Here is a 68,236-nt window from a genome sequence, read left to right as displayed (position 1 = left end):
TGGCTGCAAAATTTAATGCAACGCCGACCCTTTTAAGCCTTCCTCTAATTGTTCCCTATCAAAGTCCTGCTGTTTCTTCCTTCTGGACTTTGACCTTAGACCCTCTACTGGCATCTGGCTTCAGCCTCCCATTTTAACCCCGTGTATTAACCTTCTAGGCTAAATGATGCACTCCCCGTGCCTGGTATTACCTTGTGCTTTACTGCCTCTACATCTGCCCCCTCAGCGTGGAACGTCCTCCTTTTCCTCGCCCTTCTATTCCCCCTCCCCCATTTTGGCCTTATTTTAGCTACTTAGTATCTCAGGCCTGAATTTCAACTAGACTAATTGTTAGTTAGACAATTTAGGCACTAAATTCTACAAGGAAGTAATCTTGTATTAACTTATATGAAGAATCTTCAGAAGCATTTTTGTGCAGCGAACATTCATTGAGTACCTACTGTGTACCAGGTTTTCACATCCGATGTGAAACCTGCATGAAAAAGTGGTCCCCACTCTCACGAAGTTCACAGCCTAGTTTATCAGAGGAGGGAGGAAGAGGACAAATACGGCCTCAAATAGCAAAACGACCCATAGGAAAGGAGCCAGCCGAGTGCTCTGGCAATGTGGTCACAACTGTTTTCATGGAAGTTTGGGAAATGCCCTTTTTCAGGGTATTTTTGGTACTACCCTGAGCGCTGTCAATCCTTGGTTGGCAAAGGATTTCTGTGGCTTAGCTCATACCTGACTCAGAACAGACATCTTGGGGAGTGTCTGTGGAGTGAAACTGAGAGGAATCAAGTAAGCAGTTCTGGTGACCTGACTCAATTCGAAGGGAAAACTTGAAGAACCTAGAAGAAGGAGCATTCACCATGACCCTCACACTCTCAAGCCAAAGTGGACTGAAGCTTTCAACATGAACCAGATAGCTGATGGTTCCAGACTGAGCTTTCTAGCAAGCTACAACTATGGCATGTTGTTGATTGAAATGAAACTATATCCTTCAAGACTTCAGGTGTGTGAGTGACAAAAAGGTTGGCATGTATCTTTGGACAAAGGCCAGTCTGCAGACAGCTCTGGATGGAGGGCTGCAGGGCTGCCTGTGGTGGGACCAAGATTTTCAGCTGATGGAAGCTTCAGTTGGATGCAGCCATCCTGCCTCATCATCAAAATCCCCATTTGATTAGGAGTCCTTACAACAAGGAATCCTTACAAAATGATTGTGCTCATTTAGTGGGTAGGGAAACTGAGGCTGAGAGAGGCATAAATTACCCAGGGTCTGAATGGTTTTGGTAATCATTAATACCAAAAAATTTGATTTGCCTCCTTCTAGGCTCACGGCAGGAGTGCCTTTCCTTGTCCTCTTGAAGTTGGGAGTGGCATGTGACTTGCTTCCACCAGGCCAGTGAAAAGTGACATGCATCATTTTCAAGCAGAAGCATTTCCTTTCAGTTGCAGACACCATAGCATACTCTTTTCCCTGCATGGTGATCAGTGATCATGATCACTGGCATGTGTCAAAATGAAGCTTATGTCCGCCTGGGTCCCCAAGTTAGCACGATAAGCCCAGGCCTCCAGCCAACCCATGTACAATAGGTAGTGTCTGTTGACTTAAGCTACTGAGATTCAGAGATGTTTTCTCCTGCATAACTTGTACTATTCTGGTTAGGGGAAAGATGAAATTCAACTCCATCCCACTACTACCACCACCATCTACTAGCTGTGGCTTGGACAAGTGACCTGTCTCTCTGGATCCTATTTATCTGTCAAATGATGCTAATGATAGTACATACTCAACTCATAAGATTATCAGAGCAATAAATGAGTAAATTTTTGTACAATGTTTAGATGAGTTTCTGTTTCATGTAGATACTCAAATGTTGATGATAATGATAATAAATACTATTGCTGCTGCTGCAACTTTAACTCCAGCCCTGTGCTCTTCCCACTATGTCATGCTTCTTACAAAAAGTGATTCAGGACGAAAATTTTAAGTACAATGTTACCATCAACTCTCAAAACCTGCAGTTATGAGGAATCTTTTTGCCTAGAAGAAAATGTCCTCAAATCCCATGTGCTAGTAGCTGTACTTTTAGACGCCCTTTTAGGGGAAAACCAAAACCTCCAATAACTCAGTAACTTCTTTAAATTTTTTCTCTTTTTTAAGGTTTACATGCACTTAAAAATCTCTCTACAGGTAAGTGCAGCTATGCGGGAGGATGGCTGAGCTCCTTGTAATATCTCATAAGAGCCCTTAGGGGTCCTCAGTGGTCAGGCTGAGACACATTTTCCTGGCTTCCAGGAACTGCTTGGAGGTCTGGCTTTCCAGTATTGATAGTGCCTCCTGGTGGCAAGACCTGTAATAAAGCATTCCCAATTGAAAGGCTTTCCTGGGTGGGTGGGTTGGTTGGTTGGTTGATTTGTTTGTTTTGGTGTGGTTCATTGTCTTTGGAAGGATGCCAGTGAAGATGATAGTAGTGTTAATAGAGTTGACTTTGAACTTCCTTATGGTTTCCCTACTCCCTCCTCTGCAAAGATCTGCTCCTTTGAAGTTCTTTCCATGCAGATATACCACCCTGCCCATCTTGCTTGCTGTCATCTGACCCACCAACATAATTTTTTTCCGTGCTCCTTCCAACTCTTAGCACCATCCTTGAACTCTATGGGTGAGTTCAGCATCCATGTTGATGATGTAGTCAATACCCTAGTCTCTCATCTCCAAAAACCTACTCAACTGAGCCACCCTTTCCAAGGTTACACTCTCAACACCTTAATCACCCATAAAAGGCTCCATCTTAGGAATGTGAAAATATAATACCTCACTGTCCATTTACCCTCCTATCCTTTCAGTTCCATGTACTAGGACCCCATTTGCTGTGATTCTTCAACCTCATTGAGACCTCTAATCCATTAATCCCACAAATTCTCATTGTCCATTCCTCATTTCCTTTCTGGTCCAGTTTAGAGCCCAAGGTTCATCATTATAATCGTTTCCTTACCCACCTCAATCTCCGATATACTTTCCTGGAAAAACCACAACCTGGCTAAGCACTACACTCTGAGATGAAGTTTCATGCCCTGCACCTGAGCAGCTGAATGTTGCCTGAGAAAAAAATCACACAGACAGGCTGAATGACATCATTTTAAATTCATGGTCTCAAACCTCAAACCTCAAACCTCAAAACTCAACACCACCCAGCAGCCCTACTCTTTCACATGAGGTAAGCATGAATTTGCAATTGCGATGGTCACACGCAAGAAATGCTCATTTCTTTCACTTCTTTAAATCAAATTTAATCCATTCTGAGCACCTTTCGGCCAAGATGACAAGAAATTCAATTTTGGTCATTATGAGCCTCCCTCCTTACTTCCCAGAGTAATATGAAATTCCTAGGGTTTTATGCAGTCCAGGACATTACTGGTTTTTTGTTCTGGCCTTTTTTTTTTTTTTTTTAAGTTCACTCTGGTTGCTGCTGGTGTGTGCATGGCCCAGACCCACATGATCCCTTGAAGGTGAACGGTTTGTTGCTTCCCACCACTTCCCTCACCAGCCTCACCCTACACCCCACTCCCTTTCTGCTCTTTGTGATTGCTGTGCTGCTTCTCACCTTGGAGCCTTTGCACATTCTGTTCTCTTTGCCTAGAATGCTCAACCCCCATCCTCTTTACCTGGTCTACTTCTCATCCTGCAGATGTCAGCTTCAAATCGTCCCTCCTCAATATGAAAATTAAAACCATAATGAGATACCACTTCACGAACACATTCAATTTAATAATTAAAAAAAAAACCTGACAATACCAAATGTTGGTGGGAATGTAAAGCAACTGCAACCCCCATACACTGCTGGTATGTGTATAAAAATGGCAGAACTACTTTGGAGAACTATTTGACAGCTTCTCATAAAGTATATGTATCTAATCTGTGACCAGGAATTCTACTCTTGTATCCCCACTGCCCAAGAGAAATGAAAACATATTTCCACAAAATAATTTATACAGGAATGTTCATAGCAACTTTATTCACAATACCCAGAACAGGAAACAATCCAAATATTCATCAACAGGTGAATGGATAAACAAACTATGGTATATTCATACAATGGAGTACCACTCAGCAATAAAAAAAAATGAACTACTGATACATGCAATAATATGGATGAATTCAGAAGCATAATGCTGGGAGAAAGAAGTGAGACGCCCCCAGAAAAGTATGTACTGTATGATTCTACTTATATAAACTTTTACAATAGGCAAAACTAATATATGTTGATAGAAATCAGATCAGTTTCAGTGTTTTCCTGGGAGACTGACTAGAAAGGGTCATGTGGGAATTTTCTAGTTATGGAAACTTTCTATGTCTTGATCTGGGTGATGGTTAACATTGGGTGTACATTTGTCAAAATTCATTGAAATTATACCTCAATTAAAAATGTGCAAAACAAAACTGTCCCATTGTCAAGGAAGACTTTTCTGGGCTCCATAACTCAATTAAGCCTGGCTATTGTATACACTCATTGCTCCATTTCCCTTTTTTTGATATCACTTGTCACAGTTGGGATTTTACTTTTATTTATGTGGTTATCTGACTCACATCTGGCTCCTTTTCTAGACCTCCAGGAGGAGGAAACCATGACCGACTTGTTCACCACTGAATCTCCAGTGCCTAACACAGTATTTGGCATGCAGGAGGTATTTAGTGAATAGCTCCTGAGGGAATAAATGAGTCGCACAGCTGGACCCAGAATCTGAGACTCCTGACTCTCAGTCCAGTGCTCCTTCCACTCTACCATCCCAATGAGACTCTAGCAATTGCCAATGATAGATGACCAGCCCTCAGTGCTTCCTTTCTCTGTACCATTAAAAATTGTTATCAAGCCTTGTATGATGGGTTAATTTAACATATCTCCATATCCAGTCTCCCCATCTAGAATAACCTCATTATAACAATCTTATATTTCACAACTTTTCACAACTTACAAAGCGTTTCCACATTAGATATCCCATTATTTCACTTGATCACCAAAACTCCATTTCATAAACAAGATAATGGAGGCTCAGAAAGGAGAATGACTTATTCAAGATCCTCACTTGGCAGGTAATAAAACCAAATAGAATTTGAACCCAAGTCCTTTGGACTGCAAAGGGAAAATGCTGAGGGTGGCTGTCATCATCTTGAGGAAGACAGTCTCCTAAGATGACCCTCTTCAAACAGCATGAGTCGTATCTGAGGATGAAGCAATCTCCTGGGGCAAGGTCTGCTGAGGTTGGTATAAGACTGGCTCATCTCCTGGCCAGGAGTTTGGGGTGCGCATCATTTCTTCAGAAAGCGCTTTGGGTACCATCTCTACTATGACAGCCAGTGCAGGGATAGGACAGGGCAAGTTAACAGCCAAGTCAAGCTTGTGTTAGAGTCAGGCTTGTGGGCTTTTAGGGGCTAATATCAATATATAACCGCCTTTTAATCCCTGCTCAAGTATAGACACAACTGAGACAGACATAGGAGTCTGTATCCCCCTTTATTTTATGTATATGAAATATATGTGTACATATTTATATATAATTATGTATATAATATATATGTATATAAAATCTCTGGGGCTGTATAATAGTATATATATATCTCCAGGACCCATCTTCGGAGATTTCGACTTAATTGATCTGTGGAGAGGCCCAGCATGTGTAGCAGTGTAATGCACTCTAATGTGCTGTAATGCCCTGCTTCTCAAACTTTGATGCACATTAGGTCACCTGGGAACTTAAAAAAAATCCCAATCCCTAGACTGCACCAATTAATTCAGAATCTCTGGAGGGGAGACCCAAGCATCAGTATAGTTTTAAGGTTCCCCAGGTGATTACAATATGCAGCTAAAATTAAGAACAGGTACTCAAATGCAATCAAAAAAATTTTTGAGTATGCAGCAGAATGATAAAGAAGACTGTTAAAACACAGATTTCTGGGCCCTACTGTGTTGGGGGGGCTGTAGCTGGCTTATTAAATTAAGAAATGCAGATTATGACCTATGACTGAGGAGGCACAAGCCACCCACACAGGGGCAGCAGGCAGCTCCCTCAGCATCCGAGCTCCCACTACCCCGGGTAGTTTTGATTGAAGGCACAGTTTCAACATACTGATGCAAAGGAAGTAAAGTTACAAGGTTTAATACTCACAAATTCCAGAAACAGGGGGTGGGGGACATGATGAGCTGGAGGAAGGGCAGTCCTCCATCTCAGGTCACAAGGGAGCAGGAGATAGAGAGCACGGCAGCAAGCACCTATTACATATAACGTGATTGGGATAGAGGTCGCCAACTTTTCTTGGGCTCAAATCTAAGTGGTTATTTTTTTTCTTATTAGTTATTTATTTTATACATATTAGTGTATATATGTCAGTCCCAATCTCCCAATTCATTCCACCACCACCACCTTCCCCCTGCCACTTTCCCCGCTTGGTGTCCATATGTTTGTTCTCTACATCTGTGTCTCTGTTTCTGCCTTGCAAACCAGTTCATCCATACCATTTCTCTAGATTCCACATACATGCTTTAATATACGATATTTGTTTTTCTCTTTGACTTACTTCACTCTGTATGACAGTCTCTAGGTCTATCCACATCTCTACAAATGACCCAATTTCATTCCTTTTTACGGCTGAGTAATATTCCATTGTATATATGTACCACATTATTTTAAAAGGTGCCCTCGGAAAAGCAAAGTGGGAACTTGTGGCGGGCATCCTAAACTCAAGTCCTTATCTAAATATCCAGACTCTGGGTGTGAGCACAGTTGTTATACTGTAAAATGCTTAGATGACAATTCAAAATAGCTGTTTTCTCGTCACACCCACCCTCAGAGTCAGTAGCGGGGGTGGGGCGCTGACAATTTGCATTTCTAACAAACTCGCAGGTGATGATGATTGATGCTCTTGGTTTGGAGACCACACTTTGAGACCAGTCCCTCCACAAGGCAAGGCAAAGAAATATTTCCTCCATCAGTTGACACAGTGATGAGGAAGACCTGACGTGATAACTTTCATCCCTGAGGGTCCATGGGAAAATAATTATGCCCAAATCAGCCCAATTAGCCTACATGGTGTTTTAAAGAGGGTTATCAGGGCTTCCCTGGTGGTGCAGTGGTTAAGAATCCACCTACCAATGCAGGGGACACAGGTTCGTGCCCTGGTCCGGGAAGATCCCACATGCCATGGAGCAACTAAGCCCATGTGCCACAACTACTGAGCCTGTGCTCTAGAGCCCGCAAGCCACAACTACTGAGCCCACGTGCTACAACTACTGAAGCCCGTGTGCCTAGAGCCCGTGCTCCGCAACAAGAGACGCCACTGCAATGAGAAGCCCGCGCACCGTAACAAAGAGTTGCCCCTGCTCGCCGCAACTAGAGAAAGCCCGCACGCAGCAACAAAGACCCAATGCAGCCAAAAATAATAAAATAAATAAATTTATTAAAAAATATAGAGGGTTAATAGGTTCTGATTTTAAAAGGGATAGAGTCTGCAACACTGTAGCTAGCATCAGAATGCCCAAGTTGCTTCTAGGTTGGTGATCTTCCCACCGTTGGGAATGAGTTGGGAAACTCATTTCCGGTGTTTCCATGTTAATGATTAATTATAGTTGTAACAGCAGTGTCTTCTTGGTATTGTCCCTTTCTCCTGAGAAATGTTCTGATCCGCATGGCTCTAATCAGACCACTTTATTCTTGCGAGACCCTTTCCCCCTGTTTTGTTCAAGAGATGTCACCAGACTCCAGCCAGGCCACTCAGAAGCCCTGGGAAATTTTTTGGATTAAAATTTAGGAAGGTCAGTCTCTCTCTCTTCAGTGATCTAAACTATGAGATATGAGACTTGAGGTGTCAGTGGCCAGAAGTCCTGCCATGTGCAAGAAACCAGTCTGCAGAGAGAGGATGAAGCTGACAAACAAGAAACAATGATGTTACCTTTCCACTGTGAGCTCCTCAAGGAGGGGCATTATTTACTGTTTTATTCCCCAATGTCTGGCATAGTATAAATGGCACAAAGAAGTGTGTCAGTAAATGTTGTAGACAGTTTTATTAAGGTGTAATTAACAGACAACAAACTGCACATATTTAAAGTGTACAATTTGATAACTTTTGACATATTTATACACCGGTGAAATCACCACCATTCGTCACCCCTGGAAGTTTCCATGTGCCCCTTTATAGTCCCTCCTCCCACCTCTCCCCACCTGCCCCCTAGCAACCACTGACCTCCTCTCTGTCACTGTAAGTTTGCTTCTTCTAGAGTTTTATATAAATGGAACCATATAATATGTATTATTTTTTGACAGCTACATAATTATTTCGAGATTCACCCATGTTGTTGTGTGTCACTACTTCATTTTTTATTGTGAATAGTATTTCATTGTATAGATAAATCACAATTGGTTTATCCATTCACCTGTTGATGAACTTTTGGGTTGTTACCAGGTAATGCCTATTACAAATAAAGCTGCATGAACATTCCATGCAAGACTTTGTATGGACATATGCTTTCATTTCTCTTGGGTAAATGCCTAGGTGTGGAATGATTGGGTCATATGGTAGGCATGTGATTAACTTTTAAGAAACTGCCAAACTGCTTTCCAAAGTTGGTTATACCACTACGTTCCCTGTGGCATTTGGAACTTCTGGTTCTTTCACACTAACACGTGGCAAGGTCAGTCTTTTACATTTTAGTCATTCTAATAGGTATGTGATAAACCATGTGGTTTTAATTTGCATTTCCCTCATGATTAATGATAATGAACATCTTTTTATGTACTTATTGACAACCCATACATCTTCTTTGGTGAAATGTCTATTAACATCTTTTACCCATTTTTTATTTTTTATTTTTGGCTGCCTTGGGTCTTCATTGCGGTGTGCGGGCTTTCTCCAGTTGCGGCGAGTGGGGGCTACTCTTCCTTGCAGTGCGCAGGCTTCTCATTGCGGTGGCTTCTCTTGTTGTGGAGCACGGGCTCTAGGCACGTGGGCTTCAGTAGTTGTGGCACGCGAGCTCAGTAGCTGTGGCTCGCGGGCTCTAGAGCACATGCTCAGTAGTTGTGGCTCACAGGCTTAGTTGCTTTGCGGCACATGGGATCTTCCTGGACCAGGGCTCGAACCCATGCCCCCTGAATTGGCAGGCGGATTCTTAACCACTGCGCCACCAGGGAAGCCCCTTTTGCCCATTTTTAATTGAGTTGTTTTATTATTGAGTGGTAAGAGTTCTTTATATTTTCTAAATATAAATCTTTATCAGATATATGTTTTACAAGTATTTTCTTCCATTCTGTGCCCTGCTTTTCATTTTCACAATAGTGCCTTTTAAAGAGTAAAAGTTTTAATTTTGATCAAATCCATTTATCAACTTATTCTTTTAATGTTTGTTTTTGTGCCCTATCTAAGAAATCTTTGCCTAACCCAAAGTCATAAAGATTTTCTCCTACGTTTTGTTCTGGAAGCTTTAAGTTTTAGCTCTTGCATTTATGTCTATGATCCATTCAGAGTTAATTTTTGTATATAGTAGGAGGTGAGGGTCAAGATTTCTTCTTTTTTTTTTATGCCAGTTGTTGAAAATACTATTCTATCCCCATTGAATTACCTTGGCAATTTTGTGGTGAATCAGTTGTCCATATATGTATTGTCTATTTCTGGATTCTATTCTGTTCCGTTGATCTATATGTCTAGCCTTCTACCAAACCACGTCTCAACTACTATAAATGTATTCCCCAAGCCTTAAAATAAGATAGAGAAAGTCCTTTGGAAATAATAAATATGTGAGTAAAGATTTAAAAAAACTTTTTCTCATTTTTAACTATCTTTAAAATGTAATTGGACTTCCCTGGTGGTGCAGTGGTTAAGAATCTGTCTGCCAATGCAGGGGACATGGGTTCAAGCCCTGGTCGGGGAAGATCCCACATGCCACAGAGCAACTAAGCCCATGTGCCACAACTACGGAGCCTGTGCTCTAGAACCCGTGAGCCACAGCTACTGAGCCCATGTGCCACAACTACGGAAGCCTGCGTGCCTAGAGCCCGTGCTCCACAACAAAGAAAGACAAGCCACCGCAATGAGAAGCCCGCGCACCACAACGAAGAGTAACCCCGCTCGCTGCAACTAGAGAAAGCCCACGTACAGCAATGAAGACCCAACACAGCCATAAATAAATAAATAAGACACAATTGACTGTTTAAAGCAAAAATAATAATGTATTACGGGGTTTATTACCTATGAAGAAGTGAAATGTATGACAACAATAGTATAAAGGGCATGAGTTGGGAATGAGGAGTATACTGATTTAAGGTTCTTACACTTTATACGTGAAGTGATATAATATTGTTTGGAGGAAATATGTGGTCAACTGAAGATTTCATAGAGTAACTACTAAAAGCAAAGAGGTAGAGTTAATAAACGAGAGTGAAAATAAAATGGAATCTTAAAATATACTCAATTCAAAAGAAGTCAAGGAAGAGGGAAAATTAACAAAAAAAAATGGGTCAAAGATAAAACAAATAGTAATATGATAGATTAAAACCCAATCAAATTAACAGTTATATTAAAGGTAAATAGGTTATGCACTCCAGTTAGAAGACAGAGATTATCAAATCAGATAAAACAAAAAACAAGACCCAACTATATGCTGTCTATAAGAAAGCCACTTCAAATATAAAGACACAGATAGGTTTAAAGTAAAAGAATTGAAAAAGTATACAATGCAGACATGAATTAAAGGAAAACTAGAATGGCTATATTAATATCAGACAAAATAGATTTCAGAAGAATAAATATTATCAGGGAATAATGGAAACATTGCATAATGATAATGGGATCAATTCACCAAGAGCACATAATTTGAAATGGTATGTACGTGAAAACAGAGCTTTATAATACATGAAACAAAATCTGATAAAACTGAAAAGTGAAAGTCCACAATTATAACTAGAGATTTTAACACTTCTCTTTCAGTGATTGATAGAACAATAGACAGAAAAATCTGTAAGGATATAGAAGACTTGCATAACCCTATCCATCTACTGGACCTAATGGTTTTCGTAGGACACTATACCTAATAATAGCAGAATATGCATTCTTTCCAAGTACACATGGAGCATTCACTAAGATAGCCTATGATAGCTATAAAACACATCTCAACAAATTTAAAAGTATTGAAATCATACAAAGTATGTTCTCTGACCACAAAGGAATATACTACAAATCAATGAGAGAAAGATATCTGGAAAATTCTCCAAATAATTGCAAATTGAACACCATACTTCTAAAATAACACAAGAAGAAAGTAAAATGGAAGTTTAAAATATTATGTTTGGGCTTCCCTGGTGGCGCAGTGGTTGAGAATCTGCCTGCCAATGCAGGGGATACGGGTTCGAGCCCTGGTCTGGGAGGATCCCACATGCCGCGGAGCAGCTAGGCCCGTGAGCCACAGTTACTGAGCCTGCGCGTCAGGAGCCTGTGCTCTGCAACGGGAGAGGCCGTGGTAATGAGAGGCCTGCGCACCGCGATGAAGAGTGGCCCCCACTTGCTGCAACTAGAGAAAGCCCTCGCACAGAAACGAAGACCCAACACAGCCATAAAAAAATAAATAAAATAAATTTAAAAAAAAAAAGAATGAATGAAGACAATATTAAAAAAAATATTATGTTTGAGTAGTCTATTACATTTTTAAAAGGTTTAAAAATAAGAAAAAGTATTTATTATATTTATACTCACATATTTACCACTTCTAGAAATCTTCATTCTTATGTATAAATCCAAATTTCCATCTGGTATCATTTTCTTTCTGCCTAATAAATTTCTTTATCATTTGTTACAGTGCTGGTTTGCTGGTGATGAATTTTCTAGGCTTTTGTTTGTCTCCTTTGGAAGGTATTTTTGTCAGGTACAAAATTCCAAATTGACAGATTTTTTTTCCAATTAATGAAAGATGTCATTGCATATGTTCTAGTTTGCATAGTTTCTGATGAGAAATCTGTAATTCTTGCTATTTTCCCTCTAAACATAATGTGTCTTTTTGTTTCTGGATGCTATTAAAATTTTCTCTTTATCACTGTTTTTTCCAGCAATTCAATTATAATCTGTGTTGCTGTTTGTGGCTTTGTTTCTTATACTTGGAGATCATTGAGCTTCTTGGATCTGTAGGTTTATAGTTTCATCAAATTTGGAAAATAAGCCATTATTTCTTCTAATAAGTTTCTGTCCCTCTCCTCTGTGCAGCTCAAATTATACCTATTTTAGATCACTTATAGTGTCTCATAGGATTACTAGGTTCTGTTTATTTTTTTCCCCAGTCTTTTCTTTTCTCTATATGCTTCATTTTGGATAGCTTTCGTTGCTTTCTCGTCACATTTGCTGATCTCTTTTTTTTTCTGCAGTGTTTAATCTGCTCTTAATCCAATCCTGGACAGATTTCATTTCAGATCATGGTGTTTTTCATCTCCAGAAGTTTCATTTGGATCTTTTTATATTTTTCATTTGTCTCTTTATTTTTATATTTTCCTTTCCATGTTGAACATATTTATAAGATTTAGAATAGCTATTTTAAGGTCCTTGCCTGTTGATTCCATCATCTCTGTCTTTTCTGGGTTTGTTTCCACTGATCAATTTTTCTCCTGGCTTTGTGTCATGTTTTCCTGCTAATTTGCATGCCCGGTCATTTTCATTGCATGTTTTACATGGTAACTTGTTGTATGTTGCATTTTGTTGTATTTCTTTAAAGAGTGTTGGGCTTTGTTTTGGCATGCAGTTAAATTATTGTGGATCAGTTTGATCATTTCGAGGCTTGCTTTTCTGTGTTGTCATAGCATAAGAGCAGCTGTTTTCTCAGGTTTATTTAAACCTTTTATTAAGGTGTTCTCCTTCTGAGTATGCCCCTCATATTACAGTCTTTTCACTCTGGCTGGTGGGAACAAGAACTAGTCCCAGCTGTGTGTGAGCTCCAGGAACTATTCAGCCTACTGCTTTCCAGTGGTTCTTTCCCCAACCTCCTGGAGTTTCACCCCAATCATGTGCAGATTAGACTCAGCCAAAGACTAGATCCTTCTGCTGATCTCTAGAGCTTTCTGTTTGCACAGCTTCCTCCTTTCCGTATAGTCCCCCACAAATGCTATAGCCATGACAGCCTCTCCAAATTCCAATCTCTGTCTCCTCAATTTAGCAATACAAATTCTGGTTGAGTTCTCCCTCCCTGCACCCAGAAAACTTCCTCAAGGCAGTAAGCTGGGGCAATGTTAGAACTCACAATGTTTGTTTCCCTTCTCTCGGTCCTGTGCTGTGTGTTCAACTCACATTTCCTTCTTTACAAGATCAATGATATGACCCTGAGATGCTTGAAAGAGTCCAGGTCAAATAGATTATCTTTTGCTTCCTGTTTGGACCATGGCTTTCTTATACAGATTCTTTCCTAGAATTTCTAATTACCTTCCTCACTTGTTGAGAAAACAAATATGGCCATAGCACTAAGCTCTTCCAGCTTCTTATCTAACATTTTTGCTTGGAATCTATTCTACTTTTCTTGTGGAATACATTCTATCCTCTTGATCTGTTATTCTAATATGAAGTGGTTGGCTTCTAGATCTGTCACCGTGTGGTCTTAGTAAGACTCCTCTACCCTGGTGAACACTATAGGAAGTATTGTAGTGAACACTGGTAGATGCCCCAAATCACATGCCACCCAGATAATCAGTCTAGGTCAACAATGATAATCCCATTCACTTTGCTAGTGATTGGCTCCGAAATGTGACTCAATTCTGGGTAATGAGACACAAGATAAATTAACAAAGGGCTTCTGGTAAAGGTTTTCTTGTTCTTAAGAGGGAAGAAACACAGCCCTTTTTCTTCTTTTGGACATTGTCATATGTAGATATTACACCTAAAATTGTAGGAGCCATCTTGCTATCAGCTTGAGGCTGAAGCCAATGCTAAGAGATGACAGAAGACAGATATGGAAAGAACCTGGGCTCCAGATGGTGTCACAGAGTTAATGAATCAACTAATTCTGGAACCCCTACATCTGGACTTTCCATTTCCTTATTGCTTAAGCCAGTTTCTGTTTCTTAGAGACAAAATAAAATTTTATATGGAAAACACTGTTGGATGCCTGTCCAATATTTTTTCTCCTTTTTAATAAATGTCAATATTTGTTTTGTTCTCCTATTGCTACCTTTTCATAGCAGCATATTCTTACTTTATAGATGCAGTTTGCTTGATTATCTTCAGGAACATTAATTCACTTAAGATTTTTTAAGTCCTGTTTCCTGAATTAACTTTGTTTCCTCTAGGGTTGAATGTCCTATTTGTTCATCTTGGTTCTCCCACGCTGTTGGTTTTCCTAATGTCTGATAATTCTTAATTGCCCATTTATATTTTGTAATGCAAGACTAGGTTGATATATAGCTTATATTCATTCTCTTAATACTTAAAGCTCCATTTCCACGACTGATTTCTTTATTGCAGGATTGATGAAAGGCTCTAGGTCAGGAACAGTCAGAAAAGCTCATACAGTGGCTAAAAAAAGGAAGACTTTAAAGGTGAGTGCTTTATTTTACTCATGAGTGGGCTGCATTTTAAATTTTCTTTCTTCTTTTCCTGCATTTATGTTGTGAATTTAAAGAATTGTCTTTGACCTAACCTGATTCTCTGATCCCAAGACCTGACTGGGAGTCCCCCTCAGGCAGATTTTCCAATTCGATTAGAGTGGTAATCATGGCTTTATCCTGGGGCCAAACATTGCAGCCAGCTGCTCTATATATAGAGGAGATGATGACTGGCTCAGTCCTCCAGGGCAGACCTTTAATTAGTCATCCATGGTCCACTCCTGCTCCCTGCCCTTGTTAACTCCTTGAAGCTCTTTGAGAAAAAGCATCTCTAATATATGTTTCAAATCTCTGCTATATTTGTTTAGGATGCAATTTGCTCTGCTGTGCTTTCTCCATCAGTTGCATGTCATCTTCATTAATTGATCTTTGCTTTTGTGGACCTCTGGTGCATTGGATTGAATTAATCCTCAGTTCACAGTAATCAGTTATCATCAGTCTACAATGCTCCATAGTCATTATCATCATCATTATTGGTACTACTATTACTATTATTTATTTTGGTCTTCATGCACCATTTCAACTCTTATTCTTCTTTATAGGAAGAATGTATTTTTACTTCATGTATGTTTGTATTTTTAACTTATATAAATGGTACTAAAAGATTTGTTTCTTTTTTTCAGTCAACACTGTGTTTTAAATATATATGCACAATATTCTATAAATATACAATTAATACTTTAGAATGGAATCTGGTAGTCCATGATAATCCTCCACTACATTTATTTATTTATTTATTCTCTGATGTTGGATACCTAGCTTACCTCCAACTCTATACTCCCACAGACACTTCATAGGGATTCTTATTTCCCCATATATTTCAACACTTGCTGTTTTTCTACTTTCTAATTTTTGCCCATCTGAGGGACATGAAGTAGTATTTCATTGTTGTTTTAATTTATATTTCCTGAGCATCTCTTCCTAGCTACATGTTAACCACTTGGATTTCCCCATCTGCAAATTGCCTGTTGGGATATACTAGATTATGCTACTTTAACAACCAAAAAAGTTTGTTGCCTTAAACAAAGAAATGTTTACCTTTTGTTCTTGCTACATGTCCATAGTGGCTTGTCAGAGGAGCTCTAGTCTTTAGCCACTCAGGGACCCAGGATGATGAAGCAGCCATAATCTTGGACACTGCCAGTCATTATCCCAGAGGAAAAAAGAACATGCTGAATCATGCATTGGCTCTGGAGCTTCCACCCAGAAATGACACAAATCATTTCCACTCACATTTCATTGCCATAGCTAGTTACATGGCCACATTTAACTTCAAGAATATGGGAAAGTACAATCCTACTGTCCAGAAGGAGGAGAACTGAAAATATTTGGTGAACAACCATCATCTGTCCTTCTAGTCAATAAATATTCAGTTGGTTTTTTTCCCCTCATAAAAAAAATACACCCCAGGATTTCCCTGGTGGTCCAGTGGTAAAGAATCTGCCTTCCAATGCAGGGGATGCGGGTTCGATCCCTGGTAGGGAAACTAAGATCCCACATGCTGCAGGGCAACTAAACCCGTGCGCCACAACTGTTGAGCTTGTGTGCCACAACTACAGAGCCCACGCACCCTGAAGCCTGCATGCCACAACTAGAGAGAGAAAGCCCTCAGGCCACAGCTAGAGAGAAACCCAAGCAGACTGCATGCCTTAACAAAAATATCCCACATGCCTCAACAAAGGTCCCATGTGCCACAACTAAGTCCCAATGCAGCCAAAAAAAAAAGGAAAATAAATAAATATTATTTTTATTTATTTATTTTTTAATTTATTATTTATTTTATTATTTATTTTATTTATTTATTAAGACAACTTCCTACCTAAGGGAGTTGTCTAAACATTGTAGGGGAAGGAAATTTTTTCCTTTTACTCTTCTAGGTTCTCTGCTGGGGCCCCTATAACAAAAGACAGATTAACAAGAGAAAAAAAACAGAAGGTTATTCACATGAATATTTCATATATACCTGGAAGAAACTCAGGGAAGAGTAACTCAAGGAGGGTGCTTAGAACTCTGGTTTATATAGCATCTTCAACAAAGGACAATAAATTCATAGAGAAATGACAGGACAAAGGAAATATTTTTTTAGGCTTCCATGGGCAAACTGTGGGAAGGTAAATATATAGGGAACTAATGGTAGATAGAGGCTAGTTAGTAAATTTGTTATGTAGATTCCTCTGGTGTTTCCAGGCTGATAGAGTCTAAAGTTACCTCTGGTGATTAACTTTTGTCCTTTCTAGTAGAGAAGGGAAGGGGGACACCTTTGAAAATTTATGTCCTGCTTTAAGGCAAATAGGAAGAGAGCAGGGAGCTTTTCTTGTATTTGCTGCTTCTCAATTGACTTCAGCTCAATACAGTCCTTATGCCAAAGTGTCATATTTTGGGGTAACATATTTTGGTTTTCTGTATATTCCATACAGTCATCCCCACCTTCTATCCCGGGATGCATATATTCCTTGCTTTGACCCTGATTTCCTTCCCTGGGAGTAGCTACCTTGTCCTTTATCCTTTGCAACCCCTGGCTCTACTTTCTGGAAGATTGTTTACTCTCCATCATCCTCTTTGGCCTTATCTGATGTAGGCATTACCATATTTCCTGCCCATTGATGGTTGGGGACCCTAGAGTCCTTTAAAAGCTCAAAGGGTCACAGACTTTTAAAGTTTACACTTAAAATTTCTTTGGCAACATAATGCTCTTCAAAAACTTACTAGTCTTCTTATTTATTTGATTCCAGTCAGTTCCATATGACAGAGCTCATCCATAGTTATTTTCTAAATGAACTTCTTGGATTTGCTACATTTCTTTCTCATCCTATTCCCCACCCCTTCCCTTTCACTTAGTTGCAGGTAAGGTATTCAGCTTTTGTGGAAGAGCTGCACATTTAGACTCTATCCCAAGATGTCTTTTGTCAAATTAAAAGGAATTACTGAATACCTCACCTTCAGCTGGACCCTCACTTTGAGACATCTTAATCCATTCAAAAGTTTTTATCACTGGATGAAATAGCCACAAACTTGACTTGATCCTTGAAAAAAGGCTGAGATTTTAATTGGCCTTTGATCTTTCAAGTCCTTCTCATTTTTCCTTTCACTTGTTAGGGTCGAGAAGCAGTTATCACTTCCAACTGTGCAAGACCCCAGTTTTCTGGTCCCTCTCAATTTCCTTCCATTCCTGCTTGGAAATGTGCCAGTTATTTTCTGAACTTATTTCAAATGCAGTCAACAGAAACTAATGCTCACTACTATCTTCTTCTCCCCTAGGGTTATTGCAGGTGGCAATTTTATCCAATATTTTGCCACTACATAACATGAATTGCTGTCCTTCCAACAACTGCTCACAGTTTTCTCACCACCTGATGACCAGCTCCTATTCACTGCCACAAATTTTAGATAATATTGTTTGGTAGGACTCCACTTCTCTATCAGTCAGGATAGACTAAATTATGCTAGGGTGACAGATGACCATGAAATCTTAACAGCTCAAACCTACAAAGGAGTATTTCTGGGTCACTGCGAGTCAGCAGGAGTCTCCACTTATCAGAGCCACTCAGAAACCCAGGCTAATGGAGTCACCACCATCACTAACATTGCTTGTCACTACACCAAAGGGAAAAAAATGTGGTAAGCTGCACAATGGCGCTGCTTCTGCAGAACCATTTAAGAACTTTAAGCTTCTGCTTAGAAGTGTCACTTGTCGCTTCCACTGAAATTTCACCGACTAAGCAAGTTATATGGCACTTCTAACTTCATGGAGACAGGAAGGTGTAATCCTACCACATATCCAGGAGGAGAATCAGAGATATTGGGGGAATGGAACTAATGACTACCAGTCTCACATACTTTGTCCATTTTTATTGTGACTCCTGTCATTTTCTTGTTACTTGTTAGAGTTCCTTGTAGGGTCTAGAAGGTATTGCTCCCTCATCAGTTTTCAGTGTTGAAATTATCTTCTCTCTGCCACTGATCTGTTAACTTTGTCTATGGTGTCCTTCACTGAGCAGAAATCCTTTATGTTGATGTAGATCAAGTCATCAATTTTTTCCAGATGAAATTTTCTGCGTTGGGGGTCTTGTTTAAGAAATCCTTTCCCATCCCAAGGTCACAAGATGTGATCATATACTTTCTTCTGTTAACTCCATATTATACTTTTCACATTTAGATTTTATATATATCTAGAGTTCACATTTATTTATTTGTTTATTTATTTATTTATTTATGGCTGCATTGGGTCTTCATCGCGGTGTGTGGGCTTTCTCTAGTTGCGGCGAGCGGGGGCTACTCTTTGTTGCAGTGCATGGGCTTCTCATTGCGGTGGCTTCTCTTGTTGCTAAGCACGGGCTCTAGGCACATGGGCTTCAGTAGCTGTGGCACGCGGGCTCAGTAGTTGTGGCTCATGGGCTCTATAGCGCAGGCTCAGTAGTTGTGGTGCACGGGCTTAGTTGCTCTGCGGCATGTGGGATCTTCCTGGATCAGGGCTTGAACCCATGTCCCCTTCGTTGGCAGGTGGATACTCAACCACTGCGCCACCAGGGAAGTCCAAGAGTTCACTTTTTAAAAGGTGTAGAGATCTTTTATTGTAGTCCTTACAATGAGCCAATATTCTCAATATCATCAACTATAAAAGTCATTATTTTTCCACTGATTTCTGATTCCATGTTTATCATATTTCAAGTTCATTAACATCTGTTTCTGTTCCATTGACCTATTTATTTGTTTCAACTCCAGTTCTACACTAGTTTTAGCATTATGGTTTTGTAGAATGTGTTAATATATATTAGGGAGAATCTTTGCTTTTCTTCGAAGTTTTTTTAGTGATCAGTGATCTTCTATTCTTCCCTGTACATTTCAGAATCAATTTGTAAAGTTTCTAGGTTATTTTTGATAGAAATTCTACTAAAAGTATCAGTTAATTTGAAGGATAATTTACATCTTTGTGATGTTAAAATTTCCCATTCTTTAACATGGTATATCTTTCCATATATCCTGGTCTTCATTTATGTCTTTTATTAGATATTTAAAGCTTTTCTAGTATATTCTTTGATAGGTTAATTTCTATATATTATATAGTTTTTTATTGCTACTGTGAATGGTATCTGAGTTTATATTACATTTTCTGGTTGTTAATAAATGATGTAGAGGAAGGCTATTGATTTTTAAATTTTGTTAATATTGCAACTGGGCTTACTAATCTAAAAAATTATCTGATATTCTCTTGAGTTTTCTATTCATATGATCACATTTATCATTTGAAAATAATTACATTTTCTTCTCTTCTTCTCCAAATCTTAAATCTCTTTCCTCACTTTTTAATTTGTATTATAATGCTAAGGTTGAATAGTGCTGGGGATATTATTTATCCTTGGCTTGTTCATAATTTTAATACCTTCATTAAGCATGATGTTTTTCGAGGTGTAAGTTATATTCAGCGAAAATCATAGATCTTCAATGAACTATTTAATCAGTTTTGGTGGACACAGACATTTGCTTCACCTCAGAATGCCCCCTTGTGCTCCTTTACAACCTCTCCCCTCTCCAGAAGCAACTACTATTCTACTTTTTATAATTATGTTAATTTTGCCTATTCTAGAATTTCATGTGAATGGAATTATAGCAGAATGTATTTTTATATGCCTGGTTTCTTTCAATCAGGATAATATTTTAGAGATTCATCTATGTTGTCACTTGTATCGGTAGTGTGTTCCTTTTTACTGCTTAGTAGTATTTCATTGTATGACTATACCACATTTTGTTTATTCTCCTTTTGATGGGCATCTGGGTTATTTCCAGTTTGGAACTATTATGAATAAAACTGCTATGAACATTCTTACACAAGGCTCTTTGTGGACATATGTTTTTATTTCTCTAGGAGTGGAATTGTTGAGTCATAGTGTAGTGGCATATATAACTTTTTAAGAAACCACCAGTTTTCCAGTGTGATTGTTTCATTTTATACTTCCACCAGCAACATGTGAGAGATCCAGTTGCTCCACATCTTATACAACATTTAGTATTGTAAATTGTTGTAAATCTATTCCATTTTACTCGCTATGTCAGGTATGTATTGTCCTTATTGTAATGATGCCTAACTGTTTTAATTAGCATTTCCATGATGACTAACCTTTTGAGCCCTTTATTTTCATCTATGTATTGACCATTTGTATATCTTCTTTTGTGAACTGTTTGAGTTTTTTGCCCATTTAAATTTTTTTGTTGTTGTTTTTACTTTTATCATTGTGTTGCAAGAGTTGTTTTTTTTTTTTTTAATTTATTATTTATTTATTATTTGTTTTTGGCTGTGTTGGGTCTTCGTTTCTGTGCGAGGGCTTTCTCTGCGGCAAGCGGGGGCCACTCTTCATCGCGATGCGCGGGCCTCTCACTATCGCGGCCTCTCTTGTTGCGGAGCACAGGCTCCAGACGCGCAGGCTCAGTAGTTGTGGCTCATGGGCCCAGTTGCTCCGCGGCATGTGGGATCTTCCCAGACCAGGGATCGAACCCGTGTTCCCTGCATTGGCAGGCAGATTTTCAACCACTGCACCACCAGGGAAGCCCAAGAGTTTTTTATATATTGTGGATACGAGCCCTTCATCAGATAGATGTGTTGTGAATATTACTCTCAATCTGGCTTGCCTATTTTCTTTTTTTTTTTTTTTTTTATAACAATATGTACCATCCTCATCATTTTTTTTTTTCTAATTTTATTTATTTATTTATTTTTGGCTGTGTTGGGTCTTCGTTTCTGTGCGTGGGCCTTCTCTAGCTGCGGCGAGCGGAGGCCACTCTTCATCGCGGTGCGCAGGCCTCTCACCGTCACGGCCTCTCCTGCCGCGAAGCACAGGCTCCAGACACGCAGGCTCAGCAATTGTGGCTCACGGGCCCAGTCGCTCCGCGGCATGTGGGATCTTCCCAGACCAGGGCTCGAACCCGTGTTCCCTGCATTGGCAGGTGGATTCTCAACCACTGCGCCACCAGGGAAGCCCCCTTGCCTATTTTCTTGATGGTGTTTTGTGATGAATAGAAATTTTTAATTTTGATGAAGTCCAACTAATTAGTCTTTTTTTTATGGTTTATACTTTTTGAATCCTCCCTGAGAAATCTTTGCCTACTTAGAGGTCACAAAAATATTCTCCTAGTACTTCTAATAGCTTTATTATTTTAGCTCTTATGTTTCAGCCTGTGATCCTTCTCAAATTGGTTTTTGTGTATATTGTGAGGTAGGGGTTGAGGTCCTTTATTTCTCATATGGATATTCAATTTTTCCAACACCATTAATTGAGGATATTTTCCTTTCTCCATTGAATTTCTTTGACATTTTAATCAAAAAATCATTTGACTGTATATATGTGGGTCTATATCTGGACTCTCTATTTGATTTTGTTGGTTTATTTGACTATCCTTTCTCCAATAGTACATTATCTTGGCTGCAGTTTTGGTTTGGATTTTTTTGATCTGAAAAATGTCATTATTTTGTTTTCATATCTTGAAGAGATAGAATTGTGATAGAATTATTTTTGCTGGAGATAGAATTATGTTTGCGGTTTTTTTTTCTTTCAGCACCTTAAAATATCATTCAATTTCCACAGCTTCCAAAATTTTGATGCAAAATTATCAAATCTTATTGTTGCTCTTTTGAAAGTACATATGTGTCCCTATTCTCAGGCTGCTTTTTGCTTCTTAGCTTTGGTGTTCAGCTATTTGCTTATTAAGTGTTTAGGCGTTATTTTCTTCGTATCTATCCAATTTGTATGTATGCTTTCACCAAGCATCTTGAATCTGTACATTGATATCTTTGATCAGTTTTGGAAAGTTCTTAATCTTTCTCTCTTCCAACTTTGCTTCTATCTCATTCTCTCTCTCCTCTCTGCTTGGACTCCAATTGCACATAAACCTTTGATCGTGTCTCACATGTCTTTTGTGCTCTCTTCTTTCCATTCTTTTTTCTCTGTGGGCTTCAGCTTGGATAATTTACTCTTTTATTTTTTTTTTTTAAAAATTATTTATTTATTTATTTGGTTGGGCCAGGTCTTAGTTGCAGCATATGGGATCTTCACTGTGGCCTGTGGGATCTTTAGTTGTGGCATGCAGGCTCTAGTTCCCTGACCAGGAATCGAACCTGGGCCCCCTGCGTTGGGAGCACAGAGTCTTAACCACTGGACCACCAGGGAAGTCCCAGTTTGGATAATTTATATTGACCTTTGTGTTTACCAATTCTGTCTGTTGCTTTTAAACCCATCCAGTGAATTTGTAATTTCAGATATTGTACTTTGCAGTTCCAGAAAATCCATTTGATATTTTTATAGATTACAATTATCTGCTCAGGTATTCTTTTAAACAATATTGTCATATTTTCCACTTTCCTCTTTAACATACTTGTAATAGGTATTTAAAATGCCTTGTCTGAGGCAATAGAAATAAAAGCAAAAATAAAGAAATGGGACCTAATCAAACTTACAAGCTTTTGCACAGTAAAGGAAACCATAAAATAAAAAATAAAAAAAAACAAAACAAAAAGACAACCTATGGAATGGGAGAAAATATTTACAAATGACGTGACTGACAAGGGCTTAATCTCCAAAATATACAAACACCTCATACAACTCAATAACAAAAAAACAAACAACCCAATCAAAAGATGAGCAGAAGACCTAAATAGACATTTCTCCAACAGGCACCTGAAAAGATGCTCAACATCGCTAATTATTAGAGAAATGGAAATCAAAACTACAGTGAAGTAACACCTCACACCGGTCAGAATGGCCATCATTAAAAAAGTTTACAAATAATAAATGCTGGAGAGGGTGTGGAGAAAAGGGAACCCTCCTACACTATTGGTGAGGATGTAAATTGGTACAGCCACTATGGAAAACAGTATAGAGGTTCTTAAAAAAACTAAAAATAGAGTTGCCATATGATCCAACAATCCCACTCCTGGGCATAAATCCAGACAAAACTATAATTCAAAAATATATATGCACCCTTATGTTCATAGCAGCACTATTCACAATAGCCAAGACATGGAAACAAGCTAAATGTCCATCAACAGATGAATGGATATATACAATAGAATACTACTTCAGCCATGAAAAAGAATGAAATAATTGCCATTTGCAGCAACATGGATGCAACTAGAGATTATTTTACTAAGTGAAGTAAGTCAGAAAGAGAAAGACAAATGCCATATATGATATCACTTATATGTAGAATTTGAATATGACACAATGAACTTATCTACAAACAGACTTACAGAACAGACTTGTGGTTGCCAAGGGGGAGGAGAGAGCGTGGGGAGGGATGGATTGGGAGTTTTGGGATTAGCAGATGCAAACTATTACATATAGAATGGATAAACAACAAGGTCCTACTGTATAGCACAGGGAACTATATTCAATATCCTGTGAAAAACCATAATGGAAAAGAATATGAAAAAGAATACACATATGTATAACTGAACCACTTTGCTGTACAGCAGAAATTAACACAACATTGTAAATCTACTATATTTCAATAAAATAAACATTTTTTTTAATGTTAAAAAAAAAACACCTTGTCTGGCAAGATGGCAGCAGTGGTGACCTTCCTCCAGCTGCTGGCCCAGGGCGGCTTGGTGGTATGGAGCCTGCCCAGGGGCGCCAGGTGCTTCGGGGTGCGGTCCTTGCCAACTGGTGAGAAGGTCACGCACACTGGCCAGGCCTATGACCATAAAGACTACAGAAAGTTCAATTTGTAGGTTGTCAGAAAGAGGTGAATGAAAACTTCACTGTCGATCTGATAGCAGAGTAGCCTGTGAGCGAAGTTGGGAGTCAAGTGATATCATGTGACAGGGGTGGCGGGGTCCAAGGCCACCTCAAAGTGTACATAAACTAGGACAAAGAAACAAAGATGGCGACATGTGGCTACTGTGGACTACAGTTCAGACAGCACCATCCCTAGGGGGATACATGGGAGCATTTCAGTGATGGAGTGAAAATCAGGAGACCCTGGTGCTGTACGTCTTGCATCACTAGTGCTGAATAAAGGGTGGTTCTCAGGAAAAAAAGTAATAATAAATAAAAACTCCTGTCTGCTAACTGGAAAATATGGGTCAAACTGTGGGTCTTCTTCTATTTTTTTCTGAGAATATATGATCACATTTATCTCCCTTTTCACATGCCTATATAATTCTTTATTGTACACTGGAGATAGTAATATACATGAACTGAGACTGAAGAATTTTCCCTAGATAGGTTTACCCTTCCTTTACTAGGCAGATAAAAATACAGGGCCAGTCACAAAAATGTGATTAGAAAATGATCTAGATTGAGTTGGGTTGTAAGTTTCGTTTTCACTCAGGTCTCCCTCTGGTTTGGTTGAGAGCTAGTCAAGTCTCTACTCCCTTAACCATAAGGCACCGTGGGAAATTCATTTATGCCTTTTCAGATGTTTGAACTTAGCTCTTTAGCCTCCCAACCAATACAGCTTCAAAATTAGGCAAATATCATGAGAGGGAGACCAGCTATGTGTTTGACACAAACCTTCTCCCTCTAGCAGGACTTTGTCTCCTAAGTACTGAGTCTGTGGGAAATTTCACTTTGTTATTTCTGCACCCTCCCTATTACACACACCTCCCCCACAGCCTCATGTGCCACTCAAGCACATAACAAATGTTCCGTGAAAGAGACCTGCCTATGCTTGAGGGTTCTTTTCAATCAAAGGTCCTGTATCTTTTAACTATGGAAAATAATTGGACATTGTATTTTAAAATACTTTATCTTCTGTTTCTTTTCTTTTCTGAAGACTCCAGTTAAATTCACATCATCCACTCCACTTTGTCATCCATACCTCTTACTTTCGTTTATCTGTTTCCATCTCTATATCCTTCCTGATGATTTTTATGTTGGTTTTTGTCCTCTGCCTAATCTTCCAACTCTCTCATCTGTTCTTGGACTGAAATACATTCTGCTATTTACTACCCCCATCTAACGAGTTACGTTGTTTCAATGATTAATATTTATTTGTCATTCCCACATTTCTAGTATTTTTTTAATAATTGTTTTTCTTGCTTTATATTTACAATGTCCTCCCTTATGTCTTGAAGGATACATGTATTGGTCCTTAATGTAAATTCTTATTCTGCCCAGTCTGTTCACTTCACTCTCTATAGTCATTCTTTTGTTGGTTATTTTTGCTCTGAGCTCATGTTCCCTTGGAAGTGTCAGCTCTCTTGGCCAATAATGTGTACTTTGGAGGAGGAGTGAGATTAAAGACCGGGTTCACAGCCTTGCTCTTCCTGGTGAAGTTATGAGGGGAGTGCCTCCAGGGTGTAGAGCCTCTGAGCATCTGTTCCCCTGTTTGTCAATGACCACAGAGAAGCCAGAGAACTCTGCCTTCCAGGGAACATCTCTGAGCTTTGCCCTAGTCGCTCCTCTTTCTAAGAGCTGCCTCGCTCTGTGTAGTCATTTATCCCAATCAAGTGTGGAAGAAGGATGAGACTGCTCAGTGGCTGGCTGCCTGCCTGCCTTTGTTTGTTGAATCTATTTCTCATCCTAGCTGGCTCCAAACTGCCTTGAGGTTACCTTGCACATTTTCCCGCTGTGCTATGTTGATGTTTTCTGCCCACAGACATGAAAGGGCAGGCTACCATATATCTGGAGAATTGTGGAGGAGAGAAAATCCACAACTAGAAAGCCTTCCCCCAGATTCTCATCCATCCATGATATCTGACTTTCTCCACCTCTGATCTGCAGTATTCTGCCAGACTGGGATCCGTCTGGCTTCTGTTTCTCCAGAGTTAGGTTCTGGGATACATCACCCGTCCTCTCACTAATACAGTGTCTTCGGGGTTGAGTTTGGGGGAGGGAATTTCAGTCTACTTAATTCAGCATCAAGATGGGACTCTGAAATCTCCATCTGCTTTCCATTATCTAGAAATTTCCCAGTATTTCTGGCCTGCCAATGGCTCTTCATCTTATTTCCTATTTCTGTTGTGTATTGGTTATTTAAAAAATTGATTATATATTTGTTCTGTCATTTCAAACGCAAGACCATGTTCTGAAAGCCTTCCTCCTCTTCCTTTGAAGGATCTCCTACTTGGTAAGAAGCTGGGGTCTCATCTTCCTTCTCCCTAGCTTTCCCATCTGTAACACGGGAGCAAACGGACTAGATGGTGTTTGAGGGCCTTCCTCCTCTCATGTGCTGTGACTCCAGGGATCAGGCCCAGCTGTTGTTTGGCTCATTTTCTTCTTTGCATTCCACATTAGTTTTCAAACAAATGTGGGTGGAGGGTGCCACATTCTCCCGGACCTCATTCTGTCATGAGGTAGTCAGAGAACAAAAATGGAGAGACGAGAAATGAATACAGTTTCCTGTTAGAAGAAACATAAACCATCTTACAAAAACAATTCCCAAATGAGCCAGCTGAGCTAGGTGAACAGAGGACTATCCTGAGAAATGTAAACCTGGTGGCAAGGGCTGGGGTGTATGGAGCGGGGGGATAATTTAAGGATGTTCTTATCATTCCCCAAATCAAAAGCAGACTTCCAAATTACTTTTATCTTGTCCTCTGGTCTTTCAAAGGCCCTGTCGCCCCCAGGAGCTGCTAATGACTAATGTGAGATCATAACCCCCTAGGAGATAGGGGTGTCTCTGTGTGGCCTATGATGCCAGAAACAGGGTGGTAACCTGAATGACCTCCAAGTATCTAACCTATCAAATACTCTGTGTGTCTCTTGTAGGGGCAGAGACCATGAATACTTCTGGGAAGAGCTAAAATCCACTTTTCACTCTGAGAGGCTTGGGGGAGTTGGAAAGAGCACCAGGATGCTCACTGTCTCCTAAATCTAAACTTGGACTTGTATTTGATTATTCAGCCTGTGGTCCCTGCCCATAAAGACCTGAGTGTGACAGCTCTAGAAGTGAGAGGGATAGGGTGGTGGTATGGTCCAAGAATGAGGCATAGGCACTGTGCCATCCAAGGCACTCCTTGCCATCCATGATTTTAGGCATCATAAGGCCATAGACTATTGATCAAGTACCCTCAGCTCAAGCTTCATACACATATGGGAAACTCAGGCTAAGAGAGGTCAGAGACTTGCCTGATGTCACATAGTGAGTCAACAGCTGACTTAGAATTAGAACCCAAGGCCTCTTATTCCCATGCAGGAGTCTAGTACCTGTACCCAGATTCCTCAGGTAAGTTCCTGAAACTTCTCAGACCCCACTGAGTTTGAGGGATACCCTGGGTCAGGCATAGAGCAAGGGCTAATTAAACATGTATTACTACTAATAGTACAGTGCATGCTGTGGTGTGCTGCTGGGATCCCCCTTGGTGACTGAAGAACTTGTTCCCCCAGCTTCTAGCAGTACTGCAGGAAGATGGCTCTCAGCTGTAAGTCTTCTTTGGAAACTACTTCTGCCAAAGAAAGTAACCTGGATCAGGCCGTTCCCCCTTCCCAGGAGACCCACATCCAATGGTGGAACAGTGCTTGGGTACAAAAGGCCAGCCCTGACTCTAACACAGGACAATGCTAAAGAGGTCATCCCAGCTTCAGAGTGCCCCATGGGGTTGGCTCAGGCCATTCCTGCCACTGTATTGTGGCCCGAAGTCTCTCTCTGCCCAGTTCTTTTCTTCCTAAGTCGTTGAGCCCAAGAGCATCCCTAATAAACTTCCTGCATGCTAATCTCCATCTTCAAGTCTGCTTCCCAGTAACCTGTCCTGCCACACTTGGGTTGAATTACAGTCATGAGAAAGCTAGACCTTGGGAAGGAGCTGGGGTCAGGTAGCTTCATTCATGGAGGGGAAGCCCTGAAAAGAGATGGCTCAGGAGGTAGGGCACAGATTCTGAACCAGGAGACCTAGATTCCTGCCTCCACAGAGCAGCTATCTGCCCTACCGTGATCTTGCCTGCAACCCCCCAAACAGATGGGGGGAAGAGGACATGAGATTATTGCTGTTCCAAACTGTGATCTTTCATGACTACTTAAAAACCATGCTGTGTGTCCCAGAGGATCAATCTCTCTCATTCTCATTGCCACTAACCCAAATCTTTACCCTTTCTCAGCCTCCATCCACTTACTTCCCTTGCTCTTAACAGATATCCTGCCTTCTACTTCACAGGAAAAAAAATGAAGCCTTTGGGGGGGCCTCCATTGATTTCCCATCTCTCATCCTTATTACCCCATCATCAGCTCCTTCCCTCCAGCCCAAGGAAGGAGAGGGTCCTAGGCTCCGAATCCTGTGTCTTTCTGCTTCTCAGAGATCGCTATGTGCCAAGTATCATACCTCTTCTCCCTCATGGGACTTCTTCCTCTCTTGGTACCTTCCTACAGGCACATAAACATGCTCAGGTCTCTCATGTCTTGAAAACTAAACTGCAATCTTTTCTCATCCATGTGTTCTTCAACTACTGGTCTTCATTCACCCATCCATTCGCTCAACAAACTTTAATTGAACAACTACTATGTGCCTGGCAGTATTCTGGGTGCAGGTATACAGCAGCGAACAAAAGAAAATCCTGATTCTCATGGAATTATATTCTATGCGATGGGGTAGAGATAGAAAATAAATGTGTAAATGAGTAATATTATAATATTGTCAGAAGGTAAATAAATGCTAAGTGGAAAAAATCAAGCAGAGTAAAGGAATTAAAGAATGGCTGGGATGGGGGATTGGTGGGTATCATTTTATATAGGGTGGTCACGGAAGGCCTCCCTGGTAAAGGTAACATTTGAACAGAGACCTGGAGAAAGTTAAGGGAATGAGTTATATGGACATCTGGGGAAGAATGTCCCAGTCAGGGGAATAGTAAATGCAAAGTTTCTGAGGCAAACCATACCTTGTGTGTTCAAGGAACAGCAAGGAAAGGATGATGGAGTAAAGGAAAGCAACAGGGAACATGGTAGGAAATGAGATCAGAAGGATAGCAGGGAGCCAGGTCATGTAGGACTTTGTAGGCCAACTAAAGACTCAGCTTTTACCCTGGAGAATTCTAAGCAGAGGAATGACTTCATTTGCCTGTGCTAAAAGGATTACTCTAGCTTCTGTACAGAAAATAACTACAGAGTAGAAAGATAGAAGCAAAGAGACCAATTAGGAGGCTATTGCAATACAGGCAAGTGATGGAGATGGATGGTTAGCAGTGGAGACGGAGAGAGAGTTCATCTGGTTTGAAGGTAGATCCAGTAGGATTGGTCATATGGGGTATGCAAGAAAGAGAAAAATTAAGGGTGACTGCAAGATTTTTAGCCCAAGCTACTGGAAGAAATTGCCATCACCTGAGGTGGCAGACGGCTGCAGGGAAAGAAATGGTTTGTTTTTTGTTTTGTTTTCTTTTGTTTCACTGGCAGTGGGGAGGGGGGAATGGAAATCATGATTCTTATTGCAGACAAATGGAGATATCAAGTAGGCAGGGGTGGAAATAAGAATTCAAAACACAGTCCAAGCGGAGATTTTCTTTGGAGAGTTATTGGCACATAGATGATATTAAAGTGATGAGATGACCAAGGGAGTGGCTCTAGACCCAGAAGAAAAGAGTTCTGAGTACCAAGTCCTGGGGTTCCCCAACATTCAGGGGTTGGGGAGAAGAGACGGACCAGCATAGGAGACTAGAAGGAGCGACAAGTCAGGGTGAGAAGAAAAGCAAGAGAGGGGAGTGTTCGAGAAGGTGGAAGTGTTACAAGAAAGAGAGGGGAATGAATCAGGGGAGAGATCGTGAACAGATTGATGATCAGGAAAGAGGCAGAATGACCGGAGTGTGATGCCCTTGAGTAGGAGAGAGAGCACAAGAGGAGGGCCAGTTCTCAACACCACCTTTCACCCAGAGCACTGGCGGGGGGGCAGGTGTGTGGCAGGCAGAGTATGTGGGCCCAGGTGCTCTGTCTCCCCTCCCAGCTCTGCTCTCTCCAGGGTTTCCCCCTTCTGCCTCCATCACCTGACCCCTTTCCTCCTCTCAGATCCATGAGGCACACACTGGAGGTAATCAGATCAAGGTCTTCCCAACCTGTGCATTGTCTTAGAGAAGTGCTAGACCTGGGCAGGGACCCTGATGCTGTTCACTTGTTAAATTAGTCCCTTCCCTCAAGGTCAGCTAGAAGCCCACCTCCCTGGGAACCCTTCCCTGACCTCCAGAGCCCCCGTCCACTCTGCTTTCCCCCCTTCTCTCCTCCCACTTCCTCCTCCAGCTCCAAGCATTAAGGAGCATCCTTGTGGCCCCTAGGGGTGAGGGTGGGGATGGAAGCCCTATTCAGCTGCCTTTCCACTTATATCAGGAGGGGGCTCAGGGCAGCAAGTGCTTATGTCAAACCATGGAAGGAAGGAACTTGGGGAAAACAAGCATGGAATTTGGAGGCAAATTTACTCTCTTCCCGGCTTTTGCAGACCACTGTCCATGGTGGTAGTTTGCTTCAGTAGTCCTGCCTGCTACAGGGCCGAGGGGGAAATCCTTCTGGTGCTCTCAGTGAGAAAATGGCCGGCTGCAGGAGAGCGTGGGGTGGATTCTTTTGGAGGGGAAAAGGAGGCAGAGAGACCCTGAATGGCTGACCCACTTCCCCCCCCACCACATGGCACCGTCCTTGGCAGTGCTGGGAGGTGAGCCCTGGTGTCCTGGCTTCCAGCCTACTGTACTGTCTATACCACAGTCCCGCCAGCCAGGGTTAAGGCGTTCCCTCCAGAGTTCAGTTTTCTTTCAGTTACAAACATGTGGGAAGCATGGGTGAGGAACCTGGAGGAGAATGAGCCTGGGTTCCTGCCCCAAGGGAGCTCTCAAAATGCCTATGGAGATAAGGCATGAGACAAGCAGAGAACACGGTTGACAGCACATGTCAGACCAGATCAGGGTTGAAGTAGGCACCTGCACCCTGAGGGGGGACTTAGGGAAGGAAAGTAAACCGATTTGTCCAGTTTGAGAGACCCACTTCTAATAGACTTCCCTTTCCCTTGAGGGGAGGGGATGGAGATATCCCCTGTGTGAATATCTACCGAGGGCGGAGGGTGTGGAGTGATGGAGGAACCACATTTGACGCAATGCTGACCCCAACAGAATGGTGACGGGCTGATGGTGGAAATTCTAGGGTGAAGGGATGAAGGAAACTTGGTGGCTGGGGTCATTCCTAAGAGGTGGCCACACATCTCTCTGAGTGGACAGTCATTGCTGCTGCTAAGGTTCCCTCTCAGAAACCCGAGGCCCACCACCATTCGTCTGTGGAGGTTGTCGGGTTCCTCGGAAAGTTGGTTGTAGAGATTTCTTTAGAAGTTGTGTTTTGTGATGATCTCATCATGGGAAATGAGGAAGGAAAGGAGAGAGGTGCCAAATATGTTATTGTGCTGAAAGTCCTGTTTTAAGAAAACAAATGCAAGATTGTATTCATTAGCAACTGCCAGCCACAAACGTGGAAAAAGCAGTTAAGCCAATGAGGCATAATACCCCACACCTGATGCGGGAACCTTGGGTGAAGTGGGCCAGTGGGAAGAAAGCCTGGTTTCCAGCTGGTGGGAAGAAGCAGGGAGGGAGGTGTCCTGTAAGAGGACTGAACCTTTGGTCACTGACTGAGATGCTGCAGCTCACACAGCTTGTCTCGGGTCGTCTTCCCCAGCAGCAGGGACCCAAGTGGAGACCTGGCGTGGTCAAGACATGGTCCGAGAGAGGTGACTGCCATCACACTGTATTTCTCCAAAGAGAGGGCCAGTGGGCTGAGAGAAGACAGGGAGGGAAAGGGGGCCAGGACTGGCAAATCGGTGGCCCTGCCCAGAAATTAGAGATTGACATAAAGAACTGGCAGGTTAAGAATGACCCATAAGGGAGGACTGAATAAATTGTTCTCAGCACTGGGGCAGTGAAGCCTTCCCTTGTGTCCCTACCAAGACTGGACTATGGTAAGATGTCCTGAAGACGCCCAGGCACACTTCTCAAGCCCAACTAAAACCAAATGACCATACTGAGAACATGGGACTTGAAAACAGCAATATAGTACTTAAGGACTTAGCACCTGGATTGAGATTGAGATGTCTGGATTTCAAGAGGTTTATCCACTGTCTTCCTTACAAGGATCTCCACTGCCGACTTCAGATGCTGGACCCCTTGTTGTCCGTGCCTTATTCTTCTAGCTGGAACTCTTTGTCATCCTGTTATGTGCTCTCTTCTCTGAGTCTGTCATAGGCCAAGCTAAGAGCAGACTAGGTTGAGGGTGCCCTAAATGAGGCATATATGATGCAAACTTGAAGGAGGTGCCTCGATCTCAGGGCCCTGCAAGTGCTAATAACTCAACTACTTTCACGTGATTAGAAGTCATTAGAAAAAACCCAACTACCCATTGTGATGACAGATTTCCCTTGGCATTATGGTGCAGTTTTTATGTTCTCGTTTTGTTCTTTAATTCTGGCCCAACCCTCCTATTGCGAGGACGACCCTGACCCTCCAGCAGCAGGATACAGGCTCTGAGATGGATTCCTAGGACTGGGAACCTTGTAAGCCTGGGTTATGGAGAAGGAGGAGGCAAGGGGGAGGAGGCTGAATGGCTCCACCTGGGACAGATAATGAAGAAGGGATGGTGGGTCGGATAGAGGTAGCTAGTTATACAAGCCTGGTTAAGGGTTAGGGAGTGTTTTGTTATTTTGTAGTGTGTGTGTGTGTGTGTTGGGGGTGAAGTGTTCCCAGATGATCCTCCCAGATTATTATTTTAATAATCATTTAATAATAAATGTTATTATTTTATTTTGCCAGCCAGAAGCTTCCAGCTGGAAGTATTTGGATCTAGACACCTGAAGTCTACTCCAACACTCAAGTACCAGAAATAAGAAACTTTCTAGCAGGAACCTGCAGTAGTCACTCTACACCATATTCAACTCTACACTGGATCCACTCATTCAGGGAAACGGAGTTGACATAGACAGTCTGGGCTGGCTGGGAGTGAGCGGGGCAGGTTGGGGGATGTGGCCTTTGCCAAGACATCAAGGACTTGAGGCCTGAAAATGCAGACAACTCAGGAGGTGATTTGCAGCAACCAGCCTGAGTGGAGGTAGGCCAATGCCAAGATACTGGTGTCACAGGGATCCTCGGAACAAATGCTCAAATTGGGCCTTAAACCCCAGTGCTACCAAGAATTGATTTTTCTTTCTTACAGACATGAAAGATTTTGAGTATTGTCCTTAGGTGAGGCATGTCAATGTCTCTAAGCTGCTTTCTGAAAGATGGACTGCTTAGCTGTTCTATAGAGCCGAAAACATCTGTATAGCCCCCACTTTATAGCTAGGTTAAGGAATCCAGTTGCTGGATTTAAGAGTATTCAAACAGACGAGGGAGACACTTGTCCTTTTGTATGTCAAAGGAGGCCAAAGGAAATTGTCTTTGAATTTCACCATGAACTCAGAATTTCTGTCCTGGGGAGAGTAATAAGAGGGTCAGAACACCCCTTCCCTTTGCCAGAATGGTGGTCTGATGTTCCTTATAGGTAGCCTGGGGAGGACAAGACTATGAAGGGTCACCGTTCCTCCCTCATCAATCCTGAGTGAGCAATGGCAATTCGAGGGCCAGGCCAAGGGCTGGAAGCAATCCGGGGCCAGGGTGGCAGCTGCACAATGCCTTCAGGAACCAGGTTCCTTCTGACTTTCTCCTCTGCCACCCATACTTAGCTTTTGTCCTAATGGTTGCAAGATGGCTGCTTTACTGTCTGGTTTTGTGCCTGCACTTCAGGCACAAAGAGAAAAGGGAGTGAAAGGCAAAAGGCAAGGCTCATGCCAGCTAAGCCTGCTCTTTTCTATTTTTTTAATTGTGGAAAAATAAACACAACATAAAATTTATCTTAGCCACTCTTAAGTGTATAGTTCAGTAGTAAGTGCATTCACATTGTTGTGCTATCAATCTCCAGTCTCTTTTCAGCAAAACCGAAACTCTGTACCCATTAAACAATAACTCCCCATTCTCCCTCTCCCAGTCCCTGGCAACCACCATTCTACTTTCTCTCTCTATGAATTTGACTACATTAGTACCTCATATAAGTGGAATCATACAATATTTGTCTTTCTGTGGTTGGCTTTCTTCACTTAGCATAATGTCCTCAAGGTTCATCCATGTTCTATCATGTGTCAGAATTTCCTTCCTTTTTAAGGCTGAATAATATTCCATTTTATTGATGGACACTTGCGTTGCTTCCACCTTTTGGCTATTGTGAATAATGCTGCTATGAATATGAATGTACAAATATCTCTGAGACCCTAATTTCAATTCTTTTGGATACACCCAGAAGTAGAATTGTTGGATCCTATGGTAGTTCTATCTTTAGTTTTTTGAGGAACCACCATGATGTTTTCTATAGTGTCAACAATCTCCTTTAACAAAGGGCTTTCCCTGAAGCCCCAACCAGTGAATTTCACTTCCATCTCATTGGCCACATTAGTTCATGCGACTGCCTCTAGCTGCAGGGGAGTCTGAGGAAGACTGTATTTTCAACTAGGCATAGAACAAACATTCCCTGACCTGAGGAGATTCCTGTGTGCTGGGATGGTCTAGATGTTTGTGTCCAGGGCCAAATGTCTGAGTCGCAGCTGAGCCTGTCCTACAGACACTCTGCCTATCCCCTGCTCACAGTGTTTGCCCTTTCTGGGGGTATCAGCACCTTCTTAAGCCACTGCTTCCAGGAATGACAGCCAGGACTCATTTCCTTCCCTCCTGACCTGATCTCTCTAGCAATTATGATAAAAGTCTTCCCCCAGCCTCTGCCATAAACTATATACTATACAGTTTATGCTATAAACTACCCTGTGCTGTTCCTTCACTGTCCATCACGGCTGAATTGTGCCTTCCCTGCCAGACTGTTAGTCCTCTGGGACAGGACCTGTGTCACCACCTTGGGGCACAAAGCACAGGACTGACTCCTGGTCGAGGAAAGGAAAGCAAATTCCTCTAGATTAGTTCTAAGTCCTGCTGTGGGGCTCCTGGATCTCTCAGCTCAGGGGCACCTCTCCCTGGGATGCTTCTCCCCCAGGTCTTGAGGCCTATTCGGGGCTACTCATCCTGAGAACTGTGAGGCCAGGCCCAGGCTGGACAGGGCTGGACAGAGCAGAGAGAAGCAGTGTGGATTGGAGGGAAGGCTGATGACCTTCAAGAACTCTGGACCAGATGGCCTGGCCTTGATCCCTCCACTCTCTGCTCCATCCCTAGGAGCAGTCACACAGACACAGCCGCTATCAAACTTACATTCAGAAACACATGTGCACTTAGATGCAGAGAGTTACTCACAGGTGTTCACAAATACACACACCCATGCCTCACTGCCACACACAAACACACTACAATTAAGTTTGAATTCAGCACTTACATTCAAGGGGGCAAATCTTGGTTCCTCCACTTAATGGTTGGATATCCTTAAGTAAGTTACCTATCTCCTTGTGTCTTAATTTCCTTATTTGTGAAAATGAGGATAATAATAGCAGTTACCTCATTGCATTGCTGGAAAGATGAAATGAGATAAAATGGTAAAGAGCTTAAAACAGTGGCTGACACACAGAGGTGAACATGTATCCATGCATGTTTCCTAAGCCCTCTCCCATACTGCTGCTGGCACTTGGTGGTGGGTCTGGCCGTAAGATAAATTGGAGTCCCTTTAATCTCTCTGAGCCTCAGTTTTCTCACCTGTAAAATGGGGATAATATATCTACATGTCCAGCTGTTGTGAGGATTTAAAGAGGCCCCACATGGAAAGCTCCTAGCCTCTACCCTGGCCCACAGAAGCCTGCTACACTTTAGCTGTTGCTGTCTGTAACTAATGGAGAACAGGTCAGAGAACAGGTGCAGGGGCCGCATGTGCGGAGGCAGAGGCCTGACCCCCATCTCTCCCCAGGTGGAGGTTCAAGCCTGACCCCCCTATCTCCTCCCAGGCTGGAACTGGTTCCTATAAAGACAGAGCCCCAGGTCATGGGGAGGGGCTTGGGGGCGTGTCAGAGCTGCTCCCCCTTTGGGGGCCTGGGGTGGCCACTAGCCTGGCATGGGGCTGGGGGCAGGGCTGGCCGGGTGGCCGGGGGTGGAAGGAAAAGGGGAAAACCAGCTAGGTGGAAATTACCCTGCGGTTGGCTCAGGCGCCCACGACACACTGTATTTATAGAGAGCTCCCAGCAGCTCTCAATGCCTCATAGTCGAATTAACCCTTTCCAGGCCACGGTACCAGCCTGGTGGCGGAGAACACTGGACTGGGGGTCAGACAGCCAGATCCGAGCTCCGGCTCTGCTGCCAGCGGCCTGGAGGGGGAGCCGGGGTGGTCAGTGACCATTCACCTGTCCCCCTAGCAGAAAATAAACTTCGGATCTTGGGAGGGTGGGACAGGTTGGGAGATGGGCAGAGATCAGACCAGCGCCCCTTTACTAGGGCCCCCGCGTGGGTCTGGACCCGGGTCAGGGGCGGGTCCCGGCCGGGTGCCCTGCCCAGCGGGCGGGCTCAGGCCTCTGCCCCAAACCTTCGCCGCGGGGCCAATCCTGCCTCTGGGGCGCACCCGGGCCGCCTTTCCGGGCCTGCAGCTTCCTCCAGCCCGCCCCGCCCCTCGGACTCCCGGGGCCGCCCCCGACCCCTTTCGCGCCCGGCCTCGCGGCCGGCGGCGGCGGGCGGCGACTCGGCAGCGCTCCGCCGCGTCCCCGAGTCCCGGGAGTCAGGCGCGGCGCGGTGAGTGCTTGCGTGGCGGGCTCGGCGCGCGTCCGGGCGGCCTTTGTTTGCGGCCGAGTCCTGCCCCGGGCTGCCGGGCAGCGTGCCTGCTGCAGGGCTGCTAGAGCGGGCGGTGAGCCCCGTCTCTCGCAGGGCGCCCCCACCCCAGCCCTCTCCCCGGGCCCGGGCTGGCCTCCGCGCGGGAGCACGGTGAACCCCGGTTCTGGGTCCCGGAGGCGGCAGGGGGCTATCAGAGGTCCAGCCCGCCCCCAACCTTGCCTCCCCTCCCTGGCCGGCAGGGCCTGGGGCAGTGTGGGACCTGCCCCTCCCTCGGGAAACCGCCGGAGGAGGCTGGGCGGGTGGCTGTGATCGCGGAGGCCCTGGGTGTGCAGGGGGAATAGAGGCTGATCTGTCATTGTGTTGATTCTGGAAAGCTTCACGAAGCCGCTAGCTGGAGCTAGGAGGGAAGTAGGGTCTCCCGGAGTCCCTGCAGAGGAAAACACCCTGACCTGACCACTAGTTCTGAGGAGGGGGAGGTGCCAGGGAGAGGAGGGCGAGGGGCTGGATCGGGGAGTGGGGGTCCATTCTGCCTGGCCCAGAAGGATGAAGGAGTGGGCGACTGGAGGGCTTCCACGGGCAGCAGTGGGCACGAGGGGACAGATTCTGAGAAGGATGGGCAGGGACAGCTGGCCTGGGTGAAGGGATGCATAGGTGTTGGGGGCTGGGAGGCAGAGCATGAGGGAGCAGGGGTGGGGTCATTTGGGCTTGGGAAGTCTCAGGGAGATGGTGGGTGGGGTAGGATGGAGAGGGGGTGGAGGAAAGGTAGGGACCCAGGGTGGGGACACACTAGAGGGGAGGGGATTGAATCCCAGTGTCCCAGGTCCTCTATTGCTGCTTAGCTAGCGAATTGGCAGGTTTGGGGGCCTAAGGCAGTGAAACGCCAGAAAAGGGGATTTCTTTCTAAGCCAAACCTGCCCTAATGAGAGATGTGTGATGGATGACTCAGATATGGGATCTATCATCGAGGAAAACATTAAGCAAATAGGAAGGCAAAAACCACTGGGGAGTTGGGAGGGTTTGTTTGACTTAATTGAGAAAAACTACCTTCAAATTGGATGTGGATAATTGTAAATAAGTCTGATTTCATCATTAAATGAAGGCCCTAGGTCCTTCTCTTACATGCTTGTCTTTAGCAGTTAGCTTCTATATTAGAAAGTAATGAAGCTGTTCTGTTTTTAAGAGAGTTCTTTATTTAGTTCAGCCTCCTCTCTGACTCCCTCTCGCCTCCCAGAAGTCCCTAGGAAATCTGATGCTGTGCAGCCTTCCTTATAGTTTGGGGGCCTGCACACAGGTGGGTGCTTTTGGAGGCTGAGAGAAATTGAAGTCTAAACTTGAATTTTAACTCTAAACATGTCCAATGGGTTGGGCTGATCTGAGTGGCACGGCTCTGAGGCTGTGGGTATGAATGGTGGCTCATATTTCCAGCTCTTTTGGAAATGGGAATATTTTCGGTGAGTATATTCCCTGATATCTGGAGTTCCTGAGATTAAGCATTAACACTTACGTTAACCATTAAGCATGGAAATCTTTCTCCGCTGTATTACACATATCACAGTCTGACATCAGGACACTCCTGATGTCAGTGAAATTTTCCTTCATGACTTCAGATCAGCACTGTGAACATCAGTTTTTGCACTAAGGACTTGTATAGCAAGGGGACTCTTGAGGGAGTGAGCTTTGCACTAAGTGGCTTCAGTTGATGCTTGTATTGGTCCCATGACTGACTTTGGAATTCTTTTCTCTCTTCAATGACATCACTGGTGGTTTCTCCTGCCTGCTTTCAGTGAGCTTTCCAATTCATTCCAGACTCCTGTGTTCCAAGAAATCAGACAATCCAGCTTGTTAGAGATGGGAAGCCTACATTAGAGCAAGCCCTAGGATGAGAAGGGGTTCTGGGATTTGAGGACCACTTTTCCATCCTGTCCTCAGCCCTCTGCACCTCTGTCTGGGCACCCGATGGAAGCAGGCTGGCTGAATGTCTGAGATACTCAGATGCCTGATAGCTGGGTCAGGTGCATGAATATTTGTGGAAAGGACAGTTATAGAAGTGTTGTCCCTTCTGTAGAGCCTGTGTCCTTATTCTGCTGAGGTTGACTTCTGAAAGTTCCGGTGGGAATTCCTCTATCCTTTTACTGTAACCTTCTACGGAGTCGTCAATCTTCATTCTTTGGAGTAGGATTTGGGTTTGATGCTGAGCTGAGCAATACTGTTTGGGGTCAGAGACTGAGTGTGATCATAGAGCTGTAAATTGGGATTCCACAGCACCCAAAGAGACTCCTAGAAAGTGTTGTAGAACAAGTGTCTGGCTTATTGCAGGCTGCTTCTTGGTTGGACATACAGGGCTTGTGCTATGTGAAGAAAAATGACCCAAATCCAAGCAGCCTCTGAGATTAACAGAGCCTGAACCCATGGCCCTGAGTCACGGGGTCAGGGGAGGAGGAAGAAGGGCAGGCAGGATGATGTCACTGCCCATGAGCTTATCCTCTGAGTGGGTGGCCACTTCCATTGCTGTCCTTTTCCCACACCCCCAGGGCAGGAATGACAGGGAGGTCCACTGGCAAAAGAGGGAAGGCATAGTCAGGGCCTGGGGGAGGGCAAAGAGGGTGGGAACCGGTCCATGTGATCTTTGAGAAATTTCTTTTGGTCTCATTGGCTCAGAATGGATCAAACATCTGGGAGGGGGCCACGTGTGCTTTATGTAACCCTTGCCTGCCAACCCCAGTTCTGCCACACCTGCAGTAAGAGATTCCAGATAGGCGCATTGAGTTTTCAGGTTTGGGGGCGTGGGGCTGTGCTGGATGCAGTCCTATGAGGTAGGGTATCATTAGCTCCATTGTATAGATGGGTAAACTGAGGCCCAGAAAGAAGTCCCGTGCCCAAAGACATGCAGTTGGCAAATTCTGGGGCTGGGATGATGTCTCCCTCCAGAACTGGCTCTTTCTGCCACTCTGGAGGCAGACACAGTCTTTACCCCTCATTCTGGAGCCTGGTAAGATGTGCTAAGGGTCCCCACAGCAAGGCAGAGGATTCATGTGGGGAGCTGGGGAGAGGGCAGGCCTGACCTGGGTATCCCAGAGTAGTTGTCCTTGCAGCCCAGTTGGAACCATTGCTAAGAGTTCTTACTCTTCGAGAGGCCTGGTCCTCAGCACACTTGTGCCTTTCAGGAGTCCCTCTCACACCCTCCAGTTCTGCCCAGTGCTCCCAGCCAGCTACCCCCATTCTTCCTCATTCTCTTTGTGGTCCAGAGAATGAATGCCTCCTCCACACCCCTAATGCCTTTGGGCCTTTGGCCTTCCTGAGGCTTAGGGAGGGTATGTTGGGGGGAACCCGCTGGGAGTGGGGTTTGAGAAACATCTTTTGTTGGAAACCTTGGAGCAGGGAGAGATACTACCTCTGGGAGGCAGGGCTCCCAGGTCACCCTAAGTCAGTGTAGGCTCCCAGGAACTGGGCCTCCCATGGGGGAGACACTGGAATGTGTGCTTATGGGGGAGGCCCTGTACTGGGGGATGTGGTGGCAGCAGGGGCAGTAGGGGCTTGAGCCCACTGGGAAGAGGAAGGGAGAGAGGACCACCAGGAATGAGCCAGACACAGAGATGGAGCCGAATTGTGATTTGCTGCTTTGGAGCTTGGGTGCTGATGGGGTCCTAGGAGCAAAGGGGGTCAGAGAAAGAGTTCTGTTCCCAGGGACCTAGATGTATAGATGTATATAGCCTGTCAGAGGAGGCTCAGTGCAGAGGATCCCAGGAGGCCTTTTCGCCATGCCCATGGCAATAATAACAAAAGTAGTAATAATCGTTACCACTGTTTGAGTGCTAGGGGCTTTAAGTCCTCTGTGTATGTTATTTTATTCTTACAGCAGTTCTGTGGGGTAGGATTGTTACCCGCTTTGTAGGGATGTGGAATCAAATCTCAAAGAGGTTAAGTCATTTAAACTTGATCATGTGTCTAGCAAGGCTTCCGAGTTAGAATCTGAACCTAGGCCTGTCTGCTGTACCTGAGCTCAGACTGTACCCTGGGGCAGGCAAGGCAACCTAATGATGCCATTTAACAGGTGAGGAATTGAGGCCCAGGGCCACTTGTGAGCAGGCCCTTAGTCACCTCTCATGGTGACTGACGACTGAGCGTGGCAGCCTACACTCGTTTCTCTAGGCTCAGATTCCCATCTCTGTGATGGGCATGGAAGTGGGCACTGGACAGGTGAACTCCAAGGAGCCTTCAAGCTCTGAGGACCGGTGGTGCCTGCTACACTCACGAGGAGGAATCCCTGGAGATCCAGGGGGGCTGGTGCTTAGGCGGAGAGGGGTCTGCAGCCTTGTTCTGCCAGGGTGAACCTCTTTCAGGGTAGAAACCTAAAGAATGTGAAGGCAGGGAGGTGTTTAGGTAGAACACATCTGAAGTAAGTGGACCCTTCCTTGAGTGAAGTCTGGAAAGGCTTCTGGAAGGGATGGGGTTTCCAGACATATCTAGGTAGGCACTTAACAGGACTCCGCAGAAGTTGAGTGAATGCAGATATGTGTGCCGCAGGCCTGCCAGGGCTTGACCTGGGATCCGCCCTCTGATTTGGTCTTACGCTCTCTCATGCCTTCCCTTCCTCTCTCCGCTCCCCTCCTTTGAATCCTTTTTTTCTGGCCAGACCTCTTCTGAGCTAAGTGTAGCTTTCACTTTTTTTCAGGGCTCTGTGTTTCTGATGGGGTGTGTGTGTGTGTGTGTGTGTGTACCTCCCGTGTGCATCCACGTGCGTATATAGCCTCTGCACGCACTTCCAGTTCTGAGATGGTGTCACACTGCCTTGTCAAGTGGCTGTTGAACCCTGGAAGATGCAAACTCATTTTGTGGTGGCCCCTTAGCCAGAAGAGGGTGTGAGAGGCAGGCCAGCTGCTGTAGCAAAAGTCACCGTGTTCTCAGATCTACTGAGATGTCTACATTCTCTCTGGTTTTGCCTCCTCCGGTTCTGATGCCCTGACTTCAGTGTGGAGAGGGTGCCTCGGTGGGGATGGTCTGGCTTGGGGAGGCCACGGGCTCTGCTCTGTCCTGTTCTCCCTCTTCCTTGTTCTTCCTATAAGTCATAAGGGAAGCAAGCTGCAGATGCCAGCCCCACTCTGCCGGGCTGGAGCTGATGACACACTGCCGTCTTGACTCACACAGAAATCACTTTGAGAGGAAGAATTGATTTCTTCTCTTGGGTGGGATCACGGGGCTGGGGAGCAGTGCCCAGTGGACAGCCTTGAACTCCAAAGGCCCAAACTGACTCATTATCAGGAAAAAGGAAGACCAACAGGATTCCCAGGGAACTCTGGAGATCCCCTCGACTCTTTCCCCAGACTCCATTTACAGAGCACCTATACTAACTAGGACAGTTTAGATAATTTTGCTCAGTTGAGTCCTATAATCATCCTATGAGGGTAGAGTTTAAATTCCTATTGCACAAATGAGCAAACTGAGACTCAGAGAGGATGTTTTCCCAAAGTCGCATGGCTAGGAAGTGGCAGAGTCTGGATTTGAACCTATATCTCCGACTCCAGAGTCATCTTCTAAAACACCAGGGCTCACTCCTTCCATGAAGCTTCTCGTGACCACACCAGCCCAGCATGTGATCGTGGTCATAGCACAGGAAGGAGGCCAGGACCTTCCTTTGAGGGGTAAGGAGATGAAGACCCTGAGAGGCAATGGGCTTGCTCTAGGGAGCCTAGCAAGTCAGTGATAGAGCCTGGTCTAAAACCCACATAAATCTTTATGTTGTTGTTTTCCTTTTTCATTTGTTAATACAAAAGTATTACATGCTTGTTGTCAAAGTTATAGAAGTACATCAACTAGAAGGTGGAAGTAGACCTTTACCTTCATCCCCATGCCCCAGAGTTGGGTTCACTATCACACTTCCAGACCCATTTTCTATATACAAACATTCATCCATCCATCTCTCTATCTATCTAAACACACAGGCATTCATTCATTCATTCATTCATTGAACAGTGCTTTGAACACTCATTATGTGCCAAGCCTTTGGTAAAACTAAGGATCCAATAGTAAATAAAGCAGACGTGGTTCCTGCTTAGGGAGGTCCCAGTATGACACGAGGTAAACAAACTGCAACGCAGAACAGGGACATCCTTACAGTGGCAGACCTCCAACCCAGCTTTTCTGCCAAGGTGACCCTCAGGATGTCATCCAGGAAGAAGGAACTGTGTTTGCAAAAACCCTGTGAGGTAGGGAAGAGGGTCTCATTGTAAGGGACCCTGATGAGAGGTCAGTGGGAGGAGGTGAGGCTGGGGAGGTGGGCAGGGCTGGACCAGGCAGGGCCCTGTATGCCATGGAGGAGCTGATTAGATATTGAAAGTGATGACATGATGCACTTTTGTTTTTACAGCAGTTTTTCTGGTTGCTGTGTAGAGTCTAGATGGGAGTATAGAACTGGGTTGGGGGACAAGAGAGAAAGTGGGGGACCGGTGAGGAGGCTTTTGTAGTCTTGCAGGCAAGAGATGATGGCGACTTGGCAGACCAGAGAGAGAAGCAGAGGTGGAGGGGAATAGAGAGAGTAAAGATATATCGGGTTGCCAAACGTTTTCTGTAAAGGGCCAGAAAGTAAATAGTTTAGGCTTTGTGACTATTGCAGCTACTCAGTTCTACTGTTGTAGTGGAAAAGCAGCCACAGACAATATGTGAATGAATGAAGTGTGGCTGTGTGCCGATGAAACTTGATTTACGGATGCTGAAATTTGAATTTCATGTGATTTCCATGTGTCATGAAAGAGTCTTCTTCTTTTGATTTTCTAACCATTTAAAAAGGTAAACCTTGTCTTAACTGGTGAACTGAACAAAAGCAGGTGGTGAGCTGGATTTGGTGCTGGGGCTGTAGCTTGCAGACCCTTGAGATATATTTTGGGCTCAGGGATGGCTGTTCTTGGTGACGGATTGTAAGGGTGTGAGAAATCAGGTTTCTGGCTTGATCAGAGGGGGTGGAAGATGGTGCCTTTACGAAGTGGGAAGGGCTGGGGAGGAACAGGTTTGGGGAAGAAATCAAGAGTTTGAAGAGGGACATGTTAAGAGGGAGATGCCTGTGAGTCATTGGAACACAGATATTTAGGAGACAGTTGGGTTTAAGTTTGGAGCTCAGATGAGAGGTGTGGACTTGGAGAAGTAAATCTGGGAGTTGCCAGCATATAAATGATATTTAAAGCCATGGGAGTGGATGAAATCATCTAGGAAAAAATAGTAGAGAGAATTAAGGAGAGGGCCTAGGAGCAAGTTCCAGGGGGTTCAGTGCCAGAGAAGGAAGGGCCTGCACTGAAATATAGGAGATGGAGCGAGAGGTAGGTGACTAGATCTGGGACCATGGGACCATTTATTAATATAGAAATTAGGTCATATAACTCACAATATTCTTTATTCACATGACATATGTCATGGGCTTATTTCCATGTAAGTACACCTTCTTTTGAAAGGCGGTATGCTATTCCATTATATAGATGCACCATAATTAATGTACCAGTTCCCTGTAGTTTTCCATTTTTGCTGCTGCCTGGGTATCTTTGAGAATGGAGCTAGTGTTTCTGTAAACCAGTCCCTGCCAACTATGGCCCCTGGGCCAAATCTTTTGCCGCTTGTTTTTGTATAGCCCAGAAGCTAAGAATGGTTTTTACATTTCTAATGGTTGAAAAAAGAATCATGTGATTCATGAAAATTATATGCAATTCAGTTCCGAGCGTCCATAAATAAAGTTCTATTGGAACACAGCTCTGCTCATGCATTTATGCACTGTCTCTAGCTGCTTTCCTGCTGTGAGGGCAGAGTCGAGCACTTGTGACAGATATGGGAGGGCCTGCAAAGCCTAAAACATTTGCTATCTGGACCTTCACAGAAGAAATTTGCTGACCCCTGCCTGACTCGATTCTACATCCAGAACCAGCAGTAGGTCCTACACACAGGCTGAGCAGGGTATTTTGAGCATCTCCGGGAGGACACGATCTAGAGAAAAAATTCTTTGATGCCCGAAATTCTGCCATCAGCTCTTATTTTGAGTAAACCATTGCCCTTTTAAAATGTCATCCTTTAAAATTCAAACCTCCTCTGCAAGGTTAACATTACATATGCATCAGTTAATCAAAGGTTGGGCCTACCTATGGCAACAATATTACTCCTCTACTTAAAACCCTTTCTTTCTTATCACCTACAAGCTAAATCCAAACATGACCTCCTGTTCCAGCCCTGGCTTGCCCTTTAGCTTCTCCTCCTCCTGTGACCACCATCTTACATCTCCTGTCTGCTGACATGGAAGGGCCTGCATTCCTCCGGCCTCCCATGCTGCTTCCTACCTCACTGCCTTTGCCTGGGTTTCTCCCAGTGCCTGGAATGGCCTTTCCCAGCCTGACCACCTGGGGAGCTTCAGGTCAATCTTAAGGGTTCACCTTTAGGGTTATCATGTCTCTGAGGTACCTCCAAGTGGTCCTCACTGTATCTTAAATAGTACACTGTACTGAACTGCAGTGATTTCTTGCACTCCCCTATTGTAATGCAGGCTCCTTGAGGACAGAGACTGGCTTAGTCCTCTCTCTGTCCCCATTGCCTGCCTAACAGGCCCTCAGTGAAGAGTTAAGTGAATAGCTAAATACACGAATGAATGTATATTCAAGGACTCCTTCGGCTGTAGATAATAGAAACCTGGCTCAAACTGGCTTAAGGAAAAAAATAAAGATTACTCATGTATCTGGGCAGTCTAGTCTAGCAGCTTGCTTCAGGCCTAGGGGCTGAAATGTTGTTTTCGGGGCTCAGTATCCCTCCTGCCTTCACCTCTGCCTCTGTATTTGTTTGGATCAGTTCTTTAGGTTATTGCTAGCTGATAGATTCATTGCCAACAGCCCCAGACCACATCCTTCTTAGCAACCTCAGCAAGAAAGAGTGTTTTCTGAGAGCGCCAGAAGCAAAGCCCTGGGAGGTCTCTGATTGGGTGTGGCTTGGCTCACAGGCTCATTCCCAAGCAGATCACTGAGTGGGGGCAGGGCAGGCATTCTCCAGTAAGCTGGGTCTGGTCACACGCTGAGGCCTGAGGCTGGGGATGAGCCCCACCAGCACCAGATGGAAGGGGTTCCCTGCAGGAAAGTGGAGCCCTGTTATCACAAGGAGCCAGCCTAGAACGAGGGAGGGGCACTCTAGAAGAAAGGATGAGGAACAAAATAAGAGTATCAAGACTGACTAGTGAAGGCAGAGAAGGTCTGCGCAGCATCTGTTTTGCTTCTGTATCAAGGAAAGAAGGGACAGAAGCTGTTAAGAAGGAACCGAAGTTCAGGCCAGGAGTGGAGGTGATAATCTGCTTTAAATGGATTTGTCTTCTGGTCCCTAGGATTGCGGAGTGAATTTGGAGATAAGATCTCTGAGAAGCTATCAGGGATATTTCAGGACAACTGGGGTAGATGGGGTGGGGGGAGCGGGAACGTGTGGGTCGCAGCATTCCAGTTTCCCACTGTGTACAGAATCAATCCAGGGTCCCTAACCGACCCCTGAGCACCTCCCTTGCATCTCATCTCCCGACTGCCTCTCCTCGGAGTCCCTGTCTTCCCAGAATATGCTGTGCGTGCTTGCTCCTCCGTGACTTTGCTGGTGCTGCCCCCTGTGCCAGACAGCTGAAATGTCTCCTCCTCTATGAGGTCCAACTAAACCTCCCCACTCCTCCATGAAGTGCTTGACCCTCCATTCCCGTAATGCCGGCTATAAACCTGCATCATGTTTGTTGTGTGAATGGATAAATGAATGCTGGAAGACCTAAGATGGGCAAATAACCAGTTCTATGGGCAATAAGGTAGATTATGGGAAGAACAGATTGGTGACCTTAATCCCTGGCAAAACCCTGGAACTAATTGTCAATTGAGCACTTGAGGAAGAGTCCAGCTTCTTCAAATGAGCCTTTTTTTCTGGTTCTTCTCCACTTGAGTGGTCCCCCACCAGAAGCAGTGACACTTTGGGGATGAGATAGATGGGCAGCTGGGTGAGTGGCAGCACAAGTAGGAAAACTTGTAACCCCAAAGCCCTGAATAGTGGATGGATGTTGATCCTGGGGCAGACTCTAGTGCTGTAGGACTTTCCTGTTCCTGTCCTCTCCCTGAGGACCTTGATGACACAAGAAACAAAGTGGGGAGAGGAGGGCAACCTTTTTAGATAAATTCATTTGTTCTCTTCATCCACCAAAAAATTATTGAGCACCTTCTATGCACCAGGTACTGTCAAAACAGTACTTCAAAAACGGCATCGTTACATAATATCGTGGCATGGTTACATAACACTGTGACTGCACTTAATGCCACCAAACTGTACACTTAAAAATGGTTAAGGGCTTCCCTGGTGGCGCAGTGGTTGAGAATCTGCCTGCCAATGCAGGGGACACGGGTTCCAGCCCTGGTCTGGGAAGATCCCACATGCCACGGAGCAGCTGGGCCCGTGAGCCACAACTACTGAGCCTGCGCGTCTGGAGCCTGTGCCCCGCAACGGGAGGGGCCGCGATAGTGAAAGGCCCGCGCACCGCGATGAAGAGCGGTCCCCGCACCGCGATGAAGAGTGGCCCCCGCTTGCCGCAACTAGAGAAAGCCCTCGCACGAACCGAAGACCCAACACAGCCAAAAATAAATAATAAATAAATAAATAAAGTAGCTATAAAAAAAAAATTAAAAAAAAAAAAAGGTTAAAATGGGAATTCCCTGGTGGTCAAGTTGTTAGGACTACACGCTTTCACTGCCGAGGGCCCAGGTTCGATACCTGGTTGGGGAACTAAGATCCCACAAGCCATGGGGTGAGGCAAAAAAGAAGAAAAAAAGGTTCAAATGGTAAACTTCATGTTGTGTGTATTTTGCCATAATTAAATAAAATATATCATGGCAGTTGGAGTGAGGGACTCAGCTTAACTGGATGAAATGTAATTGTAACAAATGAAACATCCTATAAAGCTCCACCCCTTCCCTGAAGTTTTCAGAGGAGGATGGCAGAGATGTGCATCTGCAGCAATGTGAGCAAATGCCTGCTGGTTGTTGGCCACAGATTTGACAGTCTATTATTTTGGGTTGTTTTGGTGAAAAATGTGGCATGGCTGCCCAGTATGACCTCTACCAGGGAGAGGAAGATCTAATACTTGCAGGGATGTTATAAGGGAGGGGGCAGACTTGTTCTGCATGCTCCAAGGGGTCGAATGAGGAATGATATGGGCTGACAGACTTCGGCTCAGTAAAAGGTAGAGCTTTCCACCAATGAGAGCTGCTCAAAAGCCAGTGGATTTCTTTGGGAGGTAGTGGGTGCCCGTCACTAGAGGGAGCACACGGAGGTTGTGGGAGTGGCCAGAGAAAGCTTCCCCGTTCTGCGACCTGACCATTAACTTATGCATCTTCTTCAGGATTTGTTGGGTGGGGGGCCTCTTCTCATTCCATGAGCTCCCTCAGTGATCCCAACTTTGGCTTCCATGAATAGCTCCCCCATCCTGTTCTGAGTTCCAGCTCTGTGTGTCCAGGAATCCATCAGACATTTTGTCATGGATGATCCATTCCAAGCCCAATCAGAATTGTTCTTCCCCCTCATTTCCAGGTCTCCCCATCTTCTATGTGTGACACACGCACCCACTGGTTGAAGCCTTCGGTACATCCTTGGCTCTTTCAGCCCCTCGCATACAAACAATCCCTAAGACCAGTCATGTCTACCCTTGAAATATCTCCTAAGCTGTGCCCAGGTATCATTAAGACTCTGATGAGATAGTGTTCAGTTCATGTTTTGAAACACCTATTTTAGATGTGGTTTCCTTTTGCTGCTCTGAGCAGTAGCAATTTTCACGGGCTGGGAAGAGGGGGAAGAGAAGGCGGGAGAGGAAGGGAGGGATGAGTCCCTAAATTAGTCACTTCAGATGCTGTAAGAAAGATCCAAAATAACGGTGACGCTAGAATAGATGCTTATTCTCACCCAAGTGACAGTCCGGGTATGTCCAGGGCTGATACTGCAGCCACTCAGGGGCCTTCTGTCCTGCTGTTCTGCAGTCCCCAGGGTGTTGCCTTTGGCAGCATGGTCCTAGATTGCTCACCACGTCTGTGTTCCAGCCAGTGGGAAGGGGGAGGAGAAGAGAGAGGGTATGCTCCTTCTCTTTAAAGGCATGCCCCAGAAGTTGTACACATCAGTTCCTCCCACATCCTATTAACCAGAAAATGATCACATGGCCATACCCTGCTGCAAGGCAGGCTGGGATCTGTAGTCTTTAGCCAAGAGGCCCTGTGCCTAACAAAATATTCTACAGAAGAGGAAGAGAATAGATGTAAGGAGAACACTAGTGGTTTCTACCACAGTCATTTTGTACATTTCAGTGTGACCTGCATGGCAGTTAATTGGCTAGACCTTAAGGATAGAGTACATGAAGGCTTAACGTACTAATGACGTTCCATTAGCATCCAGTAAAGCGTTTTTTCTTTTATAGATGGGAAAATTGAGCTCAGAGACGGGAAGTCACCTATTAAGACTGCACAGCAAAGTGTCAGAACTGGGACTAGAACCCAAACTTTGGGCTCACTTTTTACTGTTGCAAAGAGATCTGGCTGAGAGGCAGACAAGCAGTGCCAAGAGGACAGGTCTCCTGGGGCTGGGGAGAGACCACCTTTCCCAGCCTGTCTACCTGGGGAGCTGCTCATCATTTGTCAGCACTCACCTTTAGGGTTATCATATCTCTGAGGTGCCTCCAAATAGCCCTCACTGTATCTTAAACAGTACTCTGTACGGAGCTGCGGTGATTTCTGTGCACTTCCCTATTGATGCAGGACAGATGCAGCTTAGTCCTATCTGTTCCCAGTGCCTGCCTACCAGGCACTTGGTGAATAGCTAAGTCAATAACTAAATACACAAATGAATGTATATTCAAGGACTCCTTCAATTGCAGGTAATAGAAACTTAGCTCAAACTGGCCTGAGGGGGGAAAAAAATGATTGGCTCAAGTATCTGGGCAGTCTAGGTGTGCAGCTTGCTTCAGGCATAGCTGGATCCAGAGGCTTAACTGCTGTTTTCAGAAGTGTGCTTCTATCCTATGCTGGCTAGCAAAGATTGGCACTGGTTATGTGGCTTGACCCTTCTTGCCCTCTCTGTGGGAAATGTTGTCCAAGCAGCCCCTGCAGGAATTTGGAAGAGGCAGGGGGTTAAGAGAATATGGGGTGCTACTGGTGGTCATGGTAGGGGCAAGGAGTTCCTCTTGGATATCCCCAGGTCCAGGGCATCTTGATATAGAGCCCAGCCTCAGCCCTTGATTTTTGGTTTTGGCTTTATGGGGGTACATCTTGGGTCATCTCTTGGGAGCTTCCCTGTGGCTCCACCTCTGCTGAGGTTGGATGCACTTACTGTACCCTCAGGCCAAGGGTGGCCTGGCCCCCTCACTCCTGCTCCTCTGGGAAAGCCAAGGCACCCTGTGGTCTTTCCTGGCAGGGTTCCGTGGAGTTCCCACATTCGGCTGGAACTGGGGTTGATGAGGGGGAAGGAGGAGGAGGAGGAAGAACCGGCTGCTGACTCACTGGGAGAGGTGGTACATGCTGGCTCCAGGGCAGGTCCTGCCTGGGGATGACAATTCCCCTTTGTAGAAAAGGTTGTCCCCTTTGGGCAACGTGGTATGAATGCAGCGTGAGGTCTGTGTGTCTCCATGGGGCTCTGTGTACTGGGCAGCCCATCTGTCCCACTGGTCACAGGCCATGCGCCCATTCCCTGGCAACATCTTGTCTCTGAGATGTGTTCCTCCCGCCTGCCCTCAGCTCTGGGAGCCCAGCTATCGGGGTGGGAGTCTCTTGGTGTCCTCGGTTCTGGTCTGTCAAGGGCCTCTCCCCAGGGAAAGCATGAGAGTGGGAACTTCCCTGAGTCCAGAGTCTAGGAAGGGAGTTGAAGGGAGCAAATCCAATGCCCACTCCTGGGAACCTCTCATCCTCCCTCTGGAGGGAAGGACAGCTCGGCCCTTGGGGAACCTGATAGTTCTGGTCGGAAGAGAGGTGCTCCCTGACCTCCCCACATTCGTGGGGAGGCAGGCAGTCCCAAGCGACCCTGGCAAGTACAACCCAGTGGCAGGAATTAGCTTGATGGATGAAGGAGAGGTCACAAGAAAGGTCTTGAGTGCCAGGCAGAGGAGTGTGGGTTTACTCCTGCGGTAAATAGGGAACCATGAGAGGTCCCTGTGGGGGAAGGATGTGAGCAGATTCCTGCCTCAGGTCCTAAGAGGAGACATGTAAAGTGTGGGGTTGTCAGGGACGGGCTGGAGGGTCTCAGGAGGATCACAAGAGTGCTGGTCACACAGGTCAGGGTGGGAGACGGTGGGCATGGGCAGCAGTGGGAAGGGTGAGGGAGGCCCAGGAAGGACAGGCCTTGGTTCTGTCTGGGGGTGAAAGAAAGGAAGGGAGACTTGGAATCTGGGAGCTTCTTAACCTTAGTCCCTGTGATTCCTTCAGTGGGCAGGCAAGCATGGCAGGCTGCTGCCTGCCAGCACTTCCTCTGGGCCGTGGTGGCCCTTGTAGGCAGGATGTGGCGCCCGCCAAGGGTGATTTTATGAATGGAGCGCGAAGGCTGCTGACTCAGCAGGCAGCAAGCCTTTGAGGCCGCCAGGTTTGGACCGGAAGTGTCTGGGAAGGAAGTGGCTGCTCAGGGCTTCCCCGCCGCGGACAGCTGGGGGTGGAGGATGGGCTGGGCAGGATGCACCCGGCTTGGCTAAGGGACTCCCTCAGCTCAGCTGCTGGGTGTGTGTGTATGGGGTGGGGAGTGGGGTGCTAGGCGGGGATTGGGAGGGTTGAGGCTGGGTGCCTGTGACTGGAATTGATGCTAATGGCTGTTGATGACATTTGCTCCTTGGAAGGGCAGAGAGGTGTGTCAGGAGGTGGGGAACTCAAACCCTTCTCATCTGTGCTCGCTGGCAAATTACATCACATTAACGAAGTCCCCTCCCTTATCTGGGCTTTAATTTTTTTCTTCTTGCAGAATGGGACCAAGTCAGGCAGCCCGGCTCCCTGGGTGGTTTGGAGAATGTGAAACCTTTTATATTTTTGTGAAATCGTGTTGGATAGCATGAATCGACCCTGGTGACGTGGTTTGGTCAGGAGGTGGCACGAACAATCAGGCAGCAGCTGTGGGACACAGGGAGAAGGGGGACAGCTTGGTGGGGCTGGGGGCGGGCAGGAGGGCAGCCAGGACCAGGAGCAGGACTGGACCCAGGGAGGTCTGGGCCTCCCTGGCTCAGGTCTGACGTGTATCACAGAAATACCTCACTCGGTCCTGACTCCGCTTGGGGGGTCAGCCCCAGTCCAGGCCTTGTCCATTTCTGATCAGTCTTGGGCACTCAATACACAGAGGTTAAACTAGCCAGTGTCCTTTCCCTTCAGCCCCGTACTCATATACCAGGCTGCCTTCTAGAAGTCTCACCTGGAAGTTCCTGCACAAACACTGCTCACTGTACGTACCCTACACTGAACCCTTCCACATTCTCTGTCTCCGTGAGTGCCCCACCTGGTCACTGGGCTCAAAACCGCGGACACCCTGACTGCTCTCTCTCTCTCTCCCCTGTCCTACCATGCTGTCGCTTTCCCCCAGACCTGCTTTGTCTCTTCTGTCCAGCTCTTCTCATTTATCCTGCACATGCTGTCAGAGTAATCTTTAGGAACCACAGCTCTGACCATAGCCTTTCCTCTATTCCAGAACCTTCAGTGGCTCCCAGCTGCCTTTAGGATAAACTTCCAACCTCTTAGCCAATCTCTAAGTCTTATTCTCCCCGACTAGCTGTTGTCTTGAGCCAAACCAATCCGTGTACATCCTTGGCCTGAGCAAGCAGACTTGCCTTTACTAGCTGCCTTGCCTCTTCTTCCTTTAGCTTGCATCCCAACATCTTAGAAGGGGTGGGTCCCAGCTGCCCCCTGCCCTGCTCCCCTGATCCAGCCTCCCCAGTGACTCACTTCCCTCCTGCCAGCATCTCTCAAAATATCCCTCAGCAGGGAGCCTTGTGCGGGTGTAGGAGGGAGGACCTCCCAGCGGGCAGTTGCAGCCTTCCACCAAGCTGGTCCAGGGGAGATGAGGTGAGAGAGGGCCTGGGGAGGACATTTAGTGACAAAGGCCTCACTTCCTCTTCCTCGCAGGCAGGGGCAGCCTTCCACCACGGAGAGCCCAGCTGTCAGCTGCCTCACGGGAAGATGCTGTGTGGACCAGGCAGCACGGGTATGCGTGTGGCCACTGCCCTGGGAGTGCTGTGGTTCTGCCTCGCAGGTGAGGGGAGCAGAGTGGGGCCTGGAGGTGGGGGAGGAGGGGACCACTCCCACCAAGTCTCTCTGTCTAGCAGGGCTGGGGAGGTTTTGGCTAACCTCCTCCCAATCTCCTCTCTGCCCTATCCACCTCGTTCCTACCTCTGGGATCCAACAGGCAACTTACTTTACATTTTTAGCCTCTGTTTTCTCTTTGGTAAAATGGTAATGTGAGCACTAAATGTGATAACGCTGTTTCTCGAACAAACTGTATGTGTGCTTCCTCCCCAGGGCCTTTGCACATACTGTTCCCTCTGCCTGAAACTTTCTGCCCCTGAATGTCTGCATGACTTGATCCCTTATTTCATTCAAGCCTTTGCTCAAATGCCACCTTCCCCAGGCTTTCCTGGCTACCTGTATAAAATAGCTCATCTTCCCTCCCTTTCCCTGACCTTACTTCATGCTTCTTCCCAACATTTATCTCTACCTGACATATTATATGTTTGCTTGCTTATTGCCTGCTCTGCTCAAAGAGCAGGATGTATCCCCAGGGCCAAGACTGATGCCAGCCACATAGCAGGTGTGTAAATCTTCCCACACAGTTCTTGGTACAGAGTTAGCATTCAATAATGGCAGCTACTTTAATAACAGCATCATCATAATTCAAATCCTTATCAGTTTCTGCTCTTAGGGAGAGTTTGCCTTCTCCCGCCAAGGGGAAGACAAAGTTGAGTGTCTGGTGCCATCTGGTGGTCGGAAGGAGGAAGCACCGCTTTACTCAGAGCTATTGATTCTTTGATTTCTTTAGACAAAGGGCTTTGTCTGGGTGATTCCTCCGGTTTCATCCCCCAAATGCCCGATACAAGGGGCACCCTGTTGGCCTCCAACTGGAGAGCTGGCCTGTGGCACCTGGCATTGTGGCAAGAGATCCAATGCCCACTTAAGACCTTTAGAGATCACTGCACACTGCAAAGATGATGATACCCACTCCCTGTATGTTATTCATGATGAAAATACTAACTATAAAATGCTATTTTTCTAAGTGTGAGAAACCTTTAATGAGTGCAGTATTCAGTTAGCTTTGTTTCGAGACTGTTTGATCTTCACACTTTTTGAGTGTGCCTGCTTTGCTGGTGCCCAAAGCACACAATCTAACCATTACCCAAGAATGGCAGTGCCAGGCTAGGGGACACATCTCACCAAAAGAAAAGCTATCAGGAACCCCTACTTAACTTTCCAGGGCTCTAAAAGAAGAGCTGGACTGGAGGCAGAGGTGACTGGGTGGGAGGCTGCAGGGTAAATCCACAGGATAGAGGGCAGGGGTAGGAGCGGGGGAACCTGCCCCACCGGGCTTTTCTCTGGTTATGTCATACTCTTTTTTCATTCCCTTTCAATCTCAGCTTAATACCTCTTTATGGAGAAAGTGGCTCACCACCATATTTAAATGCATGGGTATTCTTTCTTTCTTGCATAAAAACTAATCATGTGTATTTAGGAAAAGAAAAATGAAAAAGCACTTGTGATTCTTTCTCATCCAGAGAAAACCACTAATAACAGTTTGGTGCATACTTTTTTAAGACTCCCTTTTTACAATTTATAAAGATAATATATACTTGGGAAATGTAACCAGCACAGACAGGTATAAAATACCTGCCAGAGTTTTGAAAAGCTACCTCCTTGCCTTCTATCCATTGGCTTGCTTTCTTCCTTCATACCCCTAATCACATACTAATAAGAATTTGCGTGCTAGTTTGTCCCTCTCTCCCACTAAAACGTAAGCTCTGTAGAGGTGTGACCTTGGTGTTGTTCTCCGTGACATTCCTAACTCTTACCCCTGGCATAGTGGGTGCTTACTATATTCCTGCTGATTGAATTAGAACCAAAGGTAATAAACTCTAAGGCCTTAAAAAAAAGGGGGGGTGGTGGACAGGGTCTGAAGTTAACCTGGAAGGGGAGGGGGACTAGGGAGGCCCGGAGTGTCCCGTACCCTCCTCACCGTCCCACCCCACCAACCCCATCCCCAGGCGCCGCAGTGGAAGTCCGGATCCCTGAAGACCCCGTGGTGGCCCTCGTGGGCACTGACGCCACCCTGCGCTGCTCCTTCTCGCCCGAGCCCGGCTTCAGCCTGGCACAGCTCAACCTCATCTGGCAGCTGACAGACACCAAACAGCTGGTGCACAGCTTCACTGAGGGCCGCGACCAGGGCAGCGCCTATGCCAATCGCACTGCGCTCTTCCCAGACCTGCTGGCTCAGGGCAACGCGTCCCTGAGGCTGCAGCGCGTGCGCGTGGCTGATGAGGGCAGCTTCACCTGCTTTCTGAACATCCGGGACTTTGGCAGCGGCAGCGCCGCGGTCAGCCTGCAGGTGGCAGGTGAGAGCCGCGAAGGGGGGGCGCCCTCCCTTTGGCACACCCCTCATACTTCCCGCAGCCCCTTTACCCACTGCCCCAGGGCTGACCCGTGTCCTCACATCCCCAGGCACCTTTCCCCTCCACTGTGTCCCGCTGCCCTTGCCTTACCTTGACCTCTGCCCTCTGCCCTCTACCCTCTGCTCTCCTCCAGCCCCCTACTCAAAGCCCAGCCTGACCCTGGAGCCCAACACGGACCTGCGGCCCGGGGACACGGTGACCATCACGTGCTCCAGCTACCGGGGCTACCCCGAGGCCGAAGTGTTCTGGCAGGATGGGCAGGGTGCGCCCTTGACCAGCAACGTAACCACGTCGCAGACGGCTAAGGAGCAGGGCTTGTTCGACGTGCGCAGTGTCCTGAGGGTGGTGTTGGGCGCTAATGGCACCTACAGCTGCCTGGTGCGCAACCCCGTGCTGCAGCAGGACGCTCATGGCTCTGTCACCATTACACCGCATAGAAGCCCCACAGGTTTTTGTTTTGTTTTCTTAAATGTCCCCCTGGGGGTGGTGGTGGTCCTGTGTGCAGGGGTCACGGTATCTGAATCTAGCTCCATACCTTCAGTCTCCCGGAACAGTGAGATGCCTAATAATAATGACGGAAAAGATAAACAGGGTGCATAGGCGGCAAACTAACCGTGGTGGGAGTGGGTGAGGGTGATGATTACAGGTCCTCTCAGCTCTCTGGGTCCCCTGACTCCAGGGCCCTGGAAACCTCTGGAGAGAATGGAGAAGCATTCAGATCTCAGAAGAGAGCGGAAGGATAGGAGAGGGAAATGGATCCTGGCGGAAAGGGGAGTTTTGCTAGGGCTGGAGGCTGCTCCAGGCCGGGTACCCCCCCGCCCGGGGATGGACCTTCTCAGGCCAAGGCCAAACTGCTGTGATTCTTGTCAGAAGATTAGGGAGACTCCACGTCTGGAAGTGCTGAGACTTAATCTGTTTTTAGGTCTGGGGAGAAAATGGGAAGATGGAACGGGACCTGGGGGTTGATGGAGGAGGAGCAGGGTGCTGTGGGGTGGTAGCCCAGAGTGTCGGCGCCCCTCCTCAGTGCCTGCCGCTCCAACCTCGCCCTCAGGCGCTGTGGAAGTCCAGGTTCCCGAAGACCCCGTGGTAGCCCTCGTGGGCACTGACGCCACCCTGCGCTGCTCCTTCTCGCCCGAGCCCGGCTTCAGCCTGGCACAGCTCAACCTCATCTGGCAGCTGACAGACACCAAACAGCTGGTGCACAGCTTCGCCGAGGGCCGCGACCAGGGCAGCGCCTATGCCAATCGCACTGCGCTCTTCCCAGACCTGCTTGCTCAGGGCAACGCGTCCCTGAGGCTGCAGCGCGTGCGCGTGGCTGATGAGGGCAGCTTCACCTGCTTCGTGAGCATCCGGGACTTCGGCAGCGCCGCGGTCAGCCTGCAGGTGGCAGGTGAGAGCCGCGAAGGGGGGCACCCTCCCTTTGGCACACCCCTCATACAGCTCCTTTACCCACTGCCCAGTGCTAACCCGTGTCCTCACATCCCCAGGCACCTTTCCCCTCCACTGTGTCCCGCTGCCCTTGCCTTACCTTACCTTGACCTCTGCCCTCTACCCTCTGCTCTCCTCCAGCCCCCTACTCAAAGCCCAGCATGACCCTGGAGCCCAACAAGGACCTGCGGCCCGGGGACACGGTGACCATCACGTGCTCCAGCTACCGGGGCTACCCCGAGGCCGAAGTGTTCTGGCAGGATGGGCAGGGTGCGCCCTTGACCGGCAACGTAACCACGTCGCAGATGGCTAACGAGCAGGGCTTGTTCGACGTGCGCAGTGTCCTGAGGGTGGTGTTGGGCGCTAATGGCACCTACAGCTGCCTGGTGCGCAACCCCGTGCTGCAGCAGGATGCTCATGGCTCTGTCACCATCACAGGTAGGGGCAGACGAACAGCTGGGGAAGGATAGAGGGAGCCATTGCCTTTTATCTCGACCCTGAGCTGGAATTTAGGTAGGCTTGGGTGGTCAGAAGACTTAAAACATTTTCATACATTTCAGGTGTTTCAAACTCTCCCCCAAGAAGTCCTTAAGGGACTTGCTTTATCGAGCTGATAGGAATCATTTGTAGTGTTTGCCCTTCTAAGAGTGTCTTAGGTGGTACTTGTGCTTCTTGTACAGAGGACTGAGTACCTGCCTGGATCTGGAGGTGTGGGCGGGAGTTCTGGAGCAGCCACAAGGCATAGCTCTGGAGTGCTTTCCTACGGTAACCTCTCCAAGTGCTGGGAAGGTGTTGCTACATCACCATCTGATGCTGGGCACCATCTGACTGCGAGGCCCTGAGAGACAGCTGGGCCTCTCCAGGTGGCCATACCCCTCACCCCATCAATGTCAGCTCTCCTGATGGAGTTGAGCGGGACCCAGGCAGCCTTTGGAACAGCCGGGCTCTCTCTGCTGCCCCCATGTGGTCAAACACTAGATCAACGCAGCCCCTTTGGCAGTTGCCTCAATCTCTGGTTTTGGGGTCCTAGCCCAGACACACTTCCCTTCCTTTAGTGCCCACCTGAGTGGGCACCCCTCTGTGAAGAGGGCTCAGGCCCACACTCAGGCCAGGGGAGGCAGTCTTCATCCTTGTTTGGACCTCATTCTGGCTCCTCTGTCCCTCCTCATGGGCCAACTAAGCTTTCCCAGGGGTCTCCCTGCATTCTCTGGGGTCAGGACAGCAGGTTCTGTCCATCTGGTTCTCCTATTTTCTCTTCCATGACTTCCACCCGACCCGCAGCCCATGCAAGTACCGATCCCCCGGTGGCCAGTTTCTGCATAAGCCTCAGGATTCACAGACTTATTCCTATCTTCCTGTTCCCCCCACTTACATGGACATTACGTGGCCTTCACTTCTGCAAGCTCAGAGGCAGTGCCCATCACACTTGCCTTCTAGGAATTCAGGCTCATTCCTCCTTCTCTTTTAGGGTTTTCCTTCTGGCAAGGCTGTGTTCCCTCTGCCCACCCCCTCCCCAAGATTGATCCCACCCTCTTTCTGGAGACCCTCAGGTGTGTACTTTGTGGAGGAGTCACTGCCCTGGGCTGTTGGATGTCCCGAGGGGTCTCTTTGACCTTTTAGAGAACAGTATATGGTCTGATGTATCCACAGGAGAGAATCAGAAATATTAGATAGAGCAGGATTGACAGAGAATGTGAAGCTTTCAGAGAAGGGGGGGTGGTCAGAATGGGCTGGAGTTTCAGGAGAAGTCTCTAGGGACAGGTGGGAGTTGAGGGGACCTTGAAGGATTGGTGAACTCTGTGATAATTTGCACACCGAGCTGAATTGGATATTCGCCACACTGTGTAGAAAGGGCTTGTGAATATAAATGTGGTTATACTCATGTACGTGAAGATGCAGTTCTGAGCCCTACTCTGTCCTTGACTGGTGGGATGAGGGCAAGGCTGACCTGTGCTCCAGGCACCAACAACAGCCTAGGGGTGGACATAGCAAGAGCCCCTCCTCCCGGGTACTTCTGTGGCTCTGCTCCATGCTTTGTTGCAGGAGTCCCACCCTGGGATCCCCAGGGGTTTCTTCAGTGTGCTTCATGGACCGACCCCTCATGTCAGCTGCCATCCTCCTTTCCTGCTCCTGCTCACTGGGGACATTTACCCCACCTAAGAGAAGAATCTTTATTGAAAATTTTAGTAGCTGACATTTAAAGTGCTTTCATTTCACAGGTGAGGAAACTGAAGCCCAGAGAGAAGAGAGAACTTTCCCAAGGCCACAGGCTAGCACAGTGGCTCTGACTCTTTAGGTGATTAGACACCTCTTTGAAAATTGGATACATGATAAATGCAGTCATTTGCATTTAAGTTTTGAGGGTTTGTGGCCCCTCTAAACTCAAACACGGGGGTCTGTGGACCTTGGCTCCGGCAGCCTGCAGTGAGCAGATGAACCGGACCAGAATCCAACTTTTAGCCTCTCAGCCTCATTTTCTCTCCTCCCCACCACCCAGCCTCCTGTTTTTGTGAGAGCAGGTCTGGCCTACTTTGGAGCCCTTGGCCTGTATTTTGCTTCAGGCAGCTTTGAGCCTTGTTAAACACTCTGGGATTCAGACTTTCAGTCCTCCAGCCTGGTCTCTCCCATACCTGCGGGTGCTGTAGGTGGAGGGGACTTTATGGAGCAAACACTGGACATGGAGCCTGAAGATGCAGGTCTGAGCCCCGCTCTGTCCTTGACTGGTGGGATGAGGGCAAGTCTGACCTGTGCTCCAGGCACCAACACCAGCCTGAGGGTGGACATAGCAAGAGCCCCTCCTCCTGGGTGTTTCCGTGGCTCTGCTTGCAGGAGCCCCACCCTGGGATTCCCAGGGTTCCCTTCCATGAGCTTCAGGGACTGACCCTCCAGGCCCCTCGTATCGGCTCCTGTCCTCCTCCCCTGCTCCTGCTCGCCAGGGTGATGGGTCCCTTTGCTGCCAATATCCAGAGCGGCAGCGTTGCCAGCTATGCCCGTTGAAAGTGACGTTGGCTGCAAATCCCTGCATCTGTGTCACGGTCTCCACTGCCCAAGGGTTCATGGCACTGCTGTCTGCTCTGACAGCGCCTTCTACGGGAGCTGCCTTCCCCCTGGCTTTTGTTAGATTTGTTGTCTCCAGGGCCTCTGCTCAGGACCCCGCGTGGGTCCTGGGACTGGGCTGGATGGTGTGCTCAGAACAGCTGCTGGCCCTGACCCAGTCGAGGGTGGCTCAGCTCCTTCCCTCTGCCCTGAGATAGCTAACAGGAGGGCTCTCAGCATTTCACAGAAACATTCCCCTGGCAAGTCTCCTCCTCTTGGGTAAACCCAGAACCTTCACTCTGGCACCCTCAGTGTCCGCCCTCATCTTTACACGGGAATCTGCAAACATCTTCTGTCAAGGGCTGGATAATGTATATTTTAGGTTTTGTGGGCCACATACCGTCTTTGTTGCTGCTGCTGCTGCTTTTCCTTTTTTTGGTAACCCTTTACAAATGTAAAACTATCATTAACTCAAGGGTGTACAAAAACAGGCCACCGGCCAGATTTGGCCCACGGGCTGTAGTTTGCCAACTCCTGATCTATAAGATGGGGGGTATCACCAGGTGGGACTGGGGTAATCAGGGAGGGCCCCCCGAGGAGGAATCGTAAGCTAGATGGAGAGTTAGGGAGCAGCTTTTAGGTAGAGGAAACTGACAGCAATGGTGAGGGGGCTGGAAGGAGCCTCTGCAGAGAAAGGTTAGGACACCAGTTTGGCTGGAGCAGTGGAATTACAAAGAAGAAGATTGAAGCGCTATTCTCATGTCAGTAGGGAGCCATGGAAGGTTCTTGAGCATCATCAACCACAGACTCTTCAGCCCTCCCAGGCTGAGGCATGTCCACGGCAGCCACGGCTGTCAGGGTTTAGAGGGTGTACGGATGGGCAGGGAAGGGGCACGGGAACTTAAGTAAGCTCTCTTCATGGTGTCGGGGCCCAGTGAGGGTAGGAGCCCCTGTTCACACCTTGGAGGCAGAGGGGCTGTCCTCAGGGCCACTGGGGGCCAGGCATGATAGTCTCTCCATTCTCCCCACCTCCCCTCCCAGGGCAGCCCATGACATTCCCCCCTGAGGCCCTGTGGGTGACCGTGGGGCTCTCTGTCTGTCTCGTCGCACTGTTGGTGGCCCTGGCCTTCGTGTGCTGGAGAAAGATCAAACAGAGCTGTGAGGAGGAGAATGCAGGTGAGTGAGGGGGGGGGGTGTGCGTGTGTGCGTGCGTGTGTCTCTGGGTATGTTAGTGTGTCTGTGACATCAACACGAGTGTCACTCTCCAGTGACAGAATGAGTGTGGCTGTGCAAATGCAGCTAGACTGTGTGTGTGTATGTGATCTTGAGGCTGAACATGTGTTGTAAACAAGTGTGAGCTTGCCCGTGAGTGTGCAGACATGGCAGGATGAGTGTGGATATGAGTGTGGCTGGGAGTGAGTGGTGGATGTGTGACAAGGAGATGGATGTGTCTGTGCAAACAAGCGTGACTGTGAGAGCCTATGTCACATGAGTGTGTCTGTGCGTGAAAGCACATGGAACTCGAGTAGCACAAGCGTGAATGCTTCGTGGGTTTGCGTGTCACCGTGAGAGGGTGTGTCTGCCTCCAAGTGGGCAGAGTCTGAAGCAGCTGCTGTTTGCTTGGGCTGGGGGGTCAGTAGGAGTTGACTTTGGTGATTGGTAGGTGGTGAGTTGACATCCATAGGTAGGTGGTTTGACCTTGATAGGTAAGTTGACTCCAGTGAGTGGTGGGTGAGTGAGTGGACATTGGCGAGTGGGTGAGTTGACCCTGGTGGGTGGTATGTGGGTGAACATGGAAGCAGATGGTGAGGGGTGGGAGATGACTGGGCGTCAGGAAGGAGAGCGTATGTGAACGGGGAGGAGACCGGTCAGTTGGAACAGGTGGGGGGCTGCCTGTGTGGCAGGTGGCTGGGCAGGCTGCGGAAGGATGGGGAGCCATGGACGGGTGGCTACGCACGTTGGAGGTGGTGGTTGACTGGGTTGGTGAGTGAGTGGACGGTGGGTGATGGGGCTGGTGGATGGTGCAGGGGCAAGTAGATGGTCCTTGGCCAGGTGAGTGGTGGGCTCCAGGCTGGGGTCCCTTTCGTCCTGCCACAGCGCTCTGCTCTGTGCTGGTCTCAGGCTCTGACCCTGTGTCCAGCATTTGGACCATAGACCAGGCCTGCTCAGCCCCATTTACCTGCTCTCGCGCTCCCGGGAGCAGAAGTTCAATGATGAAAGTGGGGCTGAGGAAGTTTTGTTTCACTCTTCCAGGCGCTGAGGACCAGGATGGGGATGGAGAAGGATCCAAGACGGGTAAGTCTGAGCTAAGAGCTGGAACAGGGGAGAGGACTCTCCAGAGGCTGGAGGGGCCACGTTCACTTGAAGGTTTGAATGAAGTGTGTCCCGGGGACTGAGGCCTCCCAACCTAGGTGCGTCTGTCTTTGCTCAGCGTTAGACCTCAGGCAGGTCTCCCGGGTGCTGCTTCGTTTCTCCTGCCTCTGCCTTTACCCACCTACCAGGCCACTCCACCCTGAGGGACCTGCACTGTGGAGTCTGGTGGCTTCCTAGGGGTGGAGTGAGGGCTCAGGAGACAGGGCAGCCTGGGTTTTAGTTCCAGCTCCAGCTCACATAAGCTGAGTGGCCTTGAGCAAGTCACTTTGCCTCTCTGGGTCTCAGTTTCCTCCTAACTGCTCCCTTCAAAGGTTGTGTGGGTTAAATTAAATGAGATCATGTATCTAAAGGGCCTAGTATCATACCTGGCGCCTATAAGGGCTCCATACTTTGCAGTCCTGTTATTAGGACTGTATTATCAGCCTGACACAGTCCCACTCTGGTTAGAGGCTGTGTGACTTTGGTCAAAGTGCTTTGTTCCTCTGGGCTTCAGTTTCTCATCTGTAAAATGTCATCCTGCCCTGATGGCACCAGAGGGCCATTTTGAAGCTATCTCGAGTGACTTTGCACAGGGCATGGCACGAGCCTGGAGCCCAGCGGGGGCTGGGTGCCAAGGTACTGGTGCCCCACGGTCACCGGAGGCCTCACTGCCGTCTCTTCCCTGGGCTTCTTGGCTGGGGGAGGCAGGTTCCCACTGAGCCATTTGGGATGGTGCCAGTTGACACAGGTTCCCCCCAACACCCGCAGAAGGAAGGGCAGGAAATTGATCCCTGGGGACTGCGGTAAATTATGTCAATTAATTCTCTGCCTTTGGTGTCCCCGGTTGTGGCCAGCGTGGAGACAGCCCTGGGATCAGGCCTCATTTTTCATGCTCGGAGGCAGGTCTAATTGGCAGAAGGGAGGGAGTGGGGAGAAGAGGGAGGCTTAGAGAGCACTGGGTCCCAGTTCTGCACAATCCCGGGCCCACCGGGGGACACTTGCAGCCTCTTTTAGTGCCTCACTTCACCCTATTTGTAGAGCCAGCTCAGCGTACTCTCACATCTCCAGCTCATAGGAGGGCCGGGGAGTTGTTCCCATTATAGAGATGCAGAAAACTGAGGCCTGCGGGAGGAGTGACAAGCCACAGAGTGGAGCTGGTACTTGGGATAGCAGCCGAGGGCCCCTTTTCTGGTGCTGTGATGTTGCCCTCACCCTCTCAACTCTCCCTCCTGCCTTCTCCTCCCAGTTCTTCTAGCCTTTATTTCTTGCTTGGCTCCTGTGCCTCTGCCCAACACCCTACCCCACCACTTTTCACGGTGCCCCCCCTCACTGTATAATCCTTCCTTTTTTTGCAGCCCTGCGGCCTCTGAAACACTCTGAAAGCAAAGAAGGTAAAGACACGTGGTGTTTGAGATTGTGTATCTGTGTGTTTGTGCACCTGTGTGTAGGAGGCTGGGGAGGGTTGTTGTTGGTGGGGGTGATTATCACCCTTCACTGCTGCCCTGAGGCTCCCTCCCCAGAAGAGCAGCCTCGATTCCCCCCTGTTGAAATGGCAGAGAAACCAAGGTCCCCGCTGCTCTAACAGGACGCAAATATGATAGAGGCTTAACCAGGACAGGAGTCGAGGTTGTCTTAAGGCCACTGGTACCCTGGAACCAACTTCCACTTACCTGGTTTCTGTCTTCTTCCACTCAAAGCTTCCAGCCCCAGGTCCAGAGTAGCTGCTCCAGCTCCCACACCCCCTCCAGAAGTAAGGGGGAAAGAGGAGAGGGAGGGGACATTTTCTTCTAGGGCTTGACTAGAAATAGCTCCTGTCACTCCCATTTATATCCATTTGTCAGAACCTAGTCACATGACTCCTAACTCAAGTGAGGCTAGGAAATGTGGTTTTCAGCTAGACAGCCACGTTCCTGGTCCATAGTCAGTGGTTAGTAAGTGTTAGCAATCATTATTATTTAGATTACTGTAACATCAGCAGTTACATTAACAAGTGGTTGGTTGGAGGTTAGTTTAGTTTGAGATTCTTCCTTATTAAAAGTAACCGAGAGCCACACCTACGTATGTGTGTTTGTGTATAAATATATGTGTATCTGTGTGTGTGTGTGTCTGTATGCGTGTGTATTTTGAACAAACTATTCCTTGATGCAGACTTGTCATTAAATATGAGTGGCTTCCAGCTAGAAAATCAAAGGTTTTGGGACCTTAAGTTTTGGCCAGAGGTTATGGAGCCTTAAATAATTTTCAGGTTGCCTTGTTGTCCCTGTTAGGAAATAAACTTTCACCAAGTCCCTGGAGGCTCATCCCTGCATTTAGCTTTTCTTTGGGAAGAAAGGAAGGAAGGACATAGGCCCTGTGCTCAGGAAACTCCCAGAGGTGGGGGGCAGTGGGGCCCTCAGAAACCTGTGCAGAATTCATGATAAAAGCTGGGTGAGAAGTCTTCAGAAAGGCAGCATCATGCAGAAGAAAGAGCCCCCTAGGGGAGACCTCGCTTTAAGTCTCTGCCCATAACCTTCCAGGGGGTTTCCTCATCTGTGGAATAGAGTGAAATCCTGTCACACCTTCCTTACGAGATGCCAAGGTGCCAAATGCAGAAGTGCTCTGTAAAGCAAGTCCTTCAAAATGCTGTAGAACGTTTCATGGCAGGAGTGGAGGCCTGTGTTGGGGTCTGGAGGGATGGAGATAAATTATCCGCCTCCCCGTTGTCCTGAACCAAATGAGGCATAGAAGGATCGAGCAGATGGAGATGGAAACGTCGGCCTGGGTGTGTGGAGCAGTGGGCCTCCTGATCCTGTGCCCCAGTGTGGCAGCCTGGCCCCCTGGCCTCTGGCCAGGCCGGACAAGCACAGAGGCAGTCCCCAGAAGGGAGAGCTACTTCTCCAGGGACAGACGGAGCCCAAAGGATGGGAGAGGGAGGAGCAGGGTCGCACATGCCCCGGTCCGTCTTCTAAACTCTCCGTTCAGGTCAGGGAGTGGAGTGAGGCCAGGGTTGTGAATCTATGGGGTGAAGAAGATGGATCGAAGGACAGGGAGGGTGTGGGGGCAGGGTTGGGAAGGGAAGAGTGTGCCAGACAGAGGGGAGGGTTGTGTGCAGGGTGGGTGAACCCCCGGGGATTGAGAAAGAGGCTGGCGAGGATTGGGCAGTCTCCCCCAGGCACCCTCGTGGTCTGTCTGATGCCCAGCTGCTGTGTGTGTGTGTGTGTGTGTGTGTGTGTGTGTGTGTGTGTGTGTGTGTGTGTGTGTGTGTGTGTGTGTGTGTGTGTCTGAGCCTCGAGGGCACCGCTTGATGCAGGGGGCTGCTAGTCAGACTGCTGGGCCCTGTCACACATACTCTTCCCCTTGAGTATGTGACCGCATCCCTGGGGTTCTGGCACGCTCCCGACTAGAACTCCTGCATTTAATGCTCTCCCCCCTTTTTCTCCTTCCCATCATGAAATGCAGATGATGGACCAGAAATAGCCTGACCACGAGGACCAGGGAGCTGCTGCCCTGCCCTGGGGCTCCCACCTCTGGCTGCATTGGGGCCTCAGTGTGAGCCCTGGGCTGGGGGCTTCTCTGCCCTTAACAGATGACTTCTACTCTAGCGGGTCTACTCATTCTGCAAAGGACACGATACATAGACCACCCCGCAGCCTTATTTCTCTGACGGACATGATTCCCAAGTCATCCTGCTGCCTTATTTCTCCAGTGACACGATACATAAATCATCCTGCCGCCTTATTTCTCCAATGGATATGCTACATGGACCAGCTGGCTGCCTTTTTTCTTCAAAGATGTGATACACAGTCACCCATTATCCTTTCTCAGCCTTTTCTCCCACCTGCCCGTAATTCTGTCTCCTCTGACAGGGCCACTGCAGACTTAGCATTTCCTCGAGTCTAGAGGCTTCTCCTTCTGCTCTGTCCCTAAAGTTGGCCTTTGCCCTGTCCTACTAAGTGAAGACAGGGCCCCTCCGCCAGGCATGCAGACATGCAGGTGCACGTGCTGGAACACGTGAGGACCTCCCCTGGCCCCGTCTCTTCCGTGGCGCCCTGGGCTGTGCCCCGTGAGCCCCACCTTCTGCCCGCCCTCCCCACGGGAAGCACGTGCTGGTCACACTGGGTCTCTGGGCAGCTGCGTGGGCCCCCTTGGGGTCAGCTTCTGTCCCTCTGCTTTTCCTGACTTTCCTTTCGTTTATCCACTCAAGTAATGTTCACTGAGCATCTATGGGGTGTCAGCACTGCGTTAGGTGCTGGGGACCCTGCGTGAGAAGACAAGCCCCTCCCTAAGAAGCTTGCCCTTCAGCTGGGAAACCCGTGAGGAAAGAGTGGTTGTGAGGGGGCTCCTGTCTCGCTCCCTACTGCACTCCTCTTCTGTACCGCATTTCCCTGGATACCTCACTCCCATCCCGTCCCTAATCCTTACCCAGAACAGAGGGTGGGGGCAGAAACCTGGAGAGAGGGACAAAGCCTCTCACCATGACTGGAGAATCGGATGGTTTCCAAAGTGTCTTTCCAGGCATGAGCAGGGGGGGCAGGCAGCCAAGGCCTGACAGACCCCGGGAAGCTGAGAGCCGCAGCATAGGGGAAGCCTGGGGCCTCTCCTCACTGGCTGGAGCCTGGGGGCAGGGACAGCCCCCTCTCCCACCATGGTGCTATTCTGGGGCTGGGCAGCCACTTCCTGGCTTGTCTCTGGCCGGTCCCCAGCCTCCAGTGGAGTAAACTTCTGATGATCTGATGTCCTCCTGTTGACATCCCTCCCTTCACCAGGAATGAAAGATGTGGGGATTTCTAATTTAAATGTGGGACTCTGAGGAATTTTGTTAACTGGGGGTGTATTTTGGGAAAAATAAATGCCTTTGTAGAAAGCGTTTTCTCTGCAAAATGTGTGGCAGTAGGGCGGGCAGCAGGACTTGGCAGGAAGGATTCCCTCCTGGACGTTTGAAGCCAGAATAAGGATACCTGGATCTCCTTACTGCCACTGTCCTTAAGTCACTGGGTCTCCATGACCCCCTCTCTAGCCTCAGTTTCCCCCTTGGTAAAGTGATGTTGGCTGTCCAGAAAGCCAGGCCCTTTGGTCACTTTTTGGGGTTCCACCCTGAAATAGCTTTATCTCAGAAGACTAATAGCTTTGTCTCAGAAGACTCAGACCCCAGGCTTGTTTAAGGGCTAATGCCCCCATTTCATGGATGGGGAAGCTGAGACCCAATAAGAAGCTGACACAGGAAAGGAGCTCTGTGTGCTGTTCTTGGCTGACCCAGTGGAATGGGCACCAGGCCCGAGTCAGAGGTCCAGGTCCAGGACCTAGTTCTACCCTGTGATCCTGAGCTGGGCATTTAGCTTCTCTGGGCCTTAGTTTCCTTATATGAAAAATGGGCCTGAGGTTTTCACCACCTTCCAGCGCCAAAGACTGGGAAGAGGGGTTGAATGTGGCAGGCAAACAGTTTCCAGAGAACCGGGTTCAGGGACGTGGGAGCCTGCAGATGCACAGTGCTCATTTGCCCCTGGGTGCCAGGGTCTCAGAACTGGCCAGCCAGTCAGTCCCCGAGCTCCGCAGGCCCTGGGGC

At 46.9% G+C, this 68,236-nt stretch overlaps 1 protein-coding gene, 1 non-coding gene and 1 pseudogene across 2 annotated transcripts; 2 read left to right on the top strand and 1 right to left on the bottom strand.

The window, feature by feature from the left end:
• Positions 1–22,684: 22,684 nt before the first annotated feature.
• On the bottom strand, positions 22,685–22,757 carry TRNAG-CCC. The gene has a single exon. It is a non-coding gene; the product is annotated as a tRNA-Gly (tRNA).
• A 1,391-nt stretch (positions 22,758–24,148) lies between these two features.
• LOC118889828 lies at positions 24,149–24,522 on the top strand (annotated as a pseudogene).
• A 12,527-nt stretch (positions 24,523–37,049) lies between these two features.
• Positions 37,050–67,094, top strand: CD276 (CD276 molecule). The gene is made up of 10 exons (XM_036842482.1): positions 37,050–37,211; positions 53,348–53,474; positions 55,474–55,821; positions 56,012–56,326; positions 56,930–57,268; positions 57,448–57,744; positions 61,384–61,518; positions 62,596–62,637; positions 64,050–64,085; positions 66,133–67,094. The coding sequence occupies exons 2-10, from the start codon at positions 53,402–53,404 to the stop codon at positions 66,153–66,155; spliced, it is 1,608 nt and encodes a 535-aa protein (XP_036698377.1). The 5' UTR covers positions 37,050–37,211; positions 53,348–53,401; the 3' UTR covers positions 66,156–67,094.
• The last annotated feature ends 1,142 nt before the right edge of the window (positions 67,095–68,236 follow it).

The sequence above is a fragment of the Balaenoptera musculus genome, chromosome 2, assembly GCF_009873245.2.
Source record: "Balaenoptera musculus isolate JJ_BM4_2016_0621 chromosome 2, mBalMus1.pri.v3, whole genome shotgun sequence".
Lineage (NCBI taxonomy): Eukaryota > Metazoa > Chordata > Mammalia > Artiodactyla > Balaenopteridae > Balaenoptera > Balaenoptera musculus.
The sequence above is the reverse complement of the archived record's forward strand: the minus strand, read 5'-3'. Positions and strand labels throughout refer to the sequence as shown.

What these genes read in the sequence shown, in the direction of transcription:
- CD276 (XM_036842482.1), top strand. Translation starts at nt 53,402, where the DNA reads ATGCTGTGTGGACCAGGCAGCACGGGTATGCGTGTGGCCACTGCCCTG. An exon ending in GGTCAGCCTGCAGGTGGCAG is followed by an intron (nt 55,822 to 56,011) that starts GTGAGAGCCGCG and finishes GCTCTCCTCCAG; the next exon opens with CCCCCTACTCAAAGCCCAGC. An exon ending in CTGTGAGGAGGAGAATGCAG is followed by an intron (nt 61,519 to 62,595) that starts GTGAGTGAGGGG and finishes TCACTCTTCCAG; the next exon opens with GCGCTGAGGACCAGGATGGG.